Genomic DNA, 69,460 nt, shown 5'->3' on the forward strand with positions numbered 1-69,460 from the left:
GCTGGCGGCCATGTTTGCTTTCATACAGTATATACTGTAACAGTGCCCCCCCCCACACACACACACACACACACACGGTGATTTGCCTGAGTCAGGCCTCTGGCTCACTTGATATTCCTGATCGATTTCTGTGAAGGCAGACGCTCACTTCATATCCCTTTTAGACAAAAATGCTGCGCCGTTCCTGTTGACGTCATCCAAAAAGTTTCTCAAGGGCCCTTTCAGTGATTCCCAGCGAGCTGTGCACGCACACGTATCATATCGATGCCTCTGTATCGTATCACGGCTCGTTTTCCGGGGTCGGCTGTTCTCAGCGACTGGGCACGGGGCCGCTCTCCGCGGCTTTGTTTCCGTGTGATTTACCTTTGAGTGACCGCTGCTTTGATGTGAAAAGTTCTCGTGCACAGTTTCTCTCTCGCTGCATATTCACAACGTAGAGAGAAAAAAAAAGAAGCCATGACAGCAATACGCCATCTCCAATGCTCTGGCCATAACCCATGGGTCCAACATCACCCCCCACCTCCACCCGTAATCCCACAACTCCCCACCCCCCATCCCCAAGGTCCTCTCTGGCCTACTTCCTTCTTGCATTACCTCCATCCGGCCATGCTGCTGACACACTTGTTTAATAATTAAGGGCACGTCCATAATTTCCACGTCCTTGTGGAAGTCCACAAATGGCCTTTGTGAAACTCCAGGCCAGTTAAATGTACCTCTTTACCGCTGGCTACTGACAGCCCTACATCACCGTGGTGATACAGCAAAGAAATATGAGCCAGCGATGGAGGGAGAAGCCAAACGGGATGGGTGCGACGCAGGCAGGGCCGTAGTGGCGTTTATTATTAACTGCATGTTCTGTTGTGGTGATTTACGCCTCCTGCACAGGCTGTAACATTGTAAATAACAAGGAAAAACTTTCACTCCTTAAACTTTCAATGTTACTTGTTCCTATTGGAGGGAGAAAGTCATTTTGGAATAAAAACTGCAAAATGCCCGAATATACTGTATATCATCTGCATCATTTCACTGGTCACATTTAGGGAAACGGGTATGTCTTCTGTGAGCCTGTCCCTCCATACATCCATCCCTCGGTATTTGGAGGTGTCCTTGGAATATTGGGGATGTAAATCTCAGCTTACACACCCCTCCTGTGAGCCGTGCACTGTCAGCGTGCTTGTCGGGGGAGAAAATGCAAAAGTTGTCATCGTCGCACCTGGCTCTGTGACCTTCCATCTCTTCCATTACATCACTGCTTAGCGCTGACAGAGGTCGGCTTATACCAAACCGCAAAAAAGAAAAGGAAAAAAAAAAAGATAAGATACCATAGAGCAGACGAGGGCTGAGCAGAGAGGCACGGAGCTGCAGCATGTATTTTGGGGGGAAGGTATATAAACTGAGGCTTGTGTAAGAGTGAGTAACACCTGCAAAGGGTCTGTAGCACTTAGTCCTCGCACCCGAAATAACTGAACACACGAGGGAAGGCAATAAGCCTTTAAATGTTATAGATCCAGTCAGTAGAGCGAACCCCTTCCGATAGCGTCACCTCCGCCCCCACAGCTCAGACGGTGAATCAGCCGAGCCCCAGGTCTCACGCCCACCCAGTGCCGATCGGCGTCTGTTCCCAAACCGCAGCGCTCGGCCAGTTTGGGATCAGCCGGAAGAACCTAGGGAGGCCATGAGTGGATTTTATATGTTTGGAATTTAGAAATAAGTAAGAAATCAATTCATTACTACAAATTAAATACATTTTTGTAGGGAAATCCAGGAGCAGTACAGGCCGTCTACAGGGTGTGAATGTTCATTTAACTGATTTCTACACAGTATTATTAATAACAATAACGCATTTTATTTATTTGTTTGTTTGTTTATTTATTAACAGAGAATTACTAGAGTCCAGCAACATGTAAAAGTATCATCTTTGTTATTTCCAATGATGTGAGTCTAAAAACATTGAACTGTTTAGACTGGACCTGGAGTGCCCGACCGCCCCCTTTAACTGACCATTTGAACTGAGAGATGAACCGCATTAATGCGTTTAAATTTTTTTTGCAAGGTCCTGAGCATTTCCTCACGTTGAAACGATCAACTTCCATTTGTTTATGATTCCAACAGTGAATATGGGGCTAAACATCTGCTGAGGACGTGCGTTTCTGCAGAGCAGGCAGCCGCGGGAATGCAGGGCGGCCCAGAAGCCTGTCAGAGGCTGACATATGGAGGGAGAGCTTTCTGCTGAGAGCAGTCCCAGCAGGTTTCCTATGCAGGTAGGCAGCGGAGCCAGGTAGTATAAGGGGCAAACTACTATCACTACCGTATCCCTAAAGTGTGTCGGTCGTATTGTTTGCTGTGATAAAAAACAAGCATTAAAACGTGGGCATTTGGCTCTGGCAGCAACACTGATCACTGAACCATAGGAAACCAGACGGTTGGAAATCAAGTGATACAAATAAACAAACAAGTTAACTTAGAACAAGTGATGCGTCCGTGTTGAAGGCTCACCACAATCCAGGTCGATGGCTCAAAAATCCCCAGTGCTAACCTTGTTTCGGGGTGGCCTGGTGCCCCTGGGACACCGCCTGAGGACTGAGGTGGGTGGGCGGCCGAGCTCCTGCGCAGCAGCACGAAGGGCGTCCCAATGGAAGCGCTGCGGCGCGGCAAACGAGGAAGGACACCCCGTCCCTTGACCTCGTGACCCAATCCCCATTTTCAAACAAACAACACTGATTAAACCACGCTTAAATCAGATGGTGAGGAGGCAGGGGGCGGGGCGGGGGGGTCATTTGATTACTTGACTGATTGACCCGGGGACCGGACTGTGTGCAACGACTACCGGAGGTAATTCATCACTGCTTTTCTCCACCTTCTCACGCAGCGAGAGGCCACATGCTAATGAGCATGAATATGCAGTTTCAGCAAAGCGGGTGAGTCGATAAACTAATCATTTGTCTTAGGCAACGCAGTTTGTCACAGACCACTTAACAATTAGGTCCGGCGTGCGTTCGAACAGATCCCTCGCCAGTGTCCCCCTCCCCCCTGCCTTGTAAACAAACAAAAAATAAAAAATAAAAAATAAAGCTTTTCCACCCTGATCTGTTCCTGTCTCTGTCTCTGTGCAGGAATATCCCCAAAACACTCAGACCTTCTAGTTTCAGTAAAAGTACAAATACCCTGATCATCCTAAATGCCTCCAAATAAAGTGTAAAGGTCCACATTGATATTACTACGTCAGTTAAAGTAGGAGTTCTTGCTCTTAAATGTATTTAAGGAATTGGAGTTAAGAACCTCAAGTACCTTTTTTCCTGCAGATGATTCGCATGCATTCTGATTAGAATTGAATTTTCAAATATAAATACAAATCCACATTTTTGTAAACTGCAGTAACCTGACTGTGTTAGAGATGTAGTAGCGATATTAGGTTTGAAAGTATTGTAGAGTGAGTATAAGTGGAGTAAGAGATATTGGAAACATGTACTTAAGTATAGAAAAGAGGGACTTACACGTTGATATTTTGCACTGCAAAACACAGTACACGGTGACAGTGTTCTATAAATGGTGCAGGGTGTTCGAGAAGATCCCTGTGGAGGGGTTTCGAGTGTTCCAGGGTTCAGTATGTGTGCGTGTGTGCGTGCGCGTGTATGCTTGTATGTATGTATGTATGTATGTGTGTGTGTGTAGCTCAGAGCCTGCATCCTTCCTTCCTCTGCTGCTGACTCATGGTCCCGTCCTGGAATCTGCTCCTGTCGGCATTATTCACACTCACCTTCTGCCTGTACCCCCTCAGCACCTGAGCACGGAGCCGGAGCCTCCACCCCCCCACCCAGGGCCACTGGAGAGTTTCCACTGGTCCCCCTTTTTTGTTTTACTTACACTTGGGTAGGCCTATTATATCAAACTGTAACGTTGGGGGATTTATCATTTACTCCACTACACCAAAACTGGACCTTCTGCTCTTTTAAAGGGATCCTCCACTTCTTCATGCTAACTGTTAGCTCAATGCATGGCTGCAGAGGGGATCAGCTGGGCTAGCTCCCGTGAAATTAGGGAAATACACCTTTCAGTCTCTTAAAAGCTGAGGTATTTAAAGGATACATTGTGCATCATGTTTACTTATGACAAGTAGAAATAAAAACAAACAAAAATATAAGTATGTGAAAATAATAGTGTACTAGAACTACAACTACCATAAAAGGCACATTTCTTTAACGAGTAGAGGTCATTGTTTAAAGGATAGAATGTCTGCACCAAACCAAGGGCTCATGATGTTAAAATGCTTTTAACTTTTGGTATTGAAGTGCAATACTTTTACTCAAGTAGAATGTCGAATGGAGGACTTTCCAGAGGATATTTCTGATTCCGCCTCAAGACAGACAGAGTTACACACAGCTGAGACCGTCTTGATAACAATCTATTTCAAATGTATGAAATGATCCATCTCCTGTGCTCTGCGGCCTCCAGTGCAGTGCTTGAATTCCACGAGTCCTTTTCTATTCGATCTGTTTAACTGGAAGTAGGAAATAAGCCTCGATGGGAGGGAGGGGGTCGATTACCAATCCAGACTTTATTTTAAGCCTAAAAGTAGGAACGCTGTGGAGGCTGCAGTGCCGTCTCCCTGCTGCAGGTGCACTATACTGCATTGGCCCGGAAGGACGCAGTGCTGCCAGCTGGAGAGACCAGTGCTCGGCACGCACCGGTACGACTGATGTACCCAAAATAAAATGGTACTAGAAGGTGGGGCGAAAAAATTCTATGAATAAAATCCTCAATTTCTTTTAACCATACTTCAGTCCACATTTGAAACGATCTGTAGTGTTTAGAAAGACAAATATTGCTCTTAAATAGGGTGAAACAAATAAAAGGCTGACTAGTGTGAAGATGACCTTGAAAATGAATGAGCGTGGTGGCAGGACAGCATCCTCTGCAACCCTGTGTGTGCTGGACGGCAACTTGATTGCAGAGATTCATCACTGACAGGAAGGTTGCCTGCCACCTAGTGGAGGACACGCGAACAACAACAGACCTGGGAATGGCATGAATAGAAGTTATCATTTCAACATCATCACAAATATTTACTGCTGGGCGATGAAGACAAAGACAAAAGCAAAATTAATTTTCAGTTTTATTTAAGGTTTGTTTTTCCAGACCTGCAGAGGACAGTTGAATTTCCTTTAAGAGCCTCAAATTGTTTCTCCTCAACATTGTGTTAAAACCCATGGTATGACTTTTTGTTTCGTTTCTCCTGGATGAAATGGTTGATCTTGAGAATACTGTTTTAGTAGGGGGTGGGGGGCAGCGGGGGGTAAGAGAGAGAGAATATGGATTAAGACTTAATTCTTATTCTGCGGTAGAGCGCCGTGGACCCCTGCGACACTACCGCGGATCGTCTTTCAGCCAAAGTTACGGACGTTATTTCACTTATTCCTTGTTCGGTGAATATTTTCCTCAGCAATCCTAACTCATATATATATATATATATATATATATATATACACATATATATATATTTTCCATTCTCCTCACTCGACCTCCCTTCTCTCCGTTCTTTTTAAGGCCTCGTTTGAGCCTTCTCGGGCGGTCCCGCTAGCCCTAGCGCTACCCTCGATAGCATTGTCTCCTGTGGAGTCGTTGCACCCTCGCCCGTCCAAGTTGCTCCTCCGGCGTGCGGCGACGGTCCCGGTTAGGGCTCGCTACTGTTGGGCGCCACACGGTGGCACTCGGAGTATTAGTCTAACCCTAGCGCTCGGGACGCGCGCTGCCAATTTCCCCCTGAAGCCCTGGCGGCTCCCCTCGGTTAGGCAGTGCTCCATCCTCTGATACAGAGGTTCAGCAAAATCTTCCCTCCAGCCGGACGGGCCCCCGAGAGCCCCCCGTCAGAGGGAATGTGGGCCAACCGGCCTCTCAGGCGGGCCGTTTGCGTCCCTGCCAACCACGATGCCCATGCATAGCCTTACCCTCCACATTCCCCGTCCAAACAATCCTAATCTTTGCTTTTTTTTTTTTCCTACCCCAAAAGAAAAAGAAAAAAGCTTGGCGCCGACTATTTCTCTGGTCTTTCTCTCTCTCACCCTCTCATCGTGGCGTGGTGCTTCTAGGGACGGAGGTCGAAGGGTTAATTAACCGTTTCACAGTCGCTCGTTATGGCGTGGGCAAGGGGGAGGGTCTTTGGGGCGAAGCTTCACAGCTTGCTTTGACTTTCAAGACGTGTTTTGTGCGCGCTTATATCGTTAGTTGCTTGGAACGGACCCCGTCTCCGCTGGTTTGTTTTGTTGCGTCGCGTTAACTCTTTGCGTTACCGCCTTCTGCTACTCTGTGTTAGCGCTCCTGGCGTCGGTTAGCGGTGTTATCCTGAACGTTTCGACCCTGCCCCTCCTCCGAAACTAGGCGGGAGGAGGGGGTCTAAGGGGTGGAGATGGTAGCAGATAACAGTTTCATTAACTTGTGCCACAAACAAACAGAAACAAAACCGGCCTTCAGAGGAGACAAAGAGGAGGAAGGTGGGACGGGGGAGGGGACGGGGCTAAGAAAGCATGTTTGTTATTTCGTTAATGGTTTTCAAAATCTGCAGATTGGTGTGTATTGCGTCATGTAGGGAGGGAGGGAGGGGGCTGTAGTAGGTGGAGGTGGAAATGGATGGCATCCACTGGAGTCTGTTCAGTGGCGGTTGGCGGCGGCGCTCTGTAGCAGCTCTGTGGCGGGCTGGCCGGGGGGCCTGAAGGCCGTCTGGAAGCCGGGGGGAGGGGGATGGAATTGGCCGGTGGGTGTGGCCGGCGGAGGGGGGCCCAGGTAGGGAGCCCAGCCGCTGGCGGCGGCTCTGTGGTGGAGGGGAAGGTGGCCGTCCAGGAGGCCGCTGTGGAGGGGCTGTGGGGGGGGCACGGCCGAGCTGGACGGGCCGTCCATCTCTGTGAGGGTCTGCAGGGACTTGAGCCAGTGGGGGGGGTTGTCGTCCTGGAGACAGTCCAGACTGCTGCCGGTCGAGGCGGGGATGCCTGGGGGGGGGTTTGAACTGATCAACAAAGGTGGTAGAACTCCCAATCTATGACCCAATGACCCGCTCACCAAATCTGCAACACTGTCAACCTGTCAACCATCTCTGGTTGCCCCATTTCATATGTAAACCTCCTACTTTATTGCAACCAGAGTTTCTGTTATCCGGTAATTTCTGGTTTTTGACCGGAAAAATCTCTCCGGACATAATGTCCGGTGAAGATAATTCCCTCCAAGAACAATTCAAGTTAGTTCTGGGTGGATCATTTCAATAACACACACACACACACACACACACACACACACACACACACACACACACACACACACACACACACACACACACACACACACACACACACACACACACACACACACACACACACACACTTTGGCGTTTTTACTTTGAATATTTAAGTTCCGACCCAAGGCAGACGGTTAAATATTCATTGTGTAAAATATGTCGACGGGACGTCCTGAGGAAGACAGACAACACCACAAACTTTATTGTTTATTCAGATCTACCTGCCATATTTATTTTGTTTCTAGTTTTATCAAAATGTTATTTTAGTGAAATGTTAATTAAAGCGGCTGCACTTGTTACTCATTGTTCACAAATGGAAATTTGATTTCAAGCAGTAAAACTTGTAATATTTATTTATTTTTTAAATGGTGTTAACTGACGAATAAAAATCTTGAATCTGACGGGACAATAAAAAATATTATACATCTACATGCCTTGATGATGTCATTCTCTATATAGCCTGCTTATCAATTGTAATTAAGCTCAATAAACACGGTTAATATTTGACCTGAATCTCTCCCATTTGTCCGGGAAATTTAAATCTTCCAGGACGCGTTGACCGGCACCAATTTTTTTCTAACAGAAACTCCAGTTGCAACTCTCATTATGTATAAAAACGTCAATTTAGAATCAAATCACGAACCATCTCATCAATATGGAATCAAATCATGAACCACCTTATCGATATGGAATCAGATCTGGACCCTTTTAAGGCAATTCTGTTTCCTATATTACCAAACTCTGGGTTTTCCAAGGCACCTGGGAACCCTGATACAGTGAATTTCCACCCAGAGATGACTAATATTGTTATCCTATTATGATTCATTAACCGCGCCGGTCTCTCTTTACCTGTGATGATGGCAGGGTCCATCCAGCTGGCCGTGCCGTCCCAGCTGAGGCTGTGCGAGATGCCCGCCGGCCCGACTGGACCGCCGATGTGATTAACACTGTTTGAGGATGAGGAGGATGAGGAGGAAGAGGAGTTTGGGAGTCCGCCGAAGTTGATGTTGATGTTGGGCAGCAGAGCTCTCAGGCCGTCCTGCCATTCTTTTACATTTAAGCCGTCTATAGAGCTGCTGTTTTCTGCAGCAAAAGAAAGGATAACAAATTTGAGTGCTTCAGGTGATTTGAGCACCACCCTGCGGCTAAATGCATTACTACAACTCTAGAGAAAAATCAAGAAATAATTTTCCAGGACATTTTTCATGACCCGCACATGTATTCATATTGAAGACCCTGTCCATCCATATAGGTCTTTTTCACCTATTTCTGCGTATATGACCTCTAACAGGACAAAATGGACAAACTTCAATCTAATCAGCCAAAACACCTTATATCAGCTTCCCAGAGAGTCAGTGTAAATCTAAAAATAAAATCTATAAATAAATATGGTATTTAAAAATATTCATTTGGATTTTTGTGGAAAATTGCACTATTCCATGCATGGAAAACTAAATTACAAAATTCCAGGTTTTCCAGGACACCTGGGAACCCTGTTTTTTGTTTGTTTCAAGCGAGATCAATGAAAGCTAGCCTGAGTGACGTTAGCCTCAATGTGAATAGTAACTACATTCAGAAATGTAATATCACTGCCACGTTGTCACATTGCTCACAACATGAGCTCCACTTTAACACGCATTCATTTGACAAATGTCAAATGAATGCGTTGGACAGAGTGATCCAGGACGCCGGTACCTGAGATGGGGATCCCTCCCAGTCCTGTGTTGTGCTGAGGGGGCAAATTCAGGTCGAGGAAATTACTGTGTGAGGCAGCGCTGGCCGAGTGGTTCAAGTGTGTTAGGTTATTGCGGGTGGGGACGCCCATCCATGGGTGGCGGGCGGACGGCTGCTGCTGCTGCCCGGCTTGGCCGCTCTGACTGCCGGGGAAGCTGAAGGAGCTGTAGATGGTTCTGTGGTGAAGTTGTGAGAGACGCGGTGGGCCACCAGGGAAGTGGTGCGAAACACTGAGGTTGGGAGGCGGCAGGCCATGGTGAGAGCTGTGGGACAGGAGGCCCGGGGAGAGAGGGCTCTGGTCCTGCACAGACAGCTCCTTCTCAATGAGGTCGGCCAGGGCTTTGCGGGTGACGTCGAAGGGGTCGAAGCCCAGATCGTCGTCCTGCTGTTTGGTGGAGGAGCCGAAGCCGAAGGCCGCCTGCCAGTCTGTGGAGGAAGACACTGGTATCGTGTCTGGAGTGAGGAAGAAGACGCATGTTATTTAAGATACAATAACACTTTATTAATCCAGTATTGAATGGAATTATGTCCCTTAATATCAAAATCAAAGTTTTGAGATCCTGCCCCACACCCAGCCCTCAATTCAGGCTAGATTTAGATTAGATTCTTGAGGATTTGGTAGATCAGTTCTTTCTTTGTTTTTCCTCCAATATGCGATCCTTCCAGCAGTTTTTGGCAGCATCGGCCAAACGCTGATACTGGGTATCGGGGCCATATCTCGTTAAAAAAAACACCCCCATGATGCAAATAACCAGTGCAGACTGACCTGAGGCGAAGAGGCTCTGTGGTTCGGGGGTCATGGGCCAGTCGGAGCCGCTGCGAGGGGAGCTGGGGAACGGGGGCAGGCCTGCGGGGAGGGGGTTGGGGTGTCTGAAATTACTGTTGTCTGAGAAGAGCGACTGGGATTCGGCTGCCGCGCCCTCAAAGGGCGAGCGGGCCGTGAGGTCCAAAACGCTGATGGGCACCACCAGGCTGGGCTTGGTGAGGCCCGGAGGGGGGGAAGGGGAGTCACTGCCGGGCATCTAGAGGGAACACAAGGGAAGTTATTTCAGACATGTCAGATTTTCATATTTGTTTAAAAGGAAAAATAATGCTGAAGATCATTCTTACCTGTTGTAAAGTCTCTCCATTCACCATACTGATTGATTCTGGAGGCTTTTCACTGGGACTGGAGGAAGACGGGTAGAAAAAGCAAGATCAAACTGCATATAGACACTCACTTAGCTTTGTAAAAGAATGGAGACTGGGGAGGTATTACTGGTTTTGTGGTAGAATTGGTACTACATCTAAGAAGTAGGGCTGCATATGCAGTTTTATTGCGATACAAATTCCGACGATTAAAATATATTTCATTATTTATTTTTATTGCATTTCATATCGCCATCGCAATGTCATACATCTTATTCACACATTGCATAATTTCCCAATATTGTGCACAACATAAAACTAAGATAAAACTACTATAAATATCCAAAATCAAAAAAGTAGTAATGTGAATGCAGCTTTCTGATACAGACCTGTTGCTGTCACAATTGGAGGAGAAGGGGGACAGGGACGTGCCCTGGCCGGACCCCAGCTCTGTATCTAGTCCATCCGCGGTAAGAACTTCCTGGTCTAGATAGCAGTCCAGCAGCGGTGGGGACTTGCGGTCCTCTGAAAGCCCATTGGCCAGCTTGCTGTGCCCTGACAGTGTCGGCCACCCGTCTTTACCGTTGCCGTTGTTGATTCTGCTACGGGACGTGATGACAAAATAAATGACTAAGTAGCACAGCGATTAGGTTGTGGAATGAAGTAGAGAAAATACACAAGGGAGTGACTCCTACCTTTGTGTTGAACTGGCTTTACTTTTAGACTTTTCCGTTCCACATGTGGGTGGTTGTAAAAAGCTAGGGTTCAATTTATAGAGGTCTTGAAGAAGTTTCTGCTCATACTCTTGGTGTTTTCCCGCCTAAACACAAGCAACGCCGAAGGAGAGAGCACATTTAGCTAGATTAAAACACACACCTGTGACTGCTCACTGTCTTCCTCCAATTAAAATAATAATAAAAACTTGTAAAAAAGCAAGCCAAAGTGCTATAGCCCCGATGTAGAATTTGAGTGTTGGTTTTTAAATCAGAAAAGCAGGACTTGGCACCACTGAATTATTCGTAACATTTCAGAAAGAAGGTCGAAAGGTGTTACCTGCATCTCCTCTTTAGTAAAACTAGCCGCCTCGTCCCCCAACTCATGTAGATACATACAATCTGGTTTCGGACACTGCATACTTTTGAGGAAGTAACTGCAGTATTTTGTTGTTCCTAGAGAAGCCTGCGATGGAGAGAGAAAGTCAAATGTGAGCGTCAATGATCTATTTCTCAAATAAAGTTTCATATTTTTTTTGAGGACTGAATAGGGCTGAGCGATACATTATTGTGCAAGGAACAAAGTTATCATTGTTTTATGCCAACAAAGGAATCCAAAAGCAAAACAGAGTCCAATCATAAGACACTGATAACAAAACAAGACGGATCCAGTGGCACAGTGGGAGTGGATGCTCACCTTCAATGTTCTACCATCGACAACCACATTGTTCACACACTGTATTGCTCTGAGGGCGTCTTCAGACCGGATGTAAGTGACGTAAGCACTGGCACTCGGCCCCTGCGAATAAAGTAAACCAAATTTTGCATGCGTGCCATCTGAAAATTTGAATTCATGTATCGATGACAGATCTTAAAGGGTGATCCGAGCTCTCACCTGTGAACCCGCATAAGACGTGCTGTTGTTGATGACCACTTTATGGATTTTACCGAACTTCCCAAAGTACTCTGGCCTTTTTAGGACCTGACAAAACGATAGCGGGGGAAAAAAAGTAAAGTAAAAAGTATTAATGTTTATTATAAGGCTTTGCATACTCTTATCGCTTTATACATACAGAACAAGGTTCAAGTCAAGGCTTGGCACTAAAAGATGTTTGTGTAGTGGAAAACTGATCCTATTATTATCAATGTACAGAATGAGTTTGATCTTCAAAGCATCTGTAGGTGTCAAATATGTCTGTCAAATCCAAATAGAAAAATAACAGAATAAAAGTGAACAATATGAAACAATGTATAATTTCAGTAAGCACGGGGAATTTGTGTAAAATGTCTTATCTGCTCATAAATTCAAAATCCCATGCTAGAAAAGGAAACTGAGAATCATCAGATTTGAACTATATATAAATGCAACGAAGATCACACCAGTTTGGAAATAAGACACATATTACTGTTTCAGAATATTTTATACATTTCTTACGTCATTAATTTAGCTAGTGTTAGGAAGTGCATGTAGGCAAGAGGAAAAAAAGAGAGACATAAAACCAAGCGGGGTTGCCCATGACAACGGTCATTATTAACAGACTACAGCCATTATTCCGAAATAATGTGTAAAAAATAGACCACTCAGAATAGATTATTCCATAGAGTGTGTCATAAACCATTTTAATTCAGGTATTGATGCCATAACTTTTATACGCCAAATTTTACACCCCGATTTGGTTGACACTGTCGGTATTGAGTTCTGATAACACTATGTTGAACTGAAATGGCAAGTTATTCCCTTTTCCAAATGCAAAAGTACGAACCTCCACAGTGTTTGGAGCCTATTCAAATTGTTACTTCTCGGTGATGGAGCCAATAGAAACAGATTCCAGATAAAATCAGAACAAAATTTTTTCAATTCAACCATTTTGACATTCAAATCCAACTCTGCCTGCTCAGGGCTCCAGACCGTGACAATTTAGTCACATTGTGCGACTATTTTATAACTAGGAGCACCAGCGCGACTTGCAAATATGTCGACCGCTTTTTATTTATTATCATCATTGTATATTACGATAAACACTAGGAGGGAGCGAGAATTGGTGTGTGTGAGTGAGAGAGTGAGATAGAGAGAATGAGAGCTGAGGCTCTTGTAGTGTCCACAATATCAACACTGACCACCACATATGGCTGCCCCTGAAAGTCTACAAGTCCAGTCATCAGTAGGTAACCCGACAGTCAACTGAGATTCTTCAAGTCGAGCAGTCGTTTTGGTTCTGTCAGTCAGTGTGTATTACAATAACGGGATAAAACAGATAGAACCTTACAAAAAGCACAGGGATAACATTTCAATAAGGAATTAGTAAATAAGTTATATTAATAAATGAATAATATTTTTTTTATATGTGCGAATCGTCCAGACACGAACACGGCTCTCCGCGCGCACCGATGGCAGAGAGCTGTGACCGGTCCCCCAAATAAAACGACGAAAACAGTCTGTTTTTAGTCGTTTTATTTGGAGGAACGGGGGCATGGGTAAGGATGGGTATCATTAAGATTTTAACGGCACCACTACTCTTACCAATACTGCTTATCGATCCGGTACTTTAACGGTGCTCTTTTTGGTTCTTTTATTCTTTTTAATTTTTAAGAGAAAAACTGAAACAAATTAAATGCAGAATTAACACTGCTTTATTTCCTGCGCATGAGAGAGAGAGGGGGGATCAGGGAACAATCTGAGCTCGCTGTGCCATTGTCACTCAGAGCAGCGTCTCCTCGTGCATATGTGAGAGCCAGGCAGAGGGAGCCAGCCCCGCCCCCTTGCCACTAGCAATATTGAATTTCTATATATATATTTTTTTGCTATTTGAAATTGGTAAATTGCTTATTTCATTGTAGAGCTTCCTGGTACCACTATGGCACTGGTTTGATCGGTATCTACCGGACCGAATGGCAACGCAGTTTTCGTGGCCATACTATTATTATTATTATTAGTACTATTATTAATTATTATTATTATTATTATTATTATTATGATGATGACGACAACAACTGGTTCCCAGAGTGCGATCATATAATCAGGAATCGACTCTCCATCCTTGCTAACCCGATGGGAGTGCGCTTACCTCAGGGTCAGCGAGCCGCTGAGAGAGTCCCACCACGAACACCAGGTTTCTCTGGACCACTCGGACGCTGGCGAGGTGTTTTCGGTTCTCTGTCACTTTCTGCTTCTTCTCGTTCTGCTTCTGCTTCTTCTCGTTCTTTATCCTCTGGATCTCCTCCTGTGACAGGGGCTTGTACACGGCGGGGTCTTCCGGGTACGGCTGAACACACAAAGGAAAACGGAAGGAGTTGGGAAACAGAGGCTCTGCATTCGATCAGAGCGCGGCATTCTAAAAACTATACGAAAGGCAAGGCAATAGTATGACTTGTGCAAGCTCTGTGCTTATGTAACAAATCAGCTCCCTGTACGTTATAAACTGCTAATCTGTGAGTTGGTGGCAGGGCGCTGTGTGGTAGGGACATATGGAAGTGTTGGGTATTGGGCAGGTTCTTACAAACCACTCGATTTCTATACAAAGGGTCCCGACTTCATACCATATCGATTCAACATGACATTGATGAGATGGCTCAATATACCAATATGCATCAACTAATTCATATCTGCTCTGGCAGTATATTTAACCAGCCTCGCCTCACCTTTCTGCAGGCGGGGCAGAGGCCGTTTTCGTCCGTACGGATGCGATGCCAGCAGAAGCGGCAGATCTGGTAGCCGCAGGTGCAGGGGAAGAAGTTGACGTCATCAATCTCCAGCGGCTCCATGCACAGGGGACACTCCATGGGGTCGTCCTTAATCTCGGGGCTGTGGGACATCCTATGGCACCGAGAGGGTGGGTGTTGAAACTGGTGGTCACAGAGCACAGGGCTGTTAACATCATTAACAGGATGAAAAATAAAAAAAGAAAAGAAAAAAGCACACTGATCATATCAAAAAGTCCACTCTGAACCATTAAAAACAACTTAACTGTCGTGTAGTTTCATTTACATTCTATTATGCTTCAGTCAGGATTGAAAAATAATTTACCAAAGCAAATAAGTCTATCATAGCATTCTAAAACCTTAATCACAAAATTAGATTTGTCGTATCCGATCCGCTTTCACTCCTGAATTTCTGTCCCGGGGATTATTAAAGAACTATCTTATTTTAGTGCATTTTTCCTATTCAACAGTCAAAGACATATCACCACAAAATGATTTGATATGTTTACATTTTCCTCAGTTAGGTATCATGACAGACTAGTTACATACAGATGCAGTTATGGTTATTTAATCAATGGTCCATAATAACCATTATATATGAAGGGGACATGTTCCAGGGCCCGACAATAACTGTTTGCCAGTTGCCCTGTCCAACCTGATTTGGGCCATTGTCAACCATCTCGTGCGGTCTGCTTGCCCCATTGTCAACCACTTTTCATATGGTGTCGTCCCCCCCCCAAAAAAAGAAAGGATGGTACACCTCTGTATATGTTTCGGAAATTTCCGCTAAGGAACATCAGTTATCCACGGGAATTGATTTACTCTGTAAAAAATGGGGAAACTGCCGACAACATGGAACTAAGGACATGATTACATAGGATAGGATCATGATCAGTCAGTTAGAAAATGATTACACACTGCTGTATGATGTCAACCTGGCAACAGACTATAAAATTCAGAGTCGGGCCCTGTCTCCCCCTCCATATCTCCAAATCTTATCCACAGTTCTGTCCCCCATCACCGGCCAAGTTCAACATCAGCAACATCATGACATCCACTGTCAGGACGTTATACGGCTCCACTGGACGCCACCCCATAATCTAACCATTATTTCTCTCGCTTGTTTGGGCGGTAGGATGCATAGAATGACATGGTGGAATTGGGCAGAATATATACAATAAAAACCTGCACGCTCCTCACTCTTGAGGAATGAGTAGCCCGCCGTGCCTCTGCTTCCTACGCTGCTCGTCCATTACGTCAATTCCAGCCCGGTCCTACTATTACATTTACGGTCAGCTGCCGTTTGATTGAGGAAATATCTAATGTCAATTCATTATGACGGGCCCCAGTCCCCATCCAAGACACGGAACTCTTGAGTCAACACTTCCAGCCGCACGGAGACTGTAGTGCCACTGGATGTCAGCTGATCGGCGGAGTCGTGTACAAAGACAAACAGCTCGTTCACACAATCTGACAGATGTTAGCCGCGCTAAGCTAAGCTAGCTCCACGGTAGCCCGGTGGGGAAGCCGGTCCAGCGCTGACACCCGCCTCTCCGCCCCACACTGAAATACACCCAAATACGAGGCGGGACGGCGTCGTCGGTTGAAGAACCGGCGAACTTGGTGGGACGGGCGGCAACTGACAGCTTGGGCTGGCTAACCCCGCTAGCTCGCGGCTGAAGTGGCTATTCAGAGGCTAGCGGCGCGGCCTGCGCCAGCCAGCGCTACACCGGATAGCACAGCCGTTAGCATGCTAGCCGGCCGTTAGCGCGCTACGCTGGGCGACGAGAAGCCCAGGGGGAGGAAAGAAAAAAACACACACACACACACACACACACACACACCGGGAGCTCCGGCGGTACCGTGGTGTTGACGGAGGAGAAGCCGCGCGGGGGGGGGGGGGGAACTCGACGACGGGACCGTGTCCGTGAGCGGGCGCTGTGGGTTCACTGTGCGGGAGCGGAGACGCTACTCACCCTGTGTGTGTGTGTGTGTGTGTGTGTGTGCGCGCTGAGGGTTCCACTCCGGGGGAGTCACACAGGATTGGGCGGGGACAGCGAGCCGAGGTGTTTGAAGTGTCAAGATCTTCTATAAATAGACACTTGCGACGAGCCGAGCGTTGTCGTTCCGCTGCGGGTAAAAAAAAGGCCAAAATGCGGTTGTTTTGCCCCTTTCTTGTCCCGGGTGTTGGAGACAGTTTACGCTCAAACCACCATTTTAGCTTTAAAAACGGGGAGGAGGGAGCGGGGCGAGCGTTCCGCGCGGACTGCGGCTGCGCGGACGCGGCGGCGCGTTCTGGGACGTGTAGTTTCCGGACCCGCGGATTCTCGTCGCCGTGGAGCGGCTCCGCGTGCGTCTGACCGCAGCGCAGCGCTCCGCAATGAGATACGTGGAGAACATGACAACAACCACCTGTTGAGTGGGTTAAAAGCTTGAAATCATTTATAACATGTGCAATCTTAAAAAGGAGCAATGTAATGCAAATGGACTATGGACTGAATGCAGGGTTAAATAAATGTGTCAGCACTGAGCCCGGCTCCCTAGTATCTTGTGGAATGGTGATGGACACTTTAGGGGCATGGTTGGAAAAAAAGCTTCAACCCAATTTTTATTTTTATTTATTTTTTGTGGGGGGTGGGTTTGTGGATACCTAAAATAAACACCAGAGGCCTGAGGATATTTCCTTTTTGCCCACACAACTCAAATTTCAATTTAGAGTGGAGAATTTTGATATTAAGCGTCTGAAAAATTCTAATGATAATATTAAAAGAAATAAAAGCAACCAACGATATTTGATTTCAAAGATGTTTCTTTATTTTATGTGATTTTGTTAATTGAATAACACTATTAATCCCCGGGGGAAATTCAGGATTGGTTCATTTAAGTCTATTTGACAGTTGTAGTGCTTCTCATAGCTTGACTTAGCGCTTCACATTTAAGTGACTTACCAAGACTCTATAAATTATTATGCATTAATCCACTCATTCAGTTATTTTCACTGATTCACAGTTCATATTAAAACACAAGGACCACTGTGCATGACGCATCTTTACATTTCCTCAAATTCCCGCCAATACGTCCCATTCTTAATCTATCCACATGAATGTGGATTTGGGCCAAGACTGAGTCTGGAGCTTGTTGGGGTCCACAGAGCCCATGGTGAGCTTTGGTGAAATGGGGTGCGGTGAAGCCAGGGAGAGCCGTGCAGCCAGGAGACCCATACCCACACAGCTGCTTGTATCTCGACCCAGGAGCATTCCTGCCATTATTCCACCTGCAAGACTGATAACAGAGTTGGGATGTGCTTAAGTGTTTTGGGAGTTTAGTTGGAAATATTCAAAACAATTTTGCATTCAATTTAAAGTGGGGGACTACAAGAGTTTCTACCTATCTCCTGCTCCAGAGACATTCACTGTCTCCTCCATGGTCACATCCAGTGCTGGGTAGTGGACAGCACACAGCCGGCCCCTCTGCAAACGCAGGTTCAACTTTAGGTAAACGTTATCCCCCAGCTCACTCACGAGCACTACTTTCATAATCCCCGCCATAATTCAGAGCAATAATTACCATCTTCCTCTTCCTTGGCTGCAGATTGACAGATCCAGCCTCATGCTCGCCACACACCAACACCCCATTGGCTCCCAAGGTTACTACCAGACAGTGCAGGTGCTCCAGCAGGGGGCACGAGAGAGCCAGGGCACAGCTTATCACTTCCTCCGGTGAGCTCGGCAGCTCTGCAAACACACAGAGCAAAAGTTAATCCTGGCTTAATGATTTTATGCACGTGTCTGAATCACGTTCGGTCATTCTGGAAATGCTGAACCGTACCTTCAGGTGTTGGGAAACCCAGGGTCTTGTTCATGGTACACAACTCCGCCAGGTTGGGGGAAGAGTAGGACAAGGACTTCCAGGAGTCAGACAGGAAGGGCTTGCAGGCCTTGTCGGAATCAGTCGGCTCATACCAAACTGTGAAACATTTTAATACATATCAAATTTGGGGAACCTTCTGCTCATGGTAATTGAGCAGCCAGCCCTTTATGCTTACCACTGATTGCATGCACCTTGGCAACAGAGCAGATGTAGTCAATAGTAGAAACTGGGATGTTGCCATCCAGACAAACTAAAGAAGCTGACAAAAGCTGTTTCTTAAAAGTGGAAACCTGTAGGAAGACATTCAGATAACTTTGTCAGTGAGAGAAATGTAAAAAAATGAGCTAGACCTAATGGAATAGTGTTTTGATGAGTAACAATACTTACATACTGTTGTGTTATTTGCTGATGGATATCCATGTCACCCAACCCCAGAGTGAGCTCCCCACTCTCACTGATAACGGCGCAGTAAGTGGCCGTCCTCTGATCCTCAAGCCTCGCCACGCCACTGGTGTTCTTGTGGAAATAAAATCAAGCAACATCAGCGTTATTTGATTTAGTAAAATTTGAATAATTTATGTGCTGATGCTGCTTTGCTTAGTGACAGTAAACAGTTTCTGGTCACATACCATGTGCTTGCAGGAGCTCAGCATAGCCTGACTGTGAGAATCCGTCCCAACGGCGGAGATGAACAGCGGTTTTTGGCCTAATCGACTCAAAGAGTCTTGGAAAAAGATATTACAATATGTAAATTGACATCCTTTTTTTTTTTTTTATATTTAGGTTGTTGTGAATAATGTTTTCTGCATACAGAATTTGATAAGAAGTTACCCGCAATGTTCCGTCCTACACCCCCAAATGATTGACAGACACTTCCTGGGTTAGTCTGTCCAAACTAAGATAACATGGTTATTTACATCTCGGAACAAATTGATCTGAATGATCTACACCGTGTGTTATAGGTTAAATTATTTTTTTGGCAGATGTCCACTTACCAGGAGCTTTTCAGTTTTTCCTTTAGCAATAAAATCCACATTTATTCCTCCTATTACAACCTGTGACAGAACAGCATCATTTATACTCAAGTGGGCCATACGCATGTTCTATACTCGAAATACCTTCAGCACATTTACTTACAACATTTAACGGTGAATCTGAAGAACACGTTTCAGGACGCCGAGTCGTTTGTCTCAACTTTCTTTCATTAATTTGTTTTGACAGTGCACAGGCGATCTGACTGCCCACCTTGGCATTATTCTTAATGAGTGCTATGTCTTTCAATACAGCAGGTTAAGGAAAACCGGATTAGTTTCAAGACTGGCCATAAATCACAGGTCATACATACATACATACATACATACATACATACATACATACATACATATAGTACATATAGTACATACATCATAATCTGACATCATCATCTTTATTCCCATATTGCTAGACTACTTTTGTTACATTCTGGTAAACAATAATGTAATTGAAATTGTTTAACCTCCTAGATTTCCACTTCTTTCAATGCTTAAATGTTGTTTTATATTGTATTTCCCAACCATTAATGTTTTACTGTAGGTTTTAATGTTGTGTATTCAGTAACATGGTTCTTATAAAGGAGACTGACACAAATCAGGTAAAATAAAATCAACCCCCCCATACAAAGTTTTCTTGAAATGTTGACATGATTGTTTCCTGCAACATTATATATAATTAAACCACATTTGAGAAAGATACTAGCCTCAAGGGACTTTCCTTGGGTTAGCTCATTGACCCTTTGCAGAATGAATGGTGTCACATCTCGTCCTTTGATGTCTTTAGAACTGAGGAAAGGAGAGCGAGAGAGAGAGAGAGAGAGAGAGAGCTAGAGACTTTCATATAACACATGCTATCTACTGATTCCAGTGGCACAAGCAAAAAAACATGGATGACAATTAATTAAATAAAGCACAAAATAAATAAATATATATTAGAAATAATGATAACGTAATGATGATACTAATAAAAATTAAAAATGTAAAAATATAAGTAAAAAATAAAAATAATAACATTATAAACCACACAAGAAAAAAAGGCCCCAAAGATTGAAAAAAAACACCCCATTTGTATCACGAGAGGGAAAGCGAGAGTGAGAATCTTAAGAACAGGAAAACACCTGAATTCAACTCGACTTTGAAAGAACTGAGATAGCATGTCTCTATTCCTATGTCATGGGAAATCTCCAACGAGGCAGTGGCTGTGGAAAAAAATAGCGCATATCCCATATTGGGTCAGAAGGAGGCCCCTCCCTCACCTGGCCTCCTCCACCGCAGCCTGGATGGCATCCTCGATCAGCTGCCCAGCAGCTGCATGCTGGTTTGGGATGGGAACAGCCAACAGGAGGCCGCTCTGGAGACCCAGGGACAGAGTGCCCTCTCAATGGTGCAAATTAGAGACATACTTTCAGGCAACTTAACAGCAGGTATAATGAGGCACTCCGGTCCTTTACAGGTCCTGTAATCACTTTTTCCAGTATTGACACCGGTGTTGTTATGCAGAGTATACACAGGTATATGGCACATATCTGCTTCTCTTTCAGTCGGCATTGCTTATACCCACTTCTAAATTTCCTCTGATGTGCATCTCTCTGCCGTAGCGTGGTTAGAGGTGGGCATTTGTTTTATCGCTAGCCCCCAGTCTAAAATAGCCCCGCAGGGCAGGCTCTACACCCCGATCGCTCCCTCTCTGATGGTACCATTGTGTGCCAGTGAAGGGGTGCCTGTGATCGGCGTGCAAAACCGTGTGTTTTTATTTTAGATGTAGGTTATTTATATAAGCATCTTGGGTAATAGGCACACTTTCTTGGCCGATCTCTAATTTTCCAATACTTAGACCCTATTTTAACAGGGTACCAGGCCAATACCAGTATAGGAATTAGTCCATTAAGTGAGCTTGAGATGTCCTAAAATTATGGCATACCAATTAGTTCTGCTGCTTCCTCTGGGTTGCAGACACGATAAGGGGATTTTAACCCACTTCGTGGGGAGAAAAATGCTGGAAAATCCTTGGTTATTCCATAGGTCGCCACCCCGACACCCTGGGTTTCCTGTTAAAGGAGAAAGAATCTGGATAAGGTCTAAAATTCTGGATAATGTTCTATTCGAGTGGATTTGAAAATAGAGTTATGAGGAAACAATTTTTGGTTCCTCAGTTGTAAAAATAAAATCAAGAAGAATCTGAAGTACATCTGAAGAATATACATGTGGAAATTAAGTTACTGAAGTAGAAAATGGCAAGAAAGAAAAGGCTGTAAAATGTTTAAAGTAATTGAATATAGCCAAATAGTCACAAGGTTAAAATGGCAAAACAGTATTTATGGCTGCTTACAATAGCAACAACATCAAATTCAAACAAATAAGACCCTAAATCTTACCAGGAATTCCAGAGTGCGACAGATGTCGAGAATGGACTTGACCCCGGCAGAGACGACAGCGATTGGAGTCCTGCCGAGTTCTGTGAGATCCGCACTGATATCCAGACCTGGAAGAGGGATAATTTACTTCATATAGTATTTTAATTAAAGGATAGATTCTCTAAGTTTATAGGTTTATTATAGTATATTTAAAGTAATGTAGGCTCAACCCACTGTTTTCCCCGCCCCTGTGCACGCCTCCTATGCCGCCTGTGACAAAGATGGGGATTCCAGCTCTGTGCGCTGCTATCATGGTTCCAGACACGGTGGTTCCTCCAGAAAGACCCTTCGAATTCAACACACAAAGAATGATTACATGGGGAAATTAACCACGAATACCAGCATGCTGGTACTGTACTTGCATGCAGTTAAATTGGATGCAAGTACAGTATGGTACAAATTCATCCCATGTGTGTTTTCAAAACTGAGAGAGCTCCTAAAGCCTCACCTTGCTCACGGCATAAGGTAAATCCCGACGCGACACTTTGAGAGGAGCCTGGCTGCGGGCCAGGTATTCCAGATCCTCCACTGAAAGACCCACATGGATCTGGCCCTGAATCACCCCGACAGTAGCCGGAGTGGCTCCTTCAGCAACAACTATGGCCTCCACCTCCCGTGCTGTGCTGGGTGGAAGGGTGGGGAAAAAGGCTTGTTGTTATCAATAACCAAGCCAATATTAGATCTAAGTAGGGCTGGGCAATATATGAATGTAATATTGATATTGTGATATGGGATTTTGATTACGGTAATATCATGATGAAGTTAAATGTTTACTTTAAGGCGGCATGACAGTGAAGTAATGCAGTTTTGTGAATTTCACGCTTGGTCATAATATCCACATGATTGGTTTTAACGTTTCTTGTGTGCAGCTATTGTCAAATTATCAATATGAGGTATTCATCAAAAATAGATAGATAGATAGATAGATAGATAATGAGATATTACAATAGAAAATGAAAAAGTGGCACTATATGGAAAAATTGGAAAATATACAAAAAACCTAACAGATAATAAAATATGGCAATATGGACTAAACCTAATGTTAAAACAAAACAAATACAATCCAAAAATAAAAGAAAAAAACATAAAATAGATAAAAGATGAAAATAAAGACCTAAATATTTTTTAGGTCTTTATTTTCATCTTTTATGTTCAAGGTTCAAAGGTCATGTCCAAACGTCCAATATAAGGGCCTATACAATAACTTATGAAATAAACAGTGACGGTAAGATAGGAATAGTGATGTATAATAAACCTGACATAAAATATAAGCCTTATTGTGATATATAATTTAGTCAGTATTTCTCAGCCCTAAATTGTGATCCTTATCGCGATGTGTGGGTTATCATCATGGGAAACCATGTGGGGTACCTCAGGTTGTGTGGGTAGGGCATGCCGTGGGTGATGATGGTGCTCTCTAGCGCCACAACAGGCTTGTTTTCTGCCAACGCCCCCGACACTGACGGATGAACTCTGAGTTGTCCAAGAGGATTTTGGCCGGGTGCACTCACATTTGACCGTGATGTACTGTGAAATGTTGAATTTCCACATCTCAAAAGATGTGCGGATACTCTCTTTAGCATTCTTGTGTCAGATTCCCCTTTAAAAAAAAAAAAAAAAAAAAGAAAAGAAAAGAAAAGAAAAGAAAAGAAAATAAAAGAAAGAGAGAAAGACATGAACAAAGATGTGAAAAAAAAAATCAATTTCCAATCAGCACATCAATACGTTTTTATCGGAACAGTTAGGGGCTGCTGTGCAAGAAAACAACACACAAAGCTCAAGTATTTGCACTTTTTGGTCTGTACCTCCTCTAAAGCTGCCATTCTTTCCCCATTTCTTTTCTCCCATCCCTAAAACACTCCAAATACACTGCTAAGATACCACTGAACATCACCTTCTTTCCCCGCGGGATTAATAAAGTGTCGATTTATCTTAGAAGCATAATTTAAAGTCCAAACGAGGAAATATGACTACCTCGAAAAGGCAGGGAATTAGTCACCCTTTGCTTTCGCCATAGGGCGGAAATCCAGCTCGGCCACGGGGCTTTTGTGCAGTGTTTTCTCTGCTCCAGTTCCTCCAGAACCCTCCCCATGCCCCCGTCCCCCGTCCCCCGTCCCCCTTTGGGGCCACTCCGAGGAACTGGCATCCAAACCCCACAGCTTTTGGGGCGTGCGTGAGTGGACTGACTGTCTAGTTCAGTGGTTCTCAAACTTTTCTTCAGTAGTGCACCCCCCCTCAGACCATTTATCAGCTAAGCACCCCTTCATTGCCATTGGGAGAAGAGAGAAAAAGAAGAAAATTAACATGAAGGTTGTACTGTACGTGGATTTTTAAACATTATAGGCAATATTTTTCACACATTTTTTAAATATATTTCGGAGTACCCCCTGCAGTACCCCTGCAGTGCCCCTAGGGGTACGAGTACCCCCATTTGAGACACACTGGCCTGGTGCACTTCACTGAACAGACTATGAACTATGAAGATTCTTTGCAGGAGTTTATAACAGAGAGTACTTTGAAATAGTTTTTAAACGCCTTTGCACACCCTGACAACCACATCCATTCGACATTTGATGCAACTTGTGGAGACGAAAGGGGAAAGTGGTGCAGATGTTTCATGCGTCCACGCAAACGTTCGGATTATTATAAACATTTGTTATCATTTCTGCTGCATGAGAGCAGCAGAAATGACAATGAAACAAACTAGAACTAGAATTATACACTACAATTATCATGAAAAAAAAAAAACCAAGGCCGCAGTTTGAGGTTATAGTTGTAAAGAGTTAAACCCGCCAACCACTCACCTTGCGCTGCACAACAGCCAGACTTCGAGCAGAAAGTAGTGTTGCCAGATCGGGCTGACCATTTCCAGCCCGACCGCAATCTAAAAGTCGCCCAATGCATGAAACCCATTGACGCTTCTGTTTCGTTCAATAAGGAAACGAAGTCAAACACAATCCATCTACAGTAAAAAAATAACCGGTTTTCATTTGTTTTATTTTTCGAGGAACGGGTCACGATCGCTCCCGCTTGTAAAAGAACAAAAAAAAAAAAATCCGCCCGGTTATTTTACAAAGCGGCCTCGAATTTTACACGTACCCGCCCAATCAGCGCTTTTTCCCCAGCTCGACGTGAGCCAAGGTAGCCCGACTGGGCGGAAAACCCGCTCAGTCTGGCAACACCGGACTTTGCGCGGAAGGATGAACTTTGACCTTGTGTTTACTCCACACTCGGCCGACGCAGTAAGAGTCCCGACGCATCTTATGGACACACTAAAAAATGTCCACTTCGTCATCATCATCATCATGTCCATTTTGCGATTGCAAAAACAATTGTTTAATTGTTTTATGCTCTCTCTCTCTCTCTCTCTCTCTCTCTCTCTCTCTTTTTGTTTATTGTTGCCTGCAAAATCTTAAAAGCTTCTGCTGTTGTGTCCCCCCCCCCCCCCCCCCGCCCACCCCCACCGCTCTCCAGACAGACTGAAAGACAGATACATAGATAGATTGAATTGCAATGACCCAGCAGCTCACAACACAACATAAAAAATAATAAAGTTATGCATTAAAAATATGGAAAAAAAAAAAAAAAAAAAATGCCGTACAGGAGATGAGGATTTATATTTCAGAATTTCAATTGGTCAAAAACAAATGAAATAAACCTCATGGTGAACCAGAAAGCGGAACCTAAAATTAGGGAAAAAAAATATTGTAATATACAATCAACCAAATGACAAAACATTAAATACAAGCCTGAAAAAATAGACCCCAAAAAACCCCCAATAAATAATAAAGAATACATTTTTTTCCACACAAAGGGAACCCCTGCTTTACTGCACCAGTCGCCACGCCTCACACGGTGACTCCTCCACAACGGGCCTGCAGCTCTTTGCACGGACAGCAACTCAACATGCAACGCTGTGCAGAGAAACCCACCTAGCAGTTGAAAAAAAGAGTTAAAGCAACGTCCCCCCCCCCCCCCACACCAACAGTTAAAAAAAATACGTGGAAAAGTACGGAAATACAGCAACACTAACAGTTTATTACGGAGCATAACAATATAATAATATACAGATTGTTTTAAAACCATACTTTGTTCAGCTTGGAGAGTTTTCCTCCCGCTGCCGTCATATGGCCGCTGGCACTGTTATATTCAGCATTTATACATTGATACCAAATACCACTAAACAACACTTATTATCTTCCTCAAACATATGGACGATGTTCCACTTCTTCAGACGTCAAGGTCGTTATGTGATCGTGACTGGGTTTGTGTTCAGCTCTTTAGTCCAAGTGTGAGCAGTGTTTCTCCCACGGTTCACGACCCGGGAGGTGAGGTTAAGCAACGGCAAGTGTCCGGGCCGACGTCCGTCACCGAATCGCCCACCAACTCGTCTTCAAACCAGCGCGGGTGCTCCCGCTGATACGAGCTGAAAGCGTGTATGGCATCCCTCAGGGCTCCGCCCGTGGGACAGAGGTGATACTCGTCCTCTGCCAGGCCCTCGATGCGACTCACGCGGCCCGGCGTGTGCTTTTCGATCTCCAGGATCCTGAAGAACACCTCCTCGAACTGCGCCATCAGTCGGTAGCGCACGGTGACATTGAACGGAGACGGAACGTCCTCCTCGGAGCAGATGTCCTCAAAGTACGCCACCAGGTACCTCCGGTAGGACGCCGACCGGACGAACCGGGGAACGACGAGGCCGAGCGCCGCGGTGAGCATGTCGCCCAGCGGCGCCGCCCGGTCCCCCCTCAGGAGGACCCTCCCGGAGCCGCACATGGCTCTCCATTTCGCCTGCACCCCCGGCGAGCACAGGATCAGGATTTTGTCGGAGGATCTCTCGACCTGTTCCTGGTGCCAGTCCAGCCACTGGACGGCGCCCAGCACGGCGAGCCGGGCCGAGTCCAGGAGGTCCAGGACCACGTCGGTGCCGCATTTGGCCCTCAGGAAGGCGCAGAGCTTCAGAACGACCTCCGTGTACAGAGGGTGGTCCAGCGAGTGGAGGATGAAGACCCTGTTCCGCGCCGGAACTCGGGCTCCTTCGGGTTTCGCCCTCCCGTCGGCCGAGGGGAGGTTCGCAGGATCTAAGAGAAAGACGAAAGACGTGCTCATTTGTCTACGGTCTGTTCGGTTATCCCGCGCATTCGGGGAAGGGACATTTAAATGACGGGGGGGGACCTTGAGGAGGTGTCCTGCACCGGGAATACACCAGATAACCTCCGATGATAGCCAGTCCCAGCGTTGCTTCGATAATGAAAGCGAGCGGAAGTGGCTTGTGATGGTCTACAACGAAACGGGATGGAAGAAACAAGGGCTTCACGAGGATGCAGATCAATAAATAAGTTTAGATAAATGGGAAAAACAGATCTTACTCACATGGGCAGTCCTCCATTTTTTTCTTGTGGTGCAAACAGTTGTTTCTACACCCAATAAAAAATGGTTGAACCTTTTAAAAAATACAGAATTATATGACACATTTCTTTGTTAAATTGACTTCCCAGTGTAACTCCAGCAATATAAATGTTCTATGACGGTCACACACTAAAATGATGAAACATTATAACCCAGTGTTTCTCAAACGGCGGTACTTGTACACGCATTATGTACTTTAGGGCACTTCAGGGGGTACAAAAAAAACGTGTTAGTTCCATATAATGTTTAAAAAAAACATGCAGTTCATCATTTTTGTTCATTTTCTTTTTTTTCTTCTTAACTCACCTCAAAGAATATTTCACATTTTGAAAGCTGCTTAATTTCCAGGTCAAAGGTCACATCCAGCAAACTTCTGTTTTCCTGTATGGATTGGCGATCCGGTCGCGGTAGTTTGTTAGAAAAGGCTTGGGGGCCGCGTTCTGGCGTTGCGCACTGCGCACAGTACCTTGGAGACGTCCTTCCAGCGGCAGAACCCAGCGCCGGGACTGCGGACCGACACCCGGTATCTTTCGGAAAACTCGGAGGTGGCGAAGCGAACGGTGAGCGCCGCCGCCCGGTGTCTCCAGTCGACCCGCGCGGCTCCGCTCACCCGGGGGTCCCAGAGGCTGCCTGGAGGGGAGGGAGGGGAGGGAGGGAAGGAGGGGACGACCCGCTCGTTCAGCTCGGACGACCTAAGGCCTCGGTGCAGGGGTTGTGTGAATGCAACGCAGGCGAGCGAGTCGACATTTACCGTTTTCCAAACAGACCCGAGTCTCGCGGATCCTCCAGTCGTCGCAACCTGCGTCGCAAAGGAACACTGTATGACACATATGACAGTTGTTATTCCACTTGACTCGAAACTAATGTATCGCAAGCGTAGCGGATTCCTCCAAAACACACATTTTGAAAAGCAGCCGTTAATGTCCTGAATTCCCCTCCCTTTTCCCCTACGTTGCCTTGGACTTGTATCACTTAGTTATTATTATTTTTTATTATTATTATTATTATTATTATTATTATTATTATTATTATTATTATTATTACTGTAGTGCAACCGTAAACATTGTTCTATCTGTATAACTACGCAATTTGTAGCCCCAGTAAGTGACATTTACATCAATATAAAAAACAGTCACATTTCGGACTCACGCGGGACTGGAATCCTTCTGCCGACCCTGTAATGTCCATCATCAGGTTCGGGTAAATTGAAGACGGACACGGAGTAAGTGTGTCCTGGCTCCACGACGAGGCCGTCCAAGGAAAACGTCCACTGTGAAATGACGCTTCTTAAATCCACACAAAGTCAACGGATACATGATATGACACATTGGCATTAAGGGTTTGGACGTCATCGTCGCCGGTACCATGGTGTGGTCTGGCTTCAGCTGCTCGTTCATCCGGAATGCGTATTCCACGCACGTACTGTCGTTGGTACTTTCGTCCAGGATGCTTATTTTGGTTCCGTATAGTTTGAATATGCCCGCTGCGGATGTAGAAAAACGGGCTTTGCAAGAGGACAAGTGAAGCTATCATAAATAAAGTGCGTAGCTTTCGCCTAACACCATTCAACCCCAAACAGATGGTTTCGTGCCAGCCGCAAACCACAGAGGATGTTTAAATACGACGTCACAGGTGGAGTCCGTGTTACCGTTCGACGGTATCCTCCATGTGATGTTGAGAACAGGGTGGAGCCCGTCCTCCGCCGCTCCCGCTCCCACGTCCCCTGAGCCCCACTCTGGGCCAGCGGGTGCGCGGCGTCTGGGCACCACCTCGCCTCCATCCGAGCAATTCACTGGCGTTTGAGGGGGGAAAAGTAGATTCAGAATCGTGATTCAAGTGGATTTTTGGACTTGTTGTGTGACGTAGGTTCACTGGTCACTGAAACCTGAAGAGTGGGTCTGTATTACAATAGTATATACTGAGTATTGATCTGCTTTGTTTTTTTTTTTCCATCTCCCATTAATGAAGGTCAGTTACGGATGGCCATGGGACCAGCCAGATAACCTGACTGTGAAAATGTGAAATTATACGGAAAGATATGACGTATAAGACAAAGTAATAGGACAGAGAAAAGAGTAGTGCTTTGTCTTACCACTCTAAATAACAATGAAAAGGGGTTTGATGCACTTACCTATTTGAGAGCTGCATGAAATGTCCTGGAAAAAGAAACAAAAAACAACACTTTTGCTTTTTCTATGTATTGCATAACGCATTTGAACTGATAATAGCTTTAATGACGTGATAGTATGTACTCACTACCTGTTGACTGCAGTGGAGTTTGGTGAGAAACCAGAGAGGCGACGACACAACCAGGCCGGTGAAGTAAAGACAGCCGAGGAAAGGATTTGCATTCATATGGATCATTCTGGCATCCCTCCGCAAAACACAACGATTATCTATGACGTCGCCGCAAGCAAAGTAAAATAGTATTATTAGTTCTACTTAAGCTCCCTTCCTAAGAGCTGTTGAGGCTGAAGATGGTGTCGCATTGAGCATTACAGCAAGAGCTTATCAGACACAGCCATCTGAATTGAACAGGAAGGATGTGTGTGGGTTTTAGTTTAAAATCCAAGAACGCGTAAAGCCCCCAAAGTAGTGTTTTATAGATAGTAACCTTCCTTAGTTCTCTGTGTTTAGTACAGAAGTTGCTTGACATTTTTGTATTGGTCTGTTGCTGCTCACAAACCAGAGTGTGATGTTATGAAACAGCCACAGAGAGGCGCCAGATGTCAAATTAACTGGTAAGTATTAGAATCTGAGACATACTGTAATTATTAACGATAAAACAAGATAAAAGAATAGAAATATAGCTACAGGCAAGATCCTGGGTGGTCGGCCCTTCGTTAAAGTTCAATGGAGGAGTGTGCCCGGTTACAGAGTTATTCTATGATGGGGCGGTGTTGGTGGCCGTGGGGGGGGGGGTTCCTACACCACAACCAACGGTGGTTATATTTCTGAAGTAGGACTGCATGATTATGACTAAAATGATGATCACCCTTATTTAACTCAATATTGTGATCACAATTATTAATCTAAATTACTGATCCATTTTGGGTAACAGAAATATTTTATGGCACTTTGTAAATCAACAAAAAACTGCCTTCACAATAATAATGTATTATGTATAATAAATCCATAAATTAATAAACTGAGCTAAGTGGTTTAACTGACTTCAGTTGTCGAGGATACATAATTAAATGTATTGTGTGTAGTGGGCTACACCAAAAATACACAAAAAGAATGAATATATTTCAAAGCACATACACAATAAATACATATTCCTTGTATTATGTAATTGCTGATGGTTATTGTTACCAGTAATTGTAATTCGGGAAGTTTGTATACATTGATATCTCTGGAATGTTTATAAATTATGACAGTGATTTTTATTGGGTTTTTATTTTGTAGAACTTACTCTGGTGCGTGTTATTTGTCCTCAGAAGCGGATATATTTATGATGTTTAATTTGCTGCGCTTTGTTTGATTCAATTGTCTTCTGGTAAGACTTTTACTTCATTTTTTTCAAACATAATAACATTTAATAGTAATAAAATAATACCTGTAACTTTTACTTTGTATGGTTTTGAGTTTGTATCTTATATTCCTTTATTTAAAGTCCAATCGTGACTATATCTGCGTGTGGCGTTATCTTGCCAAGTTTTGATTGTTGACTCATCACTAGACTGCAGTGCTATCACTTGATCTGTGTACTTCGTCAACTTTCGCATACGTGCTGTGCGTGACACCATCTTGGTGAGGTGGCCATTGTTATTCACAAATTCCTTTCACAATACTGAACCGCCGATCTGGATGAAACTCGAAAGACGCCATGTTTGCACTGCCCCGAATACAAATCTTATTCAAATTGTCTGTGGGTTCGTCGGATCTATGACATCCATACATTTCAGTTACACGTGTCGGTTAAGCACATTTTAGTATTTTTAGAGCTTATAGAGCTTATAGAGCTTATTGTGCATAATCACCAGGTGTCATGACATTTCACTGCATGTATGACCGTATGTATATGTATGTGACAAATAATCTCTTGAACTTGAACGTGCCGCCATCTTGGAAAGGACTCGCTTGTTAACCAGTCACAAAACTCAGAATCAGAAGACAATGCTATCATGTGACCTGTGCGAGCCGTCATTTGCGTACGCGCGCACATGGAGGTCATGATAAAAACATAATATTTTATCCATTATTTCACAATAATGGACCAATCTGAGTCAAACTTGGATGACGGCATGCGGGAACTGCCCTGAATACACATTTTATTCATCTTGTCTGTAATTGCAGCGGATCCATTACATCCATAGACTACTGACATCAGTTTTTCATAAATATATAAGATATCCTTATCCTAAATATATAAAGAAAATTGGTCATTATTTAGAGTTTTGATATCATTATACTGAAATTTCCTTTCACAGCGTAATGCATTATATCAACCATTGTCACCTTAATAATATGCCTCAAAAACAAGAAAATAAATATTTGCGTTATTGCATCAAGGCTATCTTCTGGAAACAATGACAATTCCATTTTTTCTATTTATACCATTTTGCTCCTGTGTTATAGACAAGAATAGATTTAATTTATTTGATAAATACTGTCATATTCGAGAAAACCATTATCGCTGCAAACTGATATAAACTTGAAGACTGTGATAGGCAGTAGGTGGCCTTTCCATCTGCTGGTTTGAATCCCAAAGGCACCCATCCAGTCATGATCATTTGGGAAGCAAAAACCGTAAATCTAACTAACGTTTTTTTGTCAAAATGTGTTTGATGAGGGCGGACGTCAGAGCCATGTGTATTCTGTTAACGCAATAATGAGTGTTGGAATATGAATAAATGGATATGAATAGAATGAATAAAGAGATATTAATAGAATGAATAAATAGATGTCATGCGTCATGTAAATAGTGTCATGCATAAGGACAAATCAAAAGTGTTGCAAGAGGATTTTGTTGATATCAGGGTGAGGGGTCGTTGCAGGGGGTTTATTTCAGGCAGGCGTTCATGAGGATCTTTAAATCTACCAACCTCTCACTGAAAATCCTCAAAAAATGTTCATTCCTCCCATCTCCCTGCGCAACAGCGGCAACAGTGGTTAAGGTGAAGTCGCGGGAATAACCAAGGAGGGATATTTCTATCAAAGGAAAACAAAGTCCCTCAAGTATACAACGACCAAATTGAAAATGCCGCGTCAGAGGAATTAGAGGTGCACAGCCGGGTCTGAGCTCCTGGGCAGGTGGAGCCTTGTTTTTCAGCGGGGATCAGGAGGGGTGGGGGTTGCATGTCAACACAGCCCTGACATGGATACTGGCCGCTGGTATTCGTGCACAGGAATCGCTGTCGCGCCGCGGCTCTTGTCGGGGTCTTAGCGGCGACTTTGCGAGCAGGGCTACGGGCTCCGACTCGCACGACCCCTGTGGGCCCTCGCTGATCACTTGATCCCCCCCCCAAGTGAGAAAATATTACCAGAGGCTTAACCCCAGTTCCGCTGTGCGCTGGTGGTGGATTGCGACCCCTCGAGCCGCCGGGGTGAGCGACATCCCGCACGCAGGGTGGGGCGGACATAATGGCCCACGGATAATAAAAAAAACCTAAAAAAAACAAAGCAGCGACCGCTGAAATGAAGCACAAGACCGTGGGATTCTGAAATGCGTGCACTGGCTTACAGGGTTCGTTTGACCCTTTGACCTTGTCTTTTTGGCCAAGTGCAACTTTCACATATTGGCAGCGTGTCAGCCAGCAGCACGGCGGACAGCTGTAGTGTTTTAACATCTCTGCTGTATTAAATATTTTTATCCAACAATTAAGCAAACAAGCCATTAGCTAAGGCCAAACCTGTGAAAAGGGATGAAAGAGTCAAGGTGGACGGATGGAACCCTCTGAATGGCTGCGCAGCTTTTTGGCCCCTCGTGGTTGCCAAACTCTGCCGCGTGGCCTCCACCAAGGCCACAGCTGCCATCTGGGATGGAAAAAGCCCGGGAGCCATGCGGTGGAGGAATAGCACCAATGCAATGAGAATATAAGAATAGCAAGCATTATGGGGTTTTGAATCGATGGTGAATTACGCTCACGATGCCACCAGGATAATTCACTAAAATACCATGTTGCCTTTTAAACTAATGAATGAATTGTGCTTCTACACAAATTTTTCCAATATGTAAAACATGGAAAAATTACTTTATTTAACTAATGAAAGTACTTGTCTTTGTATCTTGTATGTCTTTATATATCTGACAAATTCTGTTAGTTCTGTATTTCTTTTGACCATTTGTATATATTTGACAATTTAATTCAAATTGAAATTGTATTTTTTTGCTCCTTTTTTATTCAATTTTATTGTTATTCGTATTCTCCATTTTAAAGGATTTTTAAGCTTATCATTTTTGTAAATGTAAATGTAGCTGGTAAACAGATTGTGATTGTGATCTTCTGGCCGGGCCGGCTCACCGCAGCCACGGCTGTTCTGCCTGCGTAGTGAGCCAAGCTGAGTGTGTGTGGAAAGGTTATCTCAAGTTGACTGATATCTTGTGTCTTTCTGCTGCGCGGTCTTTTGTTGACCAAGACCGGGGAGTGGAAATAATTTTCCAGAGACATAATTCTGACGCATTGAACATAGCTCGCAGTAAACAACATGGGAGTCACAGTCCTCACTCAAACAAGTTACAATCATTGGTAAAATATCATATAAGTAATGTATTTGTTCAATTATTTATTCAATTACTCAATAAAATGTTTAATTATTAGATACCTACTACCTACTTACTGTACCTACCTAACCTACCTGCCAATCTACCTACCTCCTATACCTACCTAACCTACCGGCGTATCTACTTAGCTACTCTACCCACCTAACTTACCCACCTATATACTGTAGCTACCTAATGTACCTACTAACCTACCTACCTACCTACCTACCTACCAACCAATTGTAACTACCTACCTTTGCCCTTACCGGCTGTACCTACCTACCTACTGTACCTACCTACCTATTTCCCTACCGGCTGTACCTATCTACCTACCTCCTATCTACCTACCTACTGTACCGACCTACCCACATACCTACCTACCTACCTACCTACCTACCTACCTACCTACCTACCTTTCCCACTACCGGCTGTACCTACCCACCTACCTACCCACCTACCTACCTACCTACCTACCTACCTACCTACCTTTCCCACTACCGGCTGCACCTACCTACTGTACCTACCTACCTGCCAACTGTATCTACCTACCTATTCCCCTACCGGCTGTACCTATCTACCTACCTACTGTACCTACCTATCTATTGTACCTACCTACCTTTCCCACTACCGCCTGTACCTACCTACAGTACCTACCTACCTACCAACCTACATACTGTACCAACCCACCTACCTACCTTACCTATCTACCTTCCTACTGTACTCACCTTACTACTGTACCTACCCACCTACCTACTTTACCTACCTACCTAATCTACCTACCTAATCTACCTACTACAAATGTGTAACATCACCCTCTCACAGATGTTGGTGCTCTCTCCATCTACAATATATTGTATTTATGGTGATATAATTTCCTTCTGTCATGGGGAAAAATAGATGAAAATAGCTGCTCTAGTACAGCTCTCTCCTATCCATGGTTTGAATAATGATGAGGATATTATTATAAAAATGATTAAATCTCAGAACTCCAGTCTTAATTCATGTTTCAAATCATAGATTTGACCATGCAAACTGAATTTAAGAAATTCATAAAAATAACATTGCAGCTTGGTTTACTTGGTTGATATGTCCAGATCTAAATGTCCAGGCATATCAACCAAAGTCTTATGAACAACTGGCTTTTTGTCTTTTACGATGACGTCGTTTGATACAATCGAAATAAAATGGAAAAGTGGTAAGCTCACTTCACAACTTCTGACGAGTCAAAGGTCATATGCCATATCCCGGAGAATTTATGACCTTATTTAAAAACTGGAAATAGACTGCAACAAATAACTGGGTTGCCACATCCAGCATCCTGTGTTCCCATCTAGGGTCGAGCGATGGGGTGTCTAGTGGGAGACTTGATGCTGGGATGCCATTCACCAGGACATTGATGCTGCCACACACTAGTCACCAGGACAGAGGTGTCTATTTTAGTAAGCCACTCACAGCAGGCCACTGGACCCTTAACATTTGACTCAGGTTTTGCTGTTCTCCAGTGAAGCTCGAGGAGCTACCAAACACACCAGCTTTGCTTCAGAGGATTACAGAGGTATGGATATCTATTACCGTTTCTCTCAGACTCGCTCCTCTTCGGGTACCGGTGTCAACCCAGAATGACTAATCGTTTTTATTCACGACTAGATGGTGTGATACTTGAGATGCCAGCAGCTGTAAATGCGCATTAGAGTATCGTTGACAGATTTTACAACGATTTCAACTGAACTCAGGAAGGGCCGTGTAACAATAGAGCCTACTTAAAATCATTTTAAGCAGGCTGTATTGTTTGATTTTAAGATGGATTACAGGAAGTCCATTCAATCAATTAATTCAATCAATTCAATTCAACCCATTTTAAAATCAAATTATATTTACTTTTTGAAAAACAATGAATGATAGTTACATCTTTTTATATCTTTTTCCAGGTGAAAAACAGCCACATGCTGAGATTTAATGAACAATGAGAATTATTTCATCAATTAAACAATGAGGTTTTGCAAGGAATGAATTTCAAAGCATATTATAAAGGCATTTGTAAATATACATCACGCAGATTCTTATTCTTATTCAATACCACAGAAAATCATCAGTTGTGCAAAGCAAAGCAAAACTTTATTCATACTACATTTAATTTATCATGGTAAATACAATGTTCTGTACGGAAAAGAAAATAATACACTCAAAGCATATGTATGTGTACATAGATATATAAATACATGCACAAAAACAATTGCATGCAGCACATGCATAGTACATGTGTGGTATTGCTCATTTAAAATAACTACCTTTGGAATGTTGCCAGACCCTCGTAGGAATTGTAGGTTGTTTATTTATATCAATGAAAGCGATATGGCTTGTATATATACAATATATATATATATATATATATATATATATATATATATATATATATATATATAGTATTTTGCATTTATATTGTGAAATAAGTGAAAAAAGTAGTTTGCTTTTTAATTCCACTGCAGTGTTTTGAAAAATGTTTTTCTCTTTACTTTTAGTAAAAGGACAGTGAAACATGTCTGAGGCGTAAGTTTGGGAAAACATTTCCGTTATTCTCTCCTACAGTTACGTACTGTTAATATGACATCTAACTTGTTTCCCTTTTTGTTTTTTTCCTGTTGCTGAACATTCATCACAGGCCGGTAAGTTTTTTTTATGGTTCAAGCATGGTCCCTATTCAGTATCCATGTCAAATACAAAGTTTAGTTCTTAATTGTGTCACTTCGTGTTGATATTAAGTTCTTCCAATGTTGCTTTTACGTGCAGAGGAAGTCAAAGCTCTCTGCGTCCCGCAGATTGGCTCTGAAGGTATTCACGTCGTTTTCACCACTTCTTATAAAATGTTATCCAAAGTGCACAAATCAAGTTGTGCCACATTGATGTAACATTGACCATAAACTCTTTAACACTCCAGACCAAGCTGCTGAAGAGGGCCACGGTGCTGCTGGAGAACGAGAAGGAGGAGAAGAAGCAGGAGAGGGAGTCCGTCCTCCGCGAGAGGGTCCCTCCGCTCCAGCTGTCTGGCCTTTCCCTGCAGGACATCCAGGCATGTGCGGGTCACAGGGTCCAATCAGCCCAAGGTCACGCCACAATTTGTGTTAAATGCTCGGAATGCGAGATCCCCTGCGACGCGTAGGGTTCCAGTTCTGCCGCGGCTCAGCCCTGCCACTGGTCCTGCGAATGAATTAGTGATTTATTCATCGTTGGTCCGTTACATCTCATCAAATCTGTGCCGTCCAATGCGGAGTGAATGGTGCGAAAGTGCCCTTTTACATTGTTTCCCCCTCAACTCTCCCCCTGCTCCAGGCTCTGTGCAGGGAGATGCACCATAAGATCGACGTGATAGATGAAGAGCGCTACGATATCGAGTCCAAAGTGACCAAAAACGACAAGGAGGTAGGAGCCGATTCCCGTTCACTGGACTGTAAATGCCCCAGCAAAACCAGCGAACTGATCAATCATTAAATGAATCAATCGATTAGGTGGAGAATTTGTCTCAGAAGATCTATGAGCTGAAGGGCAAGATGAAGCGGCCCGCTCTGAAGAGGGTGAAGGTGTCCGCCGACGCCATGCTGGGCGCCCTGTTCGGCGCCAAGGTGAAGGAGTCGGTGGACTTCAAGGCCAACCTGAAGACCGTGAAGAAGGAGGACGAGAAGGTGCGGAGTGGGATGCTCGGCTGGCGTCACGGGTATTAATTCAAACTCTATTGTGATTGGATATTTCTATAAAAAAGTGCTCTGTTCTTGTGCGCAGAAAGAGGAGGTGACCGACTGGCGTAAGAACGTGGAGGCCATGTCTGGCATGGAGGGGAGGAAGAAGCTGTTTGACGCTGGACAGTAGAAATGTATTGATGGATATACCAAATACTTTATTCGATATATATATATATATATACATGTTGTTCACCCTTTGCAAGGATATGACGATAAACAACAGATATGCCTGTATTCTTGGTTTATCTTTTTATTAAAGCAAAGGACTTATCATTTCAACCACACAGTAAAGATTCCCATAAATACAGCCTCCAATTCTAAAACCGTCAACAAACGCATTTACTCTTACAAAATATATATTTCACTAATGATTTCACTAAAGGTGATTGCTGTACACTGTATTTATGGAAATACTATAATTTAAAGTTGCAGTGAGGGTCGAGTTGTGTCGTTGTGGCCGCCTATGAGAGATTTTGACACTGAAAGGAGTCGATATCCATGTGTTTTGAAATAATCCCTGTGTATATTTAACTATGTATGTGATATGAGGTATGTCGCAGGGGTCTTTCTGTTCTGGAGATGGCAAAAATGTGCCTCAATGAAAAATTAAAGACATCTGGTCAACAAAAGAAGGGACTATGCACATTATTTATTTATTTATTTTACTTTATTTTATTTTATTTTCTTTTTGGTTAGTTCACTTTTTTATTTATTTTCTGGACAGGAATGCTGCGCTGCCTTTAGCCAGATGACCTTTTGCAAATGATTGCTTTATGCCTTGTCAGTTGTCGAGCAGCGGCAGTTGAGAACAAAGTCATAAAAGTGTGAGTAAATCTCAGGGATGACATAACATTAACATTAACAACTGTGGTCTTTTCGAAAATATCCTGGGGGTCAGAGGTCCAGGGGCTCCCAGTGTGCACTGCCTCCCATTCTGTCACTGAACTGGTTGCAAGGTTCAAAAACACACTTTGACCAGACGTCTAAACTGCACGAGATCCCAGGTCCCCAACCTGGGGTGCCCAACCCCCAAAGGAGCTCGCCAGAGATCGCAGAAGGGGTCACGAGTCTGTGGACCTCTTGAGGCGTATGCTTCCTAATGGTCAAATACTGGTTCATAAGTCTACATGAGGGAGCAAATAAAACCCGAAAAACCTTTCTCTCTCCACCATGAAAATACAAACAATTTAGAGAGAAACGGCCGCTAATAAATCCATGAGAGAACGAGTGTACAGTGTCTTGAAAATAGGGGGGGGGGGGGGGGTTGATATAGGGGGTGTCTGAGGAAACAAGTTTGGGAATTTTATGATAGTCCCTACTGGTCCTGTGTAGATAAAGTGGTAAAGTAAAATAAAGCTTGAAAAAAGGAAAGTTGAGGGAAAACAGTTTAGTAAGGTCAACCTTCCTGTAAGTTCTCCGATCATCAACATGTGGCTCTTCAGAATTCTGTCACATAGCATTTCACTAATGACTTCTACTTCAAGCTTTTAAGGCAATGCAAACTAGTCAGGAGTGATATCTTATGCCTATTAATTCTCTGCTATAGTCCTGGCCGTATTACAAGAGATAAAGTCTAAAAACTAAATCTAGATCCGCCACAGTCCTTCCTCCTGGCTGGTGTTCCCACCGTCTCCCTCACAGCTCTATTTAAGTTGTTATTCTCTCTTCCCCGTGTTAGTTTATATATTACAATGAATCAGTCGGGACATTACGATTACGTTGTCATCCCAATAAAGAAGAGACATAATCATATAAGTGATTCAATATTTGGATGATGGTTCTATAGGTTAAGGGTTCAAGGTCTTTCACTGTCATTAAGCATGGAAGAGGATATCAGTGGCTATGAAATACTTGTGCATAGAGCCAGCCACAACATTGTAATTAAAACAAAACAAAGAAGTAATAATAATTGGAAAAAATAATAGAGTTCATAAGAAGCATGCAAAGAATATATCAATCTATTAAAGATGGACATGATTTTATCCCTGAAAAACCCATCAAGTTATGCTCCTATTGATGGAATTTACAGAATAGAACGATTTAGAGGAGTTGATCAACTCCTATATTTCGGGAGTTATTCTAAATCCCTCTTAGAAATGTTTCATTTCTGTTTTGTGGGACTGATCGGTGCAAAGAAATTGTCCAGTGGAAATGCAAAACCACAGGTTTGGTCTCCCCAATAATCCCCTGATTCAGCACTACATTGTTCAGTTTCAATGGCACACGCTGTGTTTAACCAACAAAAAACGAACCTCCGTTTAAACTAGTTTTTACTGGCTCTGGGACGGAGAGCTGCGAGGGTCTCCGCCAGAGCTGATCTCGGCCCTCGTAAACACCGCAGCCTCTAACAGGTGTCACACCCACACACGAGGCGTTCCCAAACTCTGTGTCCATAAATGCCGTTTAACCGCTTGTATCTGGTGGGGATGCAATGTGCACCAGTAAATGTCAGTGTGGGATGAAGAGCGTCCCCGGTGTCTATTTCAGTGAGCCGTACGCACAGGCCAGGGAAACTATAAATCTGATTGATATTTCCATATCCTCTCCCAGCAAGTCAACACAGCCTCACACAGAGCTTTCCTCAGCTTCAAGGTACGTCTCAATCAGCCCATGCGGAAGTTTATTTTAGACATTTCACTGATCATAGGAGGTTTGACACTGTGGGTAATTAGCTGTGTTGATAGTCTTGTAAATAAAGTCAGTTGTCAGTAGTAGTTATCAGTTTAAAGTACCAGTGGTGCACAATCTGTTCACATACTGCCTTTTATATGCTTAGTTATGTTTACCTGGAATAATATTCTGCTGAAAACTCATTTCAACAGTATCGTCAATAAGCATGCTTGCAGATTAGTTAGGAAACAGACTATTCACCTTTTTTGTCGCCTATGTGAATATTTATCAGCTGTACCGAGAGAGTGACTGACGAAGCCAAAACTGCATTGGGTTAAATGCATATATATTTAACTTAATATTAAATGCATGTTTAAAATGTATGTGTGATTGCAGAGGACAAACTGGACCTAACTGTAGTGCTTTTTGATTGTTTATATTCAAAATGGTTGGTTTAAATGTTAATAAATCCTTATAGGCACACATTATAAAAATTATACTACTACTACTACTACTACTACTACTAATAATAATAATAATAATAATAGTAATTATAATAATAATAATAATAATAATAATAATAATAATAAGAAGAAGAAGAAGAAGAAGAAGAAGAAATATAGCTGCAGGCAGCAATACACTGGGTCCATTATCGTCATCAATTACAAATTTTAGAGTTCCCATGGAATGTAACATCAGTTTATGCTGTTGCTCCTTTTACATCAGCATTACGTCTAAAACGAGTTACTTTTTCCGAGTTTCCTATGAATGCAGCATCGACTCACGTAATGAGGCGGCGACACGTGTTTTATAAGTCCTGGTGACACACAGAATTACTAATACAAGGATACACTTGTTGTTGAGTCCTGCCTCACGGTGTCTGTGGAAGGAAATCACTCCGTGTGGAAGTTCCAAACAACAAGGTTCCATTCAAACGGATTAAACACTGCGGCCATTTCTCAATACCAAGTACGCTAAGTCCGGACTTGCGGACTTGGTAATCCAGACTCGGGAGCACAGACTCGGGTGTACCGACTCCCGGGGACGGGAGGACGCAGGGCTGTCATTCTGCGAAATGCATTCTGGGATACTTGGCTGTCCCAAGTCCACACAAGTCACCCCCGATGCATCCTCGATAAAATGGGCAGAGCAAGTCCACATCCGGGCATTTGGACTGGACTTGGCTTGATGCGTACTTTGAATTGGAACAGTACTTGGGCTGCGACTGATGATGTTTCCCAAGTCCACAAGAACACAAGTACAGACAAGAACGCACATTGAGAAAGGGCCTGCATGTCCCTAAGAGGCATTTCATCAGCTTTTTACATTTTTGGGACTAAAATAAAACGGAAACAATTCAGACCCTCTGGAGCCGCAAGTGAACTCCATGTTTGAGGACACAAAGGACACAGAATATGTTTTGGACTGTTTTGGACTCCTTCTGTTTGTGTGTTACGACTGGCTAGAATGCCGGAAAATCAGGAGTAATAAGAGGAATTGGATGATGATCTTACTCCACAAACTCATCTCGCTCCACCACGCGACCAAAATTTTAGAAACTCTGCGTATTGGCGATGCACGAATGTTTGGCCCCTTCCGGTCAAACTGACTTCTGAGAGAAAAAGCTTGGACTTGTACACCTTCGGGTGACGATGTCACAAAGCGGCCCGCCCCTCAAACCAATCAAATCGCGGCAACGTTCTCCTACCTCAAAAAAATTACAACAAATTACAACAGCTTTTCACTTATTTCTGCTCCAAATGTACATCAATATTGGTCAAACTCAAACTACAAGACAACTGAAATGCCCTGGTTCTAACGAGAGCTCAACCATGTCTGTGCGTACAGCGGTTGTCGTGTTCCAGAAACGTTTAGCCCCGAAAAAAAGCCAAGATTACAAATTAAACAAAGTAATAATTGATATTCACATCAGATACTCAATTTATTGTGACATTACATCATTATGCAATAACAAAGCTACTGATATTGAAGTCAAAGGGAAGAATGGTGAGATGCAATTGTAATATTTTGCACATGCATACACTGTATATATATTTTTCCCTTTTAAATTAGAGACTTGGCCTCCACCACCTTCTCATGACCGGGTCAGGCAGTAAATCTCTGCGTGGAACAAGTCCTGAGGGATGCTCCGAGTGACTGGAATACTGACAGTGCTCATCACACAGGTCCAGAGCAGCAGCACCGGGGTGTGAAGGAGCAGAACTGATGCGAATATAACATTCAATAAATTGTGTGATCTCTGTACTCTCTGGACTGACGATTACCCTTTTGCTTTCCAGATTATTGCGGATAAATTTGAAGGAAAATGGCTGATGAGTAAGTATGGCGCAGCCATTTCATATTACACGATAGACATTACACGGATTAGTGGCTGCAGGAGGGGTTACTGCATGAATACCATCGTAATTCCATCATTTCAGTTTTTATAACATATTTATTGTATATTTTGATAATTCTGTCTTATTCAAATTTTTCAACTGTGCTCTAAAGGAGAGATGAAATAGAATAAAATAAAACAGTCTGTGGGCTACAGTACTTATTATCTCAAGTGTGCTCAGCTGCAGACCTCTCTCCTGAGGCCCCCATTGGCTCACAGAGCCAAGGGGCTGCAGGACAGAAGCGTGCAGCTGGACCCTTCTCCATTATCTTAACCCATAGTTTATTTGGTTTATTTGGGGGTTTTTTTTCACCCCAGGCTACTGCCAGTGGCTCCTCGGGGGCCACAAGGAAAGGAGAGATGAGACAGATGAGAAGGTGATGCAGGGAAACTGCTACGTCCCCCAATCTGGGATGACGGCGGGTTGATGACGCCAACCGCTGTCCGATGACGTCATCGGAGGCCGGGGTCAGGGGGAGCTACAGGTTGGCCACTCCGCTATGAACCCCCGTTATCTCCCACATTGAGGCTTTATTCTTGTCTCTCATTCTCACCTCCCGGAGATGGAGAACAGTTTGATGATGCACTCAGCAAGGTGCTGAACATGACAGGGAGGTAGGCAAATTAGAAAGAGAGAAGACATTAAGATTGCGTGAAACTGCATAAATTCACCAGTCCATGAAAAACCAATGACACTATTTTAACTATTTATGGCTTGAGTCAGACCACATAGTTAAGTGATCAGACAATGCCTCCTAGTGGCTTCACGGGGAATGACATGTATTTATATCGAGATTAAACTGTCTTGAATTTTTTTAATCTGGCATGATCTTGGATAAATTATAGACCTATGTGAGATCACGCCGCCCTGTCAGCCTCCTACCTGAGGCTGCCATTTTCTTAGACAAGTATTTATTCAGTGTACAGAGAGTACAGGTTATCACCATGGTCCCCTGGCTGCCCACTGCTCCTAAACATCGAGAATGAGTAAAATACAGAGGGGAAATGTCCCGCCACAGGGCAGGGGTCAATAAAGTGGTTCGTCTTCCCCTTCTCCCTCTGAGGATTGCAGAGTAAATAGAAGAATCCAACGCGAGGACAGCGGTGATGCTAAGTGTTCCCCTGGCTCCAAGCACAAGGGGTCACGGCATGTTGGGTTCAAGGCCAACATTCAGACAGTTCGGAGGAGGAGGAGGAGGAGGAGGAGGAGGTACGTCCGCTATTAGGTGATGAGCTGGAAGCCCGGCTGGAAATCAGGGCAGTTTTATTTTATTAGCATTTTTTGGCTGACAGAGCGGCTTTTTTGTTTCCAGCAGGAGGAGGAGGTGACGGAGGCCACGCAGAGGCCAACACCGAAGCTACTTGATGCATCTGGAAATGGGGAGAAAGTAACAGTTAATGCAACGCACGTCTCACAGTATTTTACTACATTGACATTCCTGCAATAAGTCTAGAATATATCATCGCGAGAAACTGGAGATTCTCCTGGAAAATCTCTTTTATTCAACCAAAGTGTTTTGGTTTGGAAATAAAGTCAAAGCTCATCACTCTTGAAGCGAGTGATCAGAGTCATCAAGTGTTATTTTGATGTAATGGCCAAATAATTGTATTCTCACACTCACTTTTGTGGTTGTGTTTTTGGTGCCATGCCATTGTTCTGTCGGCCCATTTTTACGAAACCTAAATAGTCGGAAAAATGTCACCCTATTGCCTAATAATCTCTCACAGAGGACAATGGGTTGTAGACATCAATTTATTGTAGAGAGGAGGCTAGGTGGAATTAGCCAGGAGCAGATCGAACATGTCATGAAAGGGCTCCTATCCTGAGCGTGTGTGAGGATGGGGGTTTTTAACCTGTTGTTCGTCAGTCAAACCACCGAGCAACAGGTATGCAGCCACCCTGACCCAATCACCAAGATCCAGGTCAGGGGTGGCGTCTCAAACCATTCCATCCCCACATCTCTAACCCAACATTTTTCAACATTTTATTGGGGTTTTCGGAACAATGGGCCGTCGTAACAATGGGCATTCCCCGTTTATTTATTATTCCTTTTTTGGCCTGAAGTGGAATCACAGGCGGTTGCATGGTTGAATATTTTGGGACAGCATCAGTTTTCTGTTCTATCCTGATGATGGCAGCATCCACCCTCAAACTGACAACAAACTCCTCCTCAGAAAGTTTCTAAACCTGAAGGTGGAGTGACTCAGTCCATCTAGTGACATGTTCTCATGTTATATGGGATCACGTATTTGATAGATTAATGAGGTATCTCGCTCAAATAGCTACGGGTCATTTAGAAAACTCTGAAGTATGATCTCATGTGTCAAGTATATGTCATGTGTCATCATGATTTATCCAGAGGTGGGAAATTCCACTCCTGGATATTGAGTCAACTATGTGGATTTGATAATTAGCACCAATCAGCAGCATGAAATCAGATTGACCAGTGCATGGCTGGAGCAAAGACAGACTTTCTCAACCTGGAATTTTCCACCTCTTCACATATCAGTAAAAAGAACTCATTGTTGCACCAGGTGTGAGTTTAGATGCAGTGTATACACAGTACGAATTGGCCAGTTTTTGATTTTCTTTTTCTTTTAACCATAGGTCACACACACATACACCCACCCCCCCCCCACACACACACACACACACACACACACACACACATACACACACACTCTGTCCTCTCTCTCTTCTTTTCTGAGGAGATGGAGGCATTCAGACACTATCACAGGTGGAAAGAACAAACTTCACACACACACACACACACACACACACACACACACACACACACACACACACACACACACACACACACACACACACACACACACACACACACACACACACGCACACACACACACACACTGAGGAGTGTGAACCAGAATGGAGCGGGCAGAGGATCTATTTTAGTGAGCCACTCACATGAGCGCCTGCATCTATATATCTACCCTCTTTGTGTCCTTCTCAGCTCAGAAAAACTGCCCGTGACAATTGGTCACCCCTAAGGTAAGGATTTCCATTTTAAAATAATGATAATAAAGAAATCACACAAAATTAAAATAAAACAGCAAACAAAACAAAAAAAATCTTGTGTATTTTGGAAAGAAAAAATGTGACCAGAGAGTATTTCATAAACACCAATGATTCTGATCTACTCTACTGTATGGTGAAAGTAGACGTCTTGTGGTAATGAGTGAAGTGTTTTCATGCAAAATGCTGGTTGTGTTGTTTTTGAGGGGAACTGATGAAGTGGAATTCTCTGAAGGGAGGTTGTTTCAGTTGGAAAGCAGCTGCCGTGACCTTGCACTGGATTCCAAGACGGTTATAAATAACAGGAAACACTGCGTTTCGTTTCATTTCTGTTGTTACTTTACACTCTTCATGTGAATCGGTCGGAGCTGCTTAATGTCGTGAAAGCGCCCCCGACCTGCAGTGATTTGGGAACGGTGTCAGTGCATCCGAACTGATTATATTTGAACTGCATGAGAGGCAGGATTTTTTTTTTATTTTTTTAAGGTTTGACCTTCAGATCGTTTCATCCATCGTTTGAAAGGTCCCGGTTTGACAAGCAAAACCACCAAGCGTGGATAAAAAACGAACACTAAAGTACAACTTAACAATACAATTCGTTTTAGCGCGTTCTTAAATAGATGTTGTATGTGTGTGTTTTCCCAATGAGACTAATCCATATCTTTTTTTCTTGAAAAGTCTTGATCGAGGAGACACTGATCTGCAACCATGTCCGAGGCGTAAGTGCTGAACTTTTATCACCCGAAACGCTCTTTAACCCATTTCAATTCAACACGTTCTAGTCCTGTGCGGAGCCCTGACGTTGTCTGTTCTCTTTCCCCTTGTGTCTCTGACGACGGTGTCTCCTTGGATGGATAGACCGGTGAGCCCTTTTTCCAGCCCAAATCACTACTGTGGTGTTTTCTTTTTTTTGCTTTAGTTTGTACCCAGAGGACCTGCAATGAATAAAATAGGCCAAAAAGGAAGAAAGGAAATGTTACAGAAGGAAAAAAAATGTTACAGGCGCCAAGCAAATCTCGAGTTAAATAAGTGGCACCAGCTTGAATTTCGCTTTACAGAAAAGGAATAATAAGAATCAAAAGCCTGCATTAAGAAGTAATTTGTGAGTAATTAAAAAAAAGAAAGAAAAAAAACAAGTAATTTGTGCATTGATTTAATATTTCATAATTTCATATAATTCAATATGTTTTTTAACATATTTATTTTCCTTTCCAACAGAAACCCAAGCCGAAAATCTCTGCATCCCGCAGGCTGTACCTGAAGGTAATTTCTCTTTGTGTTTTACGTTTGTGTGTGTGTGTGTGTGTGTGTGTGTGTGTGTGTTTGTGGAATTGCATTACTTCACATTTACGTGAGAAACTGAGACGACTCGGGACCTCTCCGATCCGTGGGTTGCATACCGTTTGTTTGTGCACAGACCAAGCTGCTGAAAAAGGCCATGACCATGCTGGACAAGGACAAGGAGGACAGGAAGGCAGAGCGCGAGAGGACTCTGGCCGAGAGGGTTCCCCCTCTTCAGATGTCGGGCCTGTCCATGCAGGATCTACAGGTCAGCCTCTCTCAACAAGAACAGAAACTCAAACGGGAGCAACTCAGTGCCTTGAAGGCGGAGGCCACTGGAAGTCGTTTGTTCCCCTGAGTCTACACCACCCCACTTTCTAACCCTCCTACTGGCGTTAGAAAAAGAAACAAACAGATGTATTGATATTCCCTCTGAGGTGACGACGTGATAGGTGTGGTATTTGTTTCCATTTCAAGAGACACGTTGGGATGTGTTGTCAGGTCAGACCTCCATCACCAAGATGGGTTGTTCCGTGGGCAGAGGTGGGAAATTCCAGGTTTAAGTAAGAGTACGGGGTCCTGTTTCCATGTTTATGCTCCAGCCACGCACTGATCCAGCTGCTTTCTCTGGGTTGGGTCTCTCTGCTAATTGGCAAATCCGCACGGTTGACTCCAAATCAAGGACTTTCTGAACCTGGATTTTCTACCTTTGGTGATGAAATTCACAGCAGTTGACGGAAGTTTGTACAAGGTTGACAGAAAGGATAGATAGATAGATAGATAGACAGACAGACAGACAGACAGACAGACAGACAGACAGACAGACAGGTAGACAGATAGACAGATAGATAGATAGATAGATAGATAGATAGATAGATAGATAGATAGATAGATAGATAGACAGACAGATAGACAGATAGACAGATAGATAGATAGATAGATAGATAGATAGATAGATAGATAGATAGATAGATAGACCTGAGTGTCTCGTGACGCTGACGCCTTCTCTCCACAGAATCTGTGCAAGGAGCTGCACCAAAAAACTGACGTGGTGGATGAGGATCGGTACGACATCGCTTCCAAAGTTAAAAAAAACGATATTGAGGTAATCAACACAATTTTATCTCTCACGGTCTTATCACCATCATATTTCTACCAGATCCCGAAACCTGTTTGTGTGTGCGCGCGCGTGTGTGTGTGTGTGTGTGTGTCTGTGTGTGTGTGTGTGTGTGTGTGTGTGTGTGTGTGTGTGTGTGTGTGTGTGTGTGTGTGTGTGTGTGTGTGTGTGTGTGTGTGTGTGTGTGTGTGTGCATGCCTGTGTGTGTGTCTGTGTGTGTGTGTCATTGACAGATCCAGGACCTGTCTCAGAAGATCTACGAGCTGAAGGGCAAAATGAAGCGACCCAACCTGAAGAGGGTGCGGGTGTCGGCCGACGCCATGTTGGGAGCGCTGCTGGGCTGCAAGGTCAAGGAGTCTGTGGACTTCAAGGCCAACCTGAAGACTGTGAAGAAGGAGGAGGAGAAGGTGAGGCTCACGGATCAGTAGACCGACTCCTACCCGCTTTAAGATTTGCAAATATTATGTGAAAATCATTATTTGTCAAAATTAGGAAAATGACTCCACTCCAGTATGAGTATACAAAGTAAAGTCGCTTACCACAATGTGTCCCGTCGCTCCACAGAAAGAGGAGGTGACCGACTGGCGTAAGAACGTGGACGCCATGTCCGGGATGGAGGGGAGGAAGAAGCTGTTTGACGCCGGACAGTAGATCGGCGGCGGATCTCACTGTCCGTCGCTGTGTGGAACACGCGGGTCCTACGGGTCTGCAGACCGAAATCCCAAAATGTCCACCGTTTCATGTACACTGGTAAAAAAAAAAATGGATGGATCTGATCCTTTTGGGACACATATTGTCTTGTGTGTGATGTGTTATTTAAAAAAAACTGTGTTGAAAAATGCATTGTATGAGACGCAATATTTCACTTTGATGTATCATTTGTATAGTTTTGGGCATGCGTCGGCCTGCCCACTGATAGCGTCAATCTGTGTCGTCAGCGGTGATTGTTGCTCGCTTGTTTTTACTTAGAAACGCAAATCCACTCAATCCATGTTTCCTTGTTGTTAAACGCTACGCCGTTGCATTCTGTGCGGTGGTTTGACAAAACATGAAGCGGTGGCGTGTTCTCCGTGCATTTCATCCGTGTTTGCCATTCGTCCATAAGGGAAAGTGAACGCACATTCCAGGGCGTGGGAAGCGGCTCATTTTCGAGGGTTGACCCCCTTGGGCCGGGGTCGCAGCACGTGCGGCGTGCCGGAAAGTGAATGCTGTACCAAAGTGAAGGTTTGTGTCTCCGGTATCGAAATAAAACTGATTTGAAAAAAAAATAAAAAATAAATGTATCGTCTGAATTCAGATTCTTGACTGGCTTGTCCCGACTTCTTCGCCCACAAAATTCAGCTCATGCAGGTGGACCGGCGGGAGAACTGAAGAAACATACAGAAGCACTCTTTGTTCATATACAACGTTCAACCTGTAGTTGGAATATTTGTGTTTTGAATTATATAGTTTACATATGTATTGCATTTATTATAAAGTATTAATGTATTAATTTTTAAATAATAAATAATGTATAATGTACTATTATTATGATAATGATGATTATTATTATTATAAAAATAATCGTTTATTATTATCGCTGCTGATATAATGAATAATAATAATAATAATAATAATAATAATAATAATAATAATAATTCATTGTTCTTGTTATTATTTATTATAATTATTATTATTTCTCAACAAATCCCCCCCTTTCAAGACACGTCTATTCTTCCTCAATTACATTTTAAACATAATAAATGTAAACGTATAACTCCAAACTGAGACGCGAACCTCCTCCGCGTCCGGCGACAGGCCCGCTATTTTTTTACGACGTCCCTCCCTTTCATACGGTACACGTACGTCACCGTCGTGACGCAACACCGGCCGGCCGGCCAAATACGGGCATTCGATCGAACGAGGGCACCGCCCCCCGCGCAGCCGCCCGCCGCTCTGATTGGACACCGCGAATGTCAGTCCGGCGTTCCGCCCTCGGGAATATCCGTCGCCGTCGCCGCGAGCGCAGCCAGTTCGGACGGCGAGCCGCACAAGGTGAGAGGCGCCGCGCTGCCGCTTCCCCCCCCCGTCGTCGATACAACCGCCACTATGTCGACCTTTGGTTCCCCTTTTTCTCGTTCCGAGCAGAAACGTGGCGTCATTTCGCGGCGCGGTTTACGCGCGATGCAACGCTGCCGTTTGGTCCGCCGCTCCTCCCAACCCGGCGGTTTTTAATGCTGTGCTGTCAAATGGAAACGCCGCGCCGAGCCTCCCCCCCCCCCCCCCCCCCCACCCCCCGTTCGTGACCTGCAGACGTACGGGCTTACGTTGTCACCTGCATTCTCATCATCTGGCATCTAACCCTTTGACAGGCATTCTTATCCTGAGCGAGCTTGAGGTGTCTTGGAATGTGTGGCGTCCCGAGACGGTACCCATTGCATCAGATAGTTATTAACAGACGGTGCCAGGGGTCTCAAGAGAGAGAGAGAGACCCCCTTGTCAGGGGTCCCCGTTGATGAGGCGGGTGAAAATGTGAACGGTGACCTATGGAGGGGAATCAGATGGTCAGCGTTGTCTCTGGTTAAGCATAAAAGCACCCCGCCCGGGTTTCATTCGACAGAGAATCCACCCGGCTCGGTTCTCTCCTGGACGTCCTAGGCAAGTCTGGTCTGATGCTGTACTTTTGTAATTAACCTATTATTTTACTCAAGTCGGCGTCCTTCTTCATCAACACATCAAATTCATCAAGAAACTACTAAGTTCTAGCGATACATTATTATTGTCATTACTATTATTATTATTATTATTTGGTATTATTAGAGGAAGCTCCATTATTACTATTATTACTATTATTATTATTAGTAGTAGTAGTAGTCGTAGTAGTAGTGTTACTATTGTATATTGCCAAATCTTTGCATTTTTTAGTACATTTTTGGGTTTAATGCCATTTTTCCCTATTTTTTATTGTTATAATTTTATTGTTTGTTTGTTGTTGTTCTTGTGTTACTGTTTTGACGTGTGCTGTGTAAACACATAGTATTTTCCTTTGGTCCACACTGCTCCCAACGCCCATCACATGATGCTCTCTGTCCATCGCAGTCTCCAGGTCTCCGCTGCCCAACCCCCAGATGTCCAAGTACCGAGTCTTCCTGCTGAGGCACGGGGAGGGGGCGTGGAACAAGGAGAACCGCTTCTGCAGCTGGGTGGACCAGAAGCTCAGTGTGGATGGGGTGGAGGAGGCCCGGGAGTGCGGCAGGCTCCTGAAGGAGCAGGGCTACGCTTTTGACGTGGTGTTCACCTCCCTGCTGAGCCGCTCCATCCAGACGGCGTGGCTGGTGCTGGAGGCCATGGGCCAGGAGTGGGTTCCTGTGGTCAGGTCCTGGAGGCTGAACGAGCGCCACTACGGCGCCCTCATCGGCCTCAACCGGGCGGAGATGGCCCTGAACCACGGCGAGGAGCAGGTGAAGGTGTGGAGAAGGAGCTACGACGTTGCGCCGCCCCTGATTGACGAAAGCCACCCTTACTTCCTGGAAATCTACAACGACCGCCGGTACGGCACCTGCGACGTGCCCAAGGAGCGCCTTCCCCGAGCCGAGAGCCTGAAGGAGGTGCTGGACCGGCTGCTGCCCTACTGGGACGGCACCGTGGTTCCAGAGATACGGAGCGGTCGCAACGTGCTCATCTCCGCCCACGGCAACAGCTGCCGCGCTTTGCTGAAGCACCTGGAAGGTATGTGGTGTCGGTCCCACTCTGCTCTGGCTTTGTTCTCGCAGCCTCTGTCTGTTGTGGCGGTGCTGCGCGGGCCGGGCGGCGACAAAAAGTCTCATTTGGTCCCATTTAGTCGGAGGCGACATGTTTCATTTCCAGAAATGGAAGGATGAACCTGCGCAAAAAGGCCAGTGAGTTCATGTTACAGTGGGCTGTGGATATGAATTCCACGGTGACCTTTCAGCACTCTGCAGGGCCTTTGGGGACAGCACATGTCACTCTAGGCCCAAATTTATATAAGCTGTTATATCATCTTATGAAGTGCAGTTTATGAAGAGGATACAGAGGTTTTTTTGGCATTTTTTTTACCCTAAACTTAACATTACTAGTACTATCTTGTTAACATAATAAATCAGATCAGTAATCATAGTAACGTGCCAATACTTAAAGTTCAGGATCCAGACTCTGCACTAGTGATACATTATTTGCAGGGCGTGTACATGTGGAATAAGCACGACTAATTTATTGCTTCTCTCAAGAGCCGCAGCTCTATAATTTGACGCGAATGATGCGTCACAGCCCCACCAGGAGTGTCCCTGTCCTTATTTCCTCAGGGATATCGGACGGGGACATCGCCAACGTGACTCTACCCACGGGGATCCCCGTTCTGCTCGAGCTGGATGAGAACCTGCGACCCGTCAAACCTCGGCAGCTCCTGGGCGACCAGGCAAAGATCCAGGCGGCCATTAAAAAGGTGGAGGACCAGGGGAAGGCCACGCCCTCCATCTGAGCAAAGGCGGCTCGCTGTGAGATGGGAGAGAAATCGCACCTTTGATTCACTTCTATTTATGAGAAGAACAATAGATGTTTTCAGAAAGTCAAATGAGTGTTTAAAGTGTTGCTGGATGAACCGTGTGAGTTTTAGAGCTCTGGAGTGGGATCGGGATTAGGGGTCGACTGAGCAACGATCCGATGCAATATTTGTCATTTTTCTGATTATCTGCATCGTCATTATGACTGAATGCTTGCCGGCTTAAAAAAAAAAAAAAAAAAATAGTCAAAATTTCGTTGATATATGCACTGCTCCCTCTGATGCAGCCGTCACTCTGTGAAAATACTGAATTATGGGGTTGGTTGAAATGGGGAAAGTGAGGAGTAAAATGTTTTTCACTCCCTTACACACACACGCACGCACGCACGCACGCATGCCCGCACACACACACACACACAAACACACACACACACACACACATACACACACACACACACACACACCGAGAACGTAGTTTATGCCTTGAGAACAGTTAAGCAATATCACTGTCATACAGCTGTCAGCACTACCTTGTGTGTGCTGTAGGGGTGTCACCACTACTTATTTTTACTAGTTTCCAAGTTTTTCATAATAGTAGTCGACTAGTTCTCTTTTACCTTTTATGTAAGAAAGTCACTGAGACAGGCGTTCTGGGTAACAATGAAAATGTTCTTTTGTAAGAAAGAAACTTCAAGCGTTCTACTGCGGAATGTCCCACTATGTAGGATCACCATTTATAAACCTAAAAAAAAAAACAATAATAATAATTCAATTCAAGAGGTTTATTTGACACATACATATACATAGAACATACATATAATTTGGTTGTTAAAAGATTTTACTAATATAATAATTATTGTAAATCTGGGGACGTTGCCAAAAATTATGTTGTCCATTACCAGTTGATTGTTGCCAACAGCGCCGACTAGGGCTTATAGTAGTCGACTAGTCGACTAGTTGAGTAGTTGGTGAAACCCCTAGTGCAGTGTTGCGTCCATGTAACGAATCGCTAAATAAGGCTACTGAGTAATAGTCATTTGAGCCGACAGATATGATTTGTGTTGTTGATTTGGCTTCCACAAACACAATTTTTTATTTTTTATTTTAAGGTAGTATTTGCGAACACAAACTGCCAAGTAACATCGTTCAATCAAATAACTCGACCAGAACCGTTGAATTGATTTTACCAAAATACACACAAAAAAAAACTCATGGCCTAGATTAGATTAGATTCAAGATTCAAGAGGTTTATTCGTCACATACATATACATACTTTCACACGTATATGCAGTGAAATGTCACTGGACTAATCCTTAAAGCAAAACCAAGCATAGGAACAGAGATCCTGACCTAGAGAAAAACCCCATGTGTTTTTATGTATCTCTGTAATTAATCGGCGTTCCACTTTGCTGTTATTAGTTTGCAAATGGAGGATCATACGGATGTCGATTCGCCAACGTCTGCGTCGGGCATTTTATCGCCGGCGCCATTGTCATGACAACACATGGTTCCAGGTTTGGGTTGACAGAATTGGGAGTTTACCGAAAATGAACGTCCCGCCCAAAACATCGGTTCTCTCGGCCGGTCAAACGCTGGTCGACCCCTAATCAGGATGTTGGCGGAGATCCCTCCGCGGTCCACCGAATAAGGGCGGAGCGAGCCCGGAGGCCGGTGGCGGTACTGTCAACCGTCTCGTCACTGTGGAGTGTGTGGAACGAGCGAGCGCCGCTGTTTGGTTCCAGGCGTTTTTTATGAAGCTGATTTCACTAACTAGTAGGTGAACCGCGTGTACTGTACTGTATCTATATGACGATGCAATGGACGGAATGTCCACTGACCGACTGTGCATCCTGTTACTGGAGGATATTTAAAGCAGGCGATGGGCTCACTGTTACATGTGTGCACTTTTGGAGAATATGCCCATTCGCTTATCCGACACGTGTGCCTTCAGTGTCAGCTGGCTCGGCGGTTAGAATCAATCTCTTAACAATTATTTTCTCAAGGATTCGTGAGCTGGAGCCTCCCAATCACATCAGCTTGACGCTCTGTTTGGCTGCCGTTGTTTCGAGGGGAACCGCCGAGTCCCTCTCCATCACTCTGACCTAAATTTCCGTTATTTTAGCCGCGGAGGAGCCAACGGCCGCAAACTTTCCGTCATCACCGCAGGAGGCCCCCGCCTCTCAACTCATCCGATTTGGCAAATCGCAATCTCAATGACAAAAAGCCGCCTGCACGAGCTGCTTAAAAAGGGGCCCCGGTCTGCTGCGGACGGTCTTAGGAAATGATTTAGATTTTTAGAAACACTTCGCCTCTTCTTATCAGAGTATTTAGTGGGTCCGTTTACAATGCTTATTATAGGCCAAGAAAATAATTAATGTTATTTGTTACGTGGTATTTAGGATTTGCACTTACTTTAGTTGTTTATACCAGTGGGAAATAGCGTGGCATGCTTGAACTTTTGTTATCGTGGATGAAGCAGCGGTGGAGGATAAACCATAAATGGGAAGAACAAAGTTCTATTTTGCTCTGAGGAAAACAAACAAGTGCTATTTTTATCTTGCTGGGTTTTTCATCTTCCTTGTGAAATTGTAGCCTTCCACCTGTCATGATTATTTAAATTATTATTAAAAAGCTAAATGTACTGATTAAAAAAACAAAAACAACCTTTGCTATCCATGCTGTCAATTTTAATTTTGTAATATGGCCATGAGAAACCATGGTTTTATTTTCTGGTGTTTGTTGTTGTTGTTGTGTGTGTTTAGTAAGGTACTGTATGCACCTCTTGTTTTGCACCATTTGTCTGTTTCTTGCACTGGTATTTTGGTATTTTGGGTCAAAGGGAAGTAAAGCTCGGGACAGAATGAATGCCTTGAGGAAACACTGTTACTGTATGAGATGATTTAATGTGCTGCTGCAACTTTTGTTCCGATATTTACTCAAAGACAGTTGTGAGGTGTGCATAACGAAATAAAATGCTAATTATTTTCTCCCAAACATCATTTCATTATTTATTTTCCTCCTTTTTTTGTGATAGTTTGAGCTTTCACTGTAGTAGTTGCAGCACATATGGAAAAACATTGCTTCTTATTTAACACAGGGAATAGCCTGTAAACTGTACTGAAAACATCAATAAAGCTTGGAAGTTATAAACTACAGTTTATAGATGATGGTTTAACTATAGACACCGGCGATTAGAATAAATGACCGTTAATAAGAGAAATAGTGTTACCCAACCAGTGAGACACCGAAGACGGCTGTAAAGACTCAAACTAATTTATTATGGTCTATAATTAATTATTTATAATAAACACATGCATCAAAGCTGTGCACATTCCTTTTTTTCCAGACGATTTATTTATTCTCCTGCTCATGTCACATGATTATATATAATGTACATTTTTGGATAGTTATGTGAAACCCTGGATATGGTTGGTGTAATTGTAAGTAAGAAGAGCCCAATGAAAAGCATGGCTGGCTATTGAAGTTAGAGAAAATAACACTCCACATGGCATACAGCTGTTACCAAGGCATGAGCAGTGTTATTATTAACTTAGATAATGTCAAATATCCCTTTCCCTCCAAGTTCCAACGATAAAGTGAAGGTTATTTCTTGACCCTCAAAACTTTGGTTGTGGTCGTTTTAAGTCACATGATACTACTGAGACTGTCAGAAAGATGCATTGTCTCTAGGTAGCAATCATGCTCCCACCACCGCTGCAGGTCCCTTGTTGTTCAACTGCATCTCATTTTGTTTTGCTTAATTAATTCACAAGCCAGTAAATGAATGAATGAATTAATACATGAATCAATCAAACAATCAACCAGTCAATCAATGAATAATAGACATAGATACTTAATAAATGAATGATTGAATCAAACCAATAAATAATGGCCACATCGATACTTTGATGAATGAATGAATGAATACATAAATGAATGAATGAATGAAGAGCAAATGGTACAAATACACATGTGCCAGCGTGGGTCCACTTCTTCCTGAAGATCCTCTATACTAGACTTGTACGCGCGCGCGCACACACACACACACACACACACGCACACACACGCACACACACACACACACACACACACACACACTGTGAAGTGCTGAGCGATGATGGAGAGTGTAATCCAAACAGAGGCTGCAGACGGGACAGGAGGAGCTTCTCTGCTTTAAAACTCTGCAGCAGGAACCTTCAGTGACTTCCACAGAGAAACTCTGACTGGTGAGTTCATTTACTACCTTACGACCACCACTTTACTACTGCCTTACTACTCCCGTACTACTACCTTTCTAGTTTCTTACTATTCCCTTTCTACTCCCTTACTCCTCCCTTACTACTACAACTTTACTACCCCCTTACTACCCCCCTACTACTACCTTACTTATCTCTTACTACCACCACTAGCAAACCTGGTAACTAATGCAATATGTTATAACAGCGTTGCCTGTATATCCTAAATAATCATAAGTGAGACTGTGTTTTGATAGTTTGGATGCACCAACACCTCTTAATTAAGCGGAAGGGCTTTCGTTTCAGATGAGAGATGACCTGCTTGTTTTGTTCTGTGCACATCCCCTCTATAATAATCAAACGGGTTGAGCTCATGTTTTGAACGCCCAGAGAGGACCGTGTAGATTTGATCTCAGTACCGTGTTTCTTCCGGGGTTCTTCCGGGGATGTGACCGCTCCAACAACAGTTTCAGTCACCCTCCCCAACGTGAGCGTGCCCGCTGAACTACGCTCTCTCGCCTCACCGATCGGTTCACGCAAATGTGGGCGGCTTCCACCCTGTCGCGCCGGTGGCCTCAAACGGTGGTACCGGGAAATGGAAAGGCGCTCCCCCGGGCCGGGACCGAACGCCAACGCCAGCGTTTCGGTCTCTGTTTGTCGTACACTGAGCAGGCGTCGGCTCGTGAAAATGCCAAGCCACGCTCCCCTTCCTTAGATGGTATCGCGGGTTCAGGTCCTCCCGACCGTCACTGCACCTCGTCTTCTTGGCGACGGGGAATGTGTTTTGGAGGGGGGGCGGTGGGGTGGGGCGTGGTTCAGGGCCGACATGGACCGGAGCGTCGTCCTCCCTCCTTTCTCCTCTTTGGAGGCTGCGGTCCAAACCATTTAGTGGAACGCAAAAGGCCATAAAATACTTAGAGTGTCTTCCAGGGAGCAACAGAACAGGCGTGAAACGTGCATTAGGAGGCAGTCGCCCAGGAGGTGGGTAGAGCAGGTCGTCTAGCGACAGGAAGATTGCGGGTTCGGCTCCCGGCCTCCTCCTGGTAGGGTGCTGAAGTGCCCTTGACCACTTGACCCCCTAGTTGCTCTCGCTGGGCTGGTGCGCGGCTTTCACGGCTGCCGCCGCCATCGATGGATGGGTGAATGTGAGGCAAGCGCAGTTAAGGGCTTGGAGTCGTATGACTAGAAGAGCACAATATAAATGTAGTCCATTTACCATCGTCAGTGAATGTGACCCTAAAAATAAATCTGATATAAATCACATTTTTAGTTGCAAATCATTGGTTCACACGATAAACATTAATCATCAATTCACCTTGACCCAGGAAATGATGATCTCTGAAAACGATGATGACTGTATGATATTTATAACAACAGTGTTTCGGGCCGCCGCCTCAACAGGGATCGCCTTTGAGACGTCTCTGTATCCTTGGTCCCTTCACGTCCACCAAGAGAGAACCTGGTACAGGAGCACAAACGCGCCTCTGTTCCCCCTCCAGAGCCGAAAAGGGAGGCTCTCCGCTCGGTGGTTGCGCAGGTGTGACACCTCTAATGGGCCCCGGAAATAGTTTTCCACATGAGCAAATTACAGGAAGGGGAAAGGAGCGCCGTGGCTCTGGAGTCATTCATCAGCAAGGAACTACAGCCTGCCAAAAACTGGGAAGATGGGGAAGGGATTCCGATAGTTTCAACGACAGACACCTGCTTTGAAAAAACTGATATTTATTCAAAATATACGTGGAATACCTTTGCACAACACCACGACTTGGATGTTTCCAGGAACTGCCTGGAAACATCCAGGTCGTGAATTTGTCTCCCTCTATGTGAAAAAAAGACCTTTTTTGCGGGGGTGGGTCTCCGTCTTGGCACGTTTCAGCCCCTCGGCATTGGCAGTTCATCACGAACAGTTATGGAAAGTTTTGCACCGAAATCCAAAGTCATATTTTCCGCCCTTTGAGATGTTCAATGGAAACAGAAGGGAGATGTGTTGCTCTGGGACCGCCGCAGGTATTTCCTACAGTAAACCCTGTTTTGTGCTCGAGCTCTGCCAAGCCGGGGGGGACGCTGCATCGAACATCCTCTCTGTTCTTCCTTAAAAGGAGGCCGAGCGGCGCAGCGTCTCCCAAAACGAGACGCCCTGATCTGTACCCTCCGAAAGAGCCGCGCCGCAGGGCACGGCTCTAAACCTGGGTGTTTGCTTTTTAACCGGCATTGAAATGCACTTTAAAATAGCTTTTTTTTTTCAATGGTTTTCGTTTTTACTTCGACTTTCAGGTCAGTTTGAGTCAGCGGATCCACATGGCAACATTACTTACTACACATTACATAAGATAGGAAACACTTTATTAATCAGTCATAGAATAGGAATAGAAATTGAAAGCATTTTTTTTTTTTAATGAATCTGAAACTTTTTTTTTTTCCCCCTCATCAGCTTGACGTGTCTCGTAGGATTCAGCGTCGCTGTAGTATGTCCCCATCGCCCCGCCGTCGGCGCTGACATGCCTCCACTGAAGGTCACCCGGACCTCACCGCCGTTACCAGCAAAACAAAACACTCCCACGTCCACAGAAACTCCCCCCCTCCCCTCCCCCGCGGCCGCTCCGCCGCGCCTTGTCAACCTCGTGGAATTCCTGTCCCCTTCCAGGGTTGTTTTCCTTTATTTTGCATTTTCATAAACATGACCAAACATGGTCACTTGGCGCGCGCCAACCGAGCGGCTTGATCGATTGCAAACGCCATTCTGACAACTGTTTAGAGGGACGCTGAGCTGTTTCCTCGGTCGCCCAATGAGGACCGGGGCCGGAGTTTGGGACGCGTGAGCGGCCGCTCTGAGCCCGTTCCCTAAATACTCGCGTTTTCATTTTGTGCGCTCGTATCGTCGCCGGTTTTTCCAATACTTTTCGTATCCTCGTGTTGCGGGACATCCTGAGCACCTGATCTTGACGTCAGCCTTAAATCTGACATGAATTAAAAGGTTGCATTGGAAAATATATTAAAAACGTACTTTGCCCGTTGATGTCTCTGATTATTAAACTGGCAGATGTGCGGTTTGCATGCCTTCCTCCGGCCAGACGGTGCACAAGCAGCATGTGGTGTGTGCACCGTGTGGGAAGGAACTGAGGTAATCACTGGCCTTCAGACCACAAACTTACATTGCATACCGGGGTCCAGAGCGCAATAATGAGTTTATTATTATTGTTATTATTATTATAGCGTTCAATGGACCATTCTCGGAATCCTGAGGCCATTTCCGAGTTCCGTCCCAAAACAATCGCCCCGTGTCACGGTAATACGTCTCATTCCGATGGCAATACAATGACTGGAAACTTCTAAAAGCATTTTGTGTATGCCTGGCGCTCAGTGGTCATTAAGGTCATTTTATTGGCGGTGTGATTTATAAAGCCATTGTCGAAGGACAAGTTATTGCCTCAATTATTTTTTATTCCACCCCCGATTACGGGATCCTTCGCGTCAACAAACTTTGATGCACAATCAAACACATTGATACGTGCAGTAATATTTCCAATCGCTTGTATCTTTGTTTTCATCTTTTCATCTGTCACTGGCGACCGCCTTTTTCCCAGAATGTAATTTAGTTTTGTGGCACATTAGCGCTTCTGTCATTTCTTTTTAGGACCAGACAGTTTATATAAAATGTCAGCTGGATAGCATATATGTTTAGTCAGGTCATCGCCGTCGATAATTCGTCCTCATTTAACATGTGTATTCATTCCTGGACAATAATGGAGAGATGATTAATATTCATAATGGAACGTACACACCGTCCCGGAGCTCGTTCACCGCCTGTGTTCGAATTTTAACACAGCGCATTCGGGACGTGCACGGCCTGGAACTAATTGTTTCCCCGGCAGTTTTTGTTTTGCCACACCTGACAGCTGATTTACTGCAGCTCTCGTATGAATATTCATCTGCGGTGTCTGGTCAGTGTTGCGGGCCGGAGCGGGTCAGTGATGGATTACCAGAGAGAGAGAGAGAGAGAGAGAGAGAGAGAGAGAGAGAGAGAGAGAGAGGGAGAGAGAGAGGGAGAGAGAGAGAGAGAGAGAGAGTTAGTGTTGCGAAGAGAAGGCAGAAACACACTGGGAGAGAGAAGGTAAAAAATAATAATTATATTTCGAGGACTGATGGAAAGTAGTACAAATACTTTGTTACTGCACTTAAGTGAATTTTCCAAGTATCTTACTTAAGTACATTCAGTAATCAATTATAATTGTAATTGTAGTCAGGATCTGCATGAGCATCATCTGCAGAAAAGAAGGTTCAGTAGCAGCTGATGCCGTGTTTCCGGGCATCATATACTTTTACTTGTAATACTTTAAGTACATGCAAGGGTGTAGTTTCTTGATGAATTTGATGTGTTGATGAAGAAGGAGTGACGGCTGACGCTGACTTGAGTAAAATAATAGGTTAATTACAAAAGTACAGCATCAGACCAGACTTGCCTAGGACGTCCAGGAGAGAACCGAGCCGGATGGATTCTCTGTCGAATGAAACTCGGGCAGGGTGCTTTTATGCTTAACCAGAGACAACGTTGACCATCTGATTCCCCTCCATAGGTCACCGTTCACATTTTCACCTCCCTCATCAACGGGACCCCTGACAAGGGGGTCTCTCTCTCTCTCTTGAGACCCCTGGCACCGTCTGTTAATAATTATCTGATACAATGGGTACCGTCTCGGGACGCCACACATTCCAAGACACCTCAAGGGCGAGAGTCATTTTGTGTGCGGGTTATTTGGTGACCTTCTGCTTCAGTCCAAGCTCCGAGTACTTCTCCCTCCGCCGCCGCTTCACGGCGACGCTCGGACACCTCCGCTGGTGTATAAAGGGGGGTCGAAAAGAAAACCCAGAGGTTAGAGAACGGAGCCCGGGGTGAAAGGGAATCCGTTTTTCGGAAGGCACGTCGGAGCCGCTCGGGAGGAAGCGTTACGAGGTGAATCGGAGAGAGACGCGGGGGTTCCGCTTCGGCTCCTTCCTCCCAACGAGTCCAGGACGGGGCCGCGAGACGAGCGGACCGAGGCGGGGCCGAGGCCAGCGGCTCGCGGAGCGTAACCAGCAGCAGATGCAGGAATTAGAATGTGTCCTCGGCGGTCGTCATGTGGGAATGATTTGTGTGGGGCAGGCCCCCGCCCCCCCCGCCCCCGTTTGACGGGACGACCGGGCGGAGGAGGAGGGCGAAACCTGGAGACTACGGGAGTGTCGTGCAGTTCATGTAAAAGCGGAAAGGGAGCCCGTTTCCAGGTCAAGGCGTCTGGAACGCGAAAAAGAAAACACAGACCTCGCCATTTGGTCAAAATTAGGAAGAAATTTCCCCCCCGGGGGATAAATTATCCCTTTGTTGGGAGTTACAGAATGGATGAGGCGGTGAACAGACTTTGAACCGAGTTAACCGATTTTCGAGCGGCGTAGTTGGGGGACACCTATGGAGTCGGTGTCTGAGTAGTTTCGTTTGTTTAGATTATGTCCAAAAAAAAACAACCCCATCTGTTTTATGTTGAAAAGTCGTGGTCACATACGTACAGCACATTTGTGCGTACGTTTACTCGTGCACGCGCCGCAAATGCGCGTGTCCCTTGAGTGCCTTCGCGTGCGAGTGCATATGTGTGCGCGTCAGGGCAAAGTGGTGAAAGCTGGAGGGGGATGTGGAGTCACCGCCGCCCCCCCCCCCCCCCCCCAAGTGGGAGGTTTTTTTCATCTTCACCCGCGTGGAGCCGCGCCGTCCCCCCTCTGGATCGGGTCCAAACCAAACAGCGCCGCGGCGCGGTCCGCGACTGTCTGCGAGCCGCTCGCCCCCGCGGGTCGCTCCGTCTGTTGCTTTATACGCCAGACCCCCAGACCCCCTTAAAAAACAGAGCTGCCTTTGTCGCACATTGACCCTAATTGGTCCCGTGTAGCGGCGGTTACGAGGCTGATGGATGGCAAAGTGTCACGGAGCTGTGTTTCCGCAAAGGGGCCGGCGTTCCAGCTCCGGTTTGCACACAGAGAACAAGATACAATGAGAACAAGAAGCAATGGTTAAAATTTATGGAAAGTAGGTGATTGGAGATTATGGGGATGGTGACAAGTCATGATGATGATGATGATGATGATGATGATGATGATGATGATGGCAAAGTGAGGATGATGATGATGGGAGTAACAAGGATAGGATTTGTTATGACAGGGGAGGTATGTTTGCACTGGCAGGGAGGCTGACTGACGATGGCTCGGCTCCCCGAAACGCAGGAGGCCTCGGAGCGCATAGCTGGAATGCCTCCTGTTTCGGCGCTGAGAGGGGACACTTTGTGCAGTGATGATGGGATGGAGGGTCGGAGGGATGGAGGGATGAAAGAAGTGGAGGAAGAAGGGGGGTAGGGGGGCGCGGCAGAGACGAGGCTTTCACGTCGTTTTCTCTGAGGAAAATCCAGCCGCCTGCGCCTGGGTGCAGCCTGCAGAACACAATTCACATCCGGTCGGTCTTCAGAACCAAAGAATGGATTTTTGGATCATGGCGTGGAGATTAAAAGCCCTATTAACATTGTGAGACATTGCGCATTGACTGCCTCTACCTCTCGGATTTTTTAAGGTTTTTTTCAGAAGCAAGCTACAGTTTACAATACATCTTAGACGCCTTTTACCAGGCCGGGGGGTGGAGGGGGGGCGTGGGGGCAGGGGGGCGGGCAAGTGGATGTTTTAAAGCCGCGGACGGGCCCCTTCAGCTTTTTGGTTTTGACATTTGTGACTGTATATGGTATTCGCCAATGTGAAATCTAAACTGTCAGTGTCCAGTAATGATTCAGTGTTCAGCGCCGGTGGGCTCCTCTTCAGATCGCATCTCACGGATAAGAAACGGAGCCGACGACACTGAAGTGGGCCACTTCTGACCTCATATGACAATGTAGAAACACAAACACGCGATGTGCTGAGCACACCCTTGGGCCAGTTAAAACCTCCTGAAGGGGAACTCCTCTGTGGACACAAGGAACAATTCTCCATTTTCTGGACCGTGTCGAGAAAGTACGTGACCTGACTCTGTGAGTAGAAATGCATAGCTTGTTTGGGAGGCACGCCTGAAATGTTCCCCTAATATTTTTACTCAGCACGACTCAGCATGAATGTCTGCTGTCATACATATTTTACTTTATGTGTGTGTGTGTGTGTGTGTGTGTGTGTGTGTGTGTGTGTGTGTGTGTGTTGTTTTGAAAGTGATGTGTACTGTATATCTGGGGGCCGTGGTTGCCTTCTGTGACAGGCCGTGATTTTTTGTTCAAGCAAAGTGGGCATGTCTCTCCCTTCCTCTGACTGCCTGGTGGTTTCGCTGGCTCTTTTCGGCGCGCCAAGACCCCGCCCCGCTGCCAAAACCTATAAAGGTCTGGCTCCATCCTGGCAAGATGGCGGCGGGCGCAAACCCAAACTCGAGGCTTTGAATCGTCTGATCAGAACCAAATGGGTGAAGGCGCAGATGGCGCGTTCATTTGTTTCCTACAGTCTATTGTTTGTTTGACAGTGGTATGACCCATAAACCCATGCAGCCTGTCCTGAAGTTCTGATGATAAATTGTGGTCCTATGGTTTACATGCATTTTTAACATTTTATGTTAAAAATATACATATATACAGTAGTTGTTGTTCTTGTGTATTGTTAAAGCGGACCTTTCTGCATTCTAGCCATTCTAACATGCCTCTAAATCATGCTGTTCCAGCACGGTCTGTTTCAGTGGGTGGCACCTCTCTCCTGAAGCCCCTAGTTCTGTGAGCCAATGGGGTTTGAGCCTGACTTCCGGGTTCCGTTGTGATTAGTCCGTAAACTTTCACTTATTTCCCCTCATCAGTCTACCAAAATCTGTTTCTGAACAAATTTGAGGTAAGAAGTAAGCAATCCAGTTGCTGAATCTTCACTCATATTAAATCTGCAAGGCCTCATTTCAAATTTTGCTCCGACTTTCATTGCCGTGCTTCAAGCTTGTGGGGGACGCCGCGTCTGGGGATTTTTTGTTTCACGTAAATGTCGGAAAATAAAATAAAAAAAAAAATTACATCCGCAATAAAAACACACAATTTTTATTGGCTTGGCTTTATTGGCTGGTTTGGAGAAACGCACAGCGGGTCACATGCCACAGTCTACAGTCTATCTACATATCTACGTACTTTTTTTTTTTTTTTTTTTAAACAAACACACAGCAGAATTATCTTTTGATTTTTATTCTTTGGTATGAATTCCTCTTCTTTTAAAAGATTTGTGCTGGTCTGTGAAACCGACAGAACAGTTCCCAGCTGTGCTTGTTATTCTCCAGCCGTGGGCGGAGTTACTTAGATGGAGGGCGATTCTAATTCCGATGAAGCCCGACTTGGAGTGGGAAGGGGCTGCCAATCTGAACGGCGCGTCGTATCACACATTTTCTGAAATAAAGCTCACAACAAAGTGACTGGGTTGTTTTATTTCACAGTGTGTGTGTGTGTGAGTAGACCCATCAGAGACCCAAATGTATGTGCACAAGCACTGAAACAGTGAGTGAGTGAGTTTTTCATAATAGGTCCCATTTAATTATTTGTCATTAAATTCGCCACTACAGAATTGTACCAAATTTTAATCTGGGAACTTACAAAAATAATAAAATAACTTCCTCGCAAACAATTATTTCCTCCAAAACTCTGATCATCAGCGAGGAACAGGAACAGGAAATTTGGGCTGCAAACAAAACAAAAAACCAAATCTTCATAGTTGTGATTTGTTTACATAGAGTTTGATTATCAAAAATGGTTGTGGAAAAATGGTCTGTTTTCCTTGGGACGTAACTGACATTCCTTTCGTTGGGAGAGAAAGCCGACTGGAGATCTCCTCGCTGCGGCGCACAGAACCGTTTCTGTCTTTTGGCAAAGTTCGGCTGCTGCACGGGCTCACAATTTTGTTGGAGCGCCTTCATTCGCAACTGGCCACCCTGCAAAACGCGATCGCCGGATAAAGGGCTTTTAATTGTCCGTCGAGTTGAAGTTCCCCGCACGGCGAATAAAACGGGACTTTTCTAAGTTGTATTTCGAGGAGCTTTGAACTGGAGTAGTCTCCGACGTTTTACTCTGTAGGCTGTTATCACAATCCTTCACTGCGTCCGAGAATAGTGGATTCATTCATATTAGGCCACAGAATGTCCAGAAAGATTGGAAGTAATAACCAGGCAAAGGAAACAGGCTCTTACTCTACTAAAACAAATGATTTGGACTTAACTTCATTTGTTATGATTGTATCGGAGACTTTGGGCTGTGTCCCGCGACAGCACATACACACTTGTCCCATTATGTACGACGCGTTTCACTGCTTCACGTCTTGACGCCAAAGGAGGTAACTTTCAGGATTATTATGTCACAGTCCATATTTGTTCATAGTCCGGGAACAACGACGCCCGTCTGCCCGTTTGGGACGAACGCAGCTTATCCGGGTTCCCAGCTCACTGCTGCATTCGTGTTGTTTGCAAAAAGTGAAAGTGAAAGCAGTATTTATTAAAGCAGAATTGATACGAAAAATGAACTGTTAAGGTGTTATAAAATATTTATGTTCATAATATGTTCTGGATATTCTGGCACTTTTGGAGTTTAGGGGAAATAATATATAATGCTATTTAGGAAAAATAAAATAAACGTTTATAGAATCTATGCTCAAAATCAGAATGCATGAAGGGCTTATTTTTACAGTACACTAGACAGGGGGCTGACAGCATATGAAACACGGTCACAGAATTGTGCAGGGTGTTTGAAAAAGGCAAGAGGGGTTAAAACCAAAAAACAAAAAATGAGGGAAAAATGGAAACGAAAGAAAAACAGACAACAGATGTGGCGAAATCTCAGAATGAAGACCACAGGGAAGACGGATAAGACAAAGTAAATAATTTAACAGTTGCAAGGAGAGAGCGGGGAGGGAGAGGGAGGAATTACAGAGAAGTAGAAAAGGGGGAGGCTGAGGAGGGCAAGTGAGAGGGGGGAGAGAGAGAGAGAGAGAGAGAGAGAGGGGGGTGGGGAGGGATGGTAGAGTGAGCCTTTGCCTTTTCTGGTAGTTAAAGCCTCTGGAAGTGCGAGCAGGAATTCTTTGTGCTGCAGAAAGGCTGAGATATAAACCAGACTGGGGCTGGTATAGTTGAGGGAGGGAGCGCCGCCCATGGACTGAACCCAAACCAGCTACTGCTCAGGTACCGTAACCCACAAGACCCTCTCTTCTGCACCGTCCCGGGTGGTCCGACACCCTCTGGCTTTCCTGGGGAGTGAAAGCTCAATCCGGTCCTATATTCCTGTCTGCTGGTCGTCATACTGGGGTACGGTTACTTGGTCAAAAGTGATGAAATGGTGGCAAAAAAAAAAATTGCGATTTTATTTTTTTAGAAGAATCCTTGTGTATTTTTCACTGTCTCTGTTTGTATTGACATTATTCCCTCCTCGAGTGGCTTGAAGCGAGCTCCTCAAACATTCTTTAAAATGCACGGTGAAGCATGCAAGGCGAGAGGAAACCCCCTTCATGAGGTTTAAGATAACTATGCGTTAACTTTAACACAGTAGTGGGAATTCATGTCAATATACAGTATATGACTCGATGTGATTGATTGATTGACTTAGTTCGTCCGTCCGCTCATTTCAAACCGCAGGGGGCCGGTCTCGGGAGCTGTGGGAATCGTAAAAAAGTTGGTGCTCTGTTCCAGCGTCAACACACCAGGAGAACCTTCGAGGAACCATCATGGACGACGACTTTGACCAGCGCATGGAGCTGAGGAGGCAGAGGAGGGAGCAGATGCGTCTGGAGGCAGAAAAGTGAGTGGACGGACACGCACCAAAAAAGGGCCTTGGGGCGTCCCGTCCCATCGCCCATAATTCATTGTTGTTGTTTTTTTATGCCGTTTTACAAAAACGTCTGATCGCTCACAGACAACAGTGAGAAACGCCGCGTCCCGGACGGCTGACGCTGATCCCAGGTCAGGGACTTTACGTCGCTGCAGCTTGTTTACGTCTTTGGCGGCGTGAGTGCTGACACGGATGTCCATCCATCACGCACTAGTGACCGTGTAGTTCTCCATGGTGGGCTGGCTTATGGTTCGTTGCTGGCTTGCTCTTTTGCAATCAAAATGAACACTTATATGAGGAAACTATAAATACTGGTGTTGATAGTGTACTGTATACAGTCACGTGTCCATTGATCATGTATGTATATCCTCCATATACTGACATGGAGGCAGATGCACGGTCATCAAGGCCTAATATTTGTGTGCGTGCGTCCATGTGCACGCGTGTGATGTTAAGATGGAGCAAAACGGAAGAAACTTTGACGGTGTAAAGGCGATGATAGCTTAATGACATTCTCAGCTCACTCCTTGCAGGGCTGCTGTTTAGATCTCCCCAAACACACTCTCTCTCTCTCTCTCTCTTCCTCCCTCTCTCTCTTCTCTCTCTTAGGTTCTGTGGTTGTGCCGTTGCAACCCTGAATAAATCCGGGCCCTTAAAAGCTCTTTATGGCCTTAACTTCAAGAGTAATGTATATGACCCTGATTTGACCGGACTCGACTCAAAACTTAGGCCTGCACGTTAGGAGCTCGCTCAAAATGTACGTCAAGGCATCAAGGCCTCCTTCTCCGCAGGCGGCAACAGCCCCCAAAACATCCTTCACTTTAAAAGTGGAAACGCTAAAGTCCGGCGAATGGGTTCTGTTTGAACGGCGAAAACGTGACGGGAGCAAGAAGCAGATCCTCCCGTGAATGGTTCCCCCCCCGTGTTCCGGCGGCGTCGCAGGCTGCGGCTCAACCCTGACACCGTCTGATCGGCGACGTGTGAAAACATCTGTTGCTTCCTGCTCCGATCAAAGGGCGAGCGAAACGGGAACCGAGGGTCCCACGTCGGACCAATTTGTCAGTCTCTTTAGTCTGGAGTTGGGAAAGGGGGGATTGAAAACACGGCCTGGAGAGCTGAAAATATGCGGCGCTGGAACATGTTGATATGAAATTGTCATCCTCTTACCAATCCTCGTTCATCCCCCTCGAACCACATGGGCTGTGACTATTGATACATTATATTCTGCAATCTGGAATTCCTTATGCACGCCCGGCCTCATGACAGCGTAATGCGATACAGGGTTTAGGAGGTGAGGCAGAGGTTTGGCAAGGACCAGCGGCGCTGCGTACTGGCCACTGAGTCAAGGGGTTCACACAGTCGATCACAAATTACAAACCCATTCATTTGTTTGTATCCAGAAGAAAAATTCCTGCGTGTCTGCCACAGCCTTGTGCACGGTGTCTTATCGGCCTTTCCTCCGGTTTGGCTCTATTTTCTCACAGTCTTGCAGCCAACTCTTCCCGCCCTGGGACTCTCACAGCCTCGCTGCCAGACCGCCGTGGAGAAATCAGCTGATGCCGGGTTATTTTCTACTGTCAATTTTAATTTTCTTATTGTGATTTCAGGTCTAGGTCCGGGTCGTCCGCTCCGAGACTGCGTTCAGCAGAGGCTCCGTCAACCTCGCAGCCAACGTGCGACTCGGCCTTATCCGTCTCCATTCACGTCCGTTCAAAGGGGACCTGTGTAGTGGGCCTCTAGCTTTTTC

The 69,460-nt window shown here is 44.8% G+C and overlaps 7 protein-coding genes across 14 annotated transcripts in view; 4 read left to right on the top strand and 3 right to left on the bottom strand.

Moving 5' to 3' along the window:
* Positions 1-5,138: 5,138 nt before the first annotated feature.
* Positions 5,139-16,702, bottom strand: cnot4a (CCR4-NOT transcription complex, subunit 4a). 2 transcript variants are annotated; one of them, XM_080003054.1, is made up of 13 exons: positions 16,533-16,702; positions 14,497-14,700; positions 13,923-14,120; positions 11,753-11,839; positions 11,555-11,656; positions 11,198-11,323; positions 10,840-10,964; positions 10,534-10,743; positions 10,127-10,184; positions 9,783-10,038; positions 8,978-9,469; positions 8,132-8,365; positions 5,139-6,980 (listed from the first exon to the last, which is right to left on the bottom strand). In XM_080003054.1, the coding sequence occupies exons 2-13, from the start codon at positions 14,668-14,670 to the stop codon at positions 6,646-6,648; spliced, it is 2,397 nt and encodes a 798-aa protein (XP_079859180.1). In that variant the 5' UTR covers positions 14,671-14,700; positions 16,533-16,702; the 3' UTR covers positions 5,139-6,645. The 2 variants fall into 2 exon arrangements, with proteins under 2 accessions (XP_079859180.1, XP_079859179.1); XM_080003053.1 differs by having other exon boundaries at positions 10,534-10,746.
* A 730-nt stretch (positions 16,703-17,432) lies between these two features.
* Positions 17,433-24,737, bottom strand: LOC307231999 (uncharacterized protein; the record flags this gene model as incomplete). The annotated part of the gene is made up of 18 exons (XM_080002880.1): positions 17,433-17,838; positions 17,944-18,026; positions 18,124-18,290; positions 18,385-18,522; positions 18,602-18,716; positions 18,814-18,942; positions 19,056-19,150; positions 19,258-19,321; positions 19,422-19,481; positions 19,564-19,700; positions 20,158-20,243; positions 20,714-20,834; positions 21,379-21,505; positions 21,833-21,939; positions 22,046-22,157; positions 22,320-22,494; positions 23,243-23,344; positions 24,676-24,737. 18 exons carry the CDS (start codon positions 24,735-24,737, stop codon positions 17,643-17,645), a joined length of 2,076 nt encoding a protein of 691 aa, XP_079859006.1. The 3' UTR covers positions 17,433-17,642.
* Positions 24,738-26,147: 1,410 nt separating this feature from the next.
* On the bottom strand, positions 26,148-32,457 carry LOC307232000 (interleukin-17 receptor A). Its single transcript, XM_080002881.1, has 10 exons — positions 32,329-32,457; positions 29,540-29,676; positions 29,412-29,436; positions 28,929-29,072; positions 28,645-28,763; positions 28,430-28,550; positions 28,032-28,079; positions 27,747-27,910; positions 27,587-27,661; positions 26,148-27,151 (listed from the first exon to the last, which is right to left on the bottom strand). Exons 2-10 carry the CDS (start codon positions 29,642-29,644, stop codon positions 26,186-26,188), a joined length of 1,767 nt encoding a protein of 588 aa, XP_079859007.1. The 5' UTR covers positions 29,645-29,676; positions 32,329-32,457; the 3' UTR covers positions 26,148-26,185.
* Positions 32,458-35,358: 2,901 nt separating this feature from the next.
* On the top strand, positions 35,359-38,352 carry LOC307231410 (troponin I, slow skeletal muscle-like). The gene is made up of 7 exons (XM_080002104.1): positions 35,359-35,541; positions 36,506-36,537; positions 36,774-36,815; positions 36,922-37,053; positions 37,314-37,403; positions 37,490-37,663; positions 37,761-38,352. Exons 5-7 carry the CDS (start codon positions 37,329-37,331, stop codon positions 37,845-37,847), a joined length of 336 nt encoding a protein of 111 aa, XP_079858230.1. The 5' UTR covers positions 35,359-35,541; positions 36,506-36,537; positions 36,774-36,815; positions 36,922-37,053; positions 37,314-37,328; the 3' UTR covers positions 37,848-38,352.
* A 7,351-nt stretch (positions 38,353-45,703) lies between these two features.
* Positions 45,704-49,461, top strand: LOC307231409 (troponin I, slow skeletal muscle-like). The gene is made up of 7 exons (XM_080002103.1): positions 45,704-45,741; positions 46,444-46,488; positions 46,984-47,028; positions 47,183-47,314; positions 48,062-48,151; positions 48,397-48,570; positions 48,728-49,461. The coding sequence occupies exons 4-7, from the start codon at positions 47,204-47,206 to the stop codon at positions 48,812-48,814; spliced, it is 462 nt and encodes a 153-aa protein (XP_079858229.1). The 5' UTR covers positions 45,704-45,741; positions 46,444-46,488; positions 46,984-47,028; positions 47,183-47,203; the 3' UTR covers positions 48,815-49,461.
* Positions 49,462-50,137: 676 nt separating this feature from the next.
* Positions 50,138-53,419, top strand: bpgm (2,3-bisphosphoglycerate mutase). 2 transcript variants are annotated; one of them, XM_080002102.1, is made up of 3 exons: positions 50,138-50,197; positions 51,242-51,871; positions 52,465-53,419. In XM_080002102.1, exons 2-3 carry the CDS (start codon positions 51,271-51,273, stop codon positions 52,638-52,640), a joined length of 777 nt encoding a protein of 258 aa, XP_079858228.1. In that variant the 5' UTR covers positions 50,138-50,197; positions 51,242-51,270; the 3' UTR covers positions 52,641-53,419. The 2 variants fall into 2 exon arrangements, with proteins under 2 accessions (XP_079858228.1, XP_079858227.1); XM_080002101.1 differs by lacking the exon at positions 50,138-50,197 and adding an exon at positions 50,548-50,800.
* A 13,555-nt stretch (positions 53,420-66,974) lies between these two features.
* cald1b (caldesmon 1b) overlaps positions 66,975-69,460 on the top strand; it is an 18,010-nt gene continuing 15,524 nt past the window's right edge. For 2 of the 6 annotated variants that reach the window (XM_080001830.1, XM_080001835.1), the window contains exons 1-2: positions 66,975-67,193; positions 67,575-67,683. In XM_080001830.1, coding sequence (XP_079857956.1) covers positions 67,610-67,683 — 74 coding nt within the window. In that variant the 5' untranslated portion in view covers positions 66,975-67,193; positions 67,575-67,609. Of the gene's footprint in view, positions 67,194-67,520; positions 67,684-69,460 lie in introns of all 6 variants that reach the window. The other 4 variants (XM_080001831.1, XM_080001832.1, XM_080001833.1 and 1 more) reach the window with 4 other exon arrangements.

The sequence above is a fragment of the Zeus faber genome (genome assembly GCF_960531495.2).
Source record: "Zeus faber genome assembly, chromosome: 6".
Taxonomy (NCBI): Eukaryota; Metazoa; Chordata; class Actinopteri; order Zeiformes; family Zeidae; genus Zeus; species Zeus faber.

Excerpts from the sequence above, each read along its gene's own strand:
- LOC307232000 (XM_080002881.1), bottom strand. The coding sequence starts at position 29,644 with ATGATCCATATGAATGCAAATCCTTTCCTCGGCTGTCTTTACTTCACC. Across the intron at positions 28,080-28,429 it reads CAGAAGGATTCCAGTCCCGC|GTTGCGACGACTGGAGGATC; the intron begins GTGAGTCCGAAA and ends TTTGCGACGCAG. Across the intron at positions 27,152-27,586 it reads AATGTGAAATATTCTTTGAG|ACCATCACAAGCCACTTCCG; the intron begins GTGAGTTAAGAA and ends GTTTCGTTGTAG.
- LOC307231409 (XM_080002103.1), top strand. The coding sequence starts at position 47,204 with ATGACCATGCTGGACAAGGACAAGGAGGACAGGAAGGCAGAGCGCGAG. Across the intron at positions 47,315-48,061 it reads TGTCCATGCAGGATCTACAG|AATCTGTGCAAGGAGCTGCA; the intron begins GTCAGCCTCTCT and ends TTCTCTCCACAG. Across the intron at positions 48,571-48,727 it reads TGAAGAAGGAGGAGGAGAAG|AAAGAGGAGGTGACCGACTG; the intron begins GTGAGGCTCACG and ends GTCGCTCCACAG.
- LOC307231410 (XM_080002104.1), top strand. The coding sequence starts at position 37,329 with ATGCACCATAAGATCGACGTGATAGATGAAGAGCGCTACGATATCGAG. Across the intron at positions 37,404-37,489 it reads TGACCAAAAACGACAAGGAG|GTGGAGAATTTGTCTCAGAA; the intron begins GTAGGAGCCGAT and ends TCAATCGATTAG. Across the intron at positions 37,664-37,760 it reads TGAAGAAGGAGGACGAGAAG|AAAGAGGAGGTGACCGACTG; the intron begins GTGCGGAGTGGG and ends TCTTGTGCGCAG.
- bpgm (XM_080002102.1), top strand. The coding sequence starts at position 51,271 with ATGTCCAAGTACCGAGTCTTCCTGCTGAGGCACGGGGAGGGGGCGTGG. Across the intron at positions 51,872-52,464 it reads TTTGCTGAAGCACCTGGAAG|GGATATCGGACGGGGACATC; the intron begins GTATGTGGTGTC and ends TTATTTCCTCAG.
- cnot4a (XM_080003053.1), bottom strand. The coding sequence starts at position 14,670 with ATGTCCCACAGCCCCGAGATTAAGGACGACCCCATGGAGTGTCCCCTG. Across the intron at positions 11,657-11,752 it reads CGTCTTATGCGGGTTCACAG|GGGCCGAGTGCCAGTGCTTA; the intron begins GTGAGAGCTCGG and ends CTTTATTCGCAG. Across the intron at positions 10,185-10,533 it reads TCCAATTGTGACAGCAACAG|TCCCAGTGAAAAGCCTCCAG; the intron begins GTCTGTATCAGA and ends GTCTTCCTCCAG.